Source organism: Sparus aurata, chromosome 4 (genome assembly GCF_900880675.1).
Source record: "Sparus aurata chromosome 4, fSpaAur1.1, whole genome shotgun sequence".
Taxonomy (NCBI): Eukaryota; Metazoa; Chordata; class Actinopteri; order Spariformes; family Sparidae; genus Sparus; species Sparus aurata.
Genome location: NC_044190.1, coordinates 38,196,306 through 38,267,063, shown reverse-complemented (window position 1 = coordinate 38,267,063; position 70,758 = coordinate 38,196,306). Strand labels below are relative to the sequence as shown.

The 70,758-nt window shown below is 43.3% G+C and overlaps 3 protein-coding genes and 1 long non-coding RNA gene across 10 annotated transcripts; 1 reads left to right on the top strand and 3 right to left on the bottom strand.

The window, feature by feature from the left end:
* Positions 1–11,631: 11,631 nt before the first annotated feature.
* On the bottom strand, positions 11,632–48,542 carry LOC115580437 (CD82 antigen-like). Of its 4 annotated transcripts, none has more exons than XM_030414752.1 (9): positions 48,338–48,542; positions 28,135–28,207; positions 25,891–25,963; positions 19,083–19,204; positions 17,937–18,011; positions 14,406–14,504; positions 14,092–14,265; positions 13,930–14,013; positions 11,632–12,844 (listed from the first exon to the last, which is right to left on the bottom strand). In XM_030414752.1, the coding sequence occupies exons 2-9, from the start codon at positions 28,195–28,197 to the stop codon at positions 12,761–12,763; spliced, it is 774 nt and encodes a 257-aa protein (XP_030270612.1). In that variant the 5' UTR covers positions 28,198–28,207; positions 48,338–48,542; the 3' UTR covers positions 11,632–12,760. The 4 variants fall into 4 exon arrangements, with proteins under 4 accessions (XP_030270612.1, XP_030270614.1, XP_030270615.1 ...); XM_030414754.1 differs by lacking the exon at positions 48,338–48,542 and adding an exon at positions 47,859–48,043; XM_030414755.1 differs by lacking the exon at positions 48,338–48,542 and adding an exon at positions 46,392–46,415.
* LOC115580438 (uncharacterized) lies at positions 23,917–24,852 on the top strand. Its single transcript, XR_003983860.1, has 2 exons — positions 23,917–24,189; positions 24,652–24,852. It is a non-coding gene; the product is annotated as an uncharacterized LOC115580438 (long non-coding RNA).
* Positions 48,543–51,462: 2,920 nt separating the features above from the next.
* Positions 51,463–54,331, bottom strand: LOC115579754 (G2/mitotic-specific cyclin-B2-like). 2 transcript variants are annotated; one of them, XM_030413420.1, is made up of 8 exons: positions 54,168–54,331; positions 53,852–53,962; positions 53,264–53,551; positions 53,030–53,188; positions 52,714–52,950; positions 52,361–52,501; positions 52,167–52,277; positions 51,463–52,092 (listed from the first exon to the last, which is right to left on the bottom strand). In XM_030413420.1, the coding sequence occupies exons 1-8, from the start codon at positions 54,192–54,194 to the stop codon at positions 51,985–51,987; spliced, it is 1,182 nt and encodes a 393-aa protein (XP_030269280.1). In that variant the 5' UTR covers positions 54,195–54,331; the 3' UTR covers positions 51,463–51,984. The 2 variants fall into 2 exon arrangements, with proteins under 2 accessions (XP_030269280.1, XP_030269279.1); XM_030413419.1 differs by having other exon boundaries at positions 53,852–53,965; positions 54,168–54,330.
* Positions 54,332–55,908: 1,577 nt separating this feature from the next.
* Positions 55,909–66,290, bottom strand: kmt5b (lysine methyltransferase 5B). Of its 3 annotated transcripts, none has more exons than XM_030414597.1 (10): positions 66,147–66,290; positions 63,612–63,863; positions 63,375–63,522; positions 63,052–63,217; positions 62,853–62,962; positions 62,450–62,616; positions 62,270–62,289; positions 62,026–62,162; positions 61,482–61,681; positions 55,909–61,204 (listed from the first exon to the last, which is right to left on the bottom strand). In XM_030414597.1, exons 2-10 carry the CDS (start codon positions 63,772–63,774, stop codon positions 59,673–59,675), a joined length of 2,643 nt encoding a protein of 880 aa, XP_030270457.1. In that variant the 5' UTR covers positions 63,775–63,863; positions 66,147–66,290; the 3' UTR covers positions 55,909–59,672. The 3 variants fall into 3 exon arrangements, with proteins under 3 accessions (XP_030270457.1, XP_030270454.1, XP_030270456.1); XM_030414594.1 differs by lacking the exon at positions 66,147–66,290 and adding an exon at positions 65,761–66,056; XM_030414596.1 differs by lacking the exon at positions 66,147–66,290 and adding an exon at positions 65,421–65,720.
* Between the last annotated feature and the right edge of the window lie 4,468 nt (positions 66,291–70,758).

Here is a 70,758-nt window from a genome sequence, read left to right as displayed (position 1 = left end):
ACTGGTTCTGATTCTGAATACCAAAGATGTACACTTGGTGTCGGTGACGATGTTCCCGGAAAACAGCACCCAGCAGTGGTCAGTCAGCCAGAGAGAGTAGATGGTCTGTCCTGGTTACTGTTGGTAGAACAAACTAAGAAAAGACCAATAACAGCGGACGATTAAACTTTGAAAAAGAAAGGTGCAAATCACTTTTACATGGTGCTGTTATGGAGGCAAGAACACTGAATTCACATCAATAATTAAACACCAGTAACATAATTAACATTAATACCTTCTACTTTTACTTAAAGACATTTTATGGTATTTAGTAGATGCTTAAAGCGACTTACAGTCATTCATACATTCATACACTGATGGCAGTGGCTGCCATGGGAGGTGCCGACCAGCACATCAGGAGCAGTTTGGGGTTCAGTATCTTGCCCAAGGACACTTCAACATGCAGACCAGGGGAGTTGAACCAGCGACCTTCTGATAACACTGACACTGACTCTACCCCTGAGATACATAAACTTAACTTGTCTGCACTCTGGTGTTTTATACCTTTACTTCAGTAAAACATCTGTGCACTTCTTCCACCACTGAAGAAGATCAAGCAGGACGCGGCTGATTGGTCGACCAGATAAACAAGTTAAGAGCTCCTCCAAATATACACATCAAAACCTGTTTACTGATGTTGAGCTGCTGCACTGTGTGAAAAAAGATTGTTGACTGTTTAGAGACCACAAGTCTGAAGATGAAGAAATTCTTTTTAAACTTCTTAAGTGTCGACAGGTATATGAGAAACACTAAGATGTAAGATAAGATAGAACTTCATTAATCCTGCAGGACATTCTTGCTCCAGAAAATGCTCAAAAATACAGAAACATCAGAATAAAATGAAATAATTTGAATAAAATAAATAATAAATGCTGCTGGAACGTCTGGTATTTTGTTTACTTGCTGCCCAAAGACATCAGTTAAAGTCTGCATAAACAGCATGCCAAGTAGAAACCCGGCCCGTCAGGCCCAAACTGGCGCCGTTCTGCAGGCCTCATCAGAACGTGACGGCTGGTGACTTTGAGTAATTCACAACTTTAACCTGAGCAGATGTCTGATAAACCGTAATAACTGAAAACACTCGTGTGGGTCCGCCAGGCCTTTAAGTGACCTGTGATACATTTATGATGTCAGTCACTCAGTATTTTCACTTTTTTCCCATCATAATCCATAAACCGATCCTGTTCTCCAGCATCACAGTCTAAATATTCAAACCCCAGAGTAACCTCTTCCCTTCTCACCTCCTCATCTCCACTTTGTTCTCCACTCAGATAAATATGCTAATCTGCAGCAGCTACATGTGGGAAGCTCTCGCTCTCACTGTGCAGGAAACAAGTGAAGAATATAAAACGAGGGCAGAGATGAGAAGGACGACGGTGGAGCTTTTGTGTTTCACTGATGCTGGTTCGCTTTAATCCAGTGCTGCAGATGTGGCTGACGGGCCGGTGCAGCCAGGACGCCTCGAGGAAGGTGACCTACTGCTGCCTGAGCCGTAGATTCTCTCATGAAGCAGCTGCACACAGTTTACTGCTATTTTTACACCTTATGAAGCTGTTTAACCCACAACCATCCCATGAGGACATAACAAAACACTGATTCAATAAATGGAATCAACATATAAAATTAGAAATGCACAATGAGGAACCATCGACAAAGTGCAGAGACTGTAGACGACGACACAGCATGAACTGAGTTCAGCCACTCTGATGCTGTAAAGAAAAGTCTGATGTTTTCTTCAGGAGACAATTAGCTTAGCTTAGCATAAAGACTAGAAGCAGGAAGTCACTGCGCTCGAGTGGTCTTTAGAGGTGATGATGGCATGTTTATTTTTATTTTAGCCAGGCTAGCTGTTTCAACCTGCTTCTAGCTTGTATGCTAAGCTAAGCTGCTGCCTCCTGACTCCAGCTCCACACAAACAAAGCTGGGTCTCTCTAATGAAACGTCCATTTTTCTGTCCCTCGCCTTTACAGAAAAATGACACCTGAAAAATACTTCCGACGTAATTGTTTTATCTTGTTTTATAATAAAACAAGCGTCATCACTGTTGTTTTACACTGAAATGAAAAATCACAGTGAACAACAGTGAAGTCCACTGTCTCTTTCTTTCACTTTTATCCTCACATTTCATTTGAAGCTTTCAGTTTTGTTGTCACTGATGTGACTTTATTAGCGGGGAACTTTAAAAACAGACAGATTGATTGACAGCGTGTGGTTTGATGCCCCGTAGCAGCCATTTTGTAAAATACTTTCCTCATGTGTGACACAAGTCTAAAAAAAGATGAAAAGTCATTAAGCTTTTATTAGAGTGTGTTCAGTGAGTTCTGGGATTATGGGCTCTAACGTCTTAAACGTCTTGTAATTCTTCCGTTTAATCATATTTTCCGGTTGTCTTTCCCGACTCGGACTTCACTTTCAAGCAATCTGATCTGCATCCATTGTTTGTATGAGACGCCACACAAATAAAGTTCATTATGGTCATGTATTTCTTTGCTTTGTGCAGAAAACGTAGCTGGATAAACAGGATATCTGTGAACAGAGCACCTCTGTTCCCTCCGCTGACAGAGGAGCACCATCTGGCAGAACATGTCGAGGACGCCGGGGAGCTGCAGTCTGTTCAGCACAATCAGGAACGGCGATGAAGACGAGCGAAACCTCCTCTCACCTCCTTCTCCACGGGTGGTCCGGCTGACATCCACATTGTGAGTTCTGGGCTCGGCTCCTGTCGTCACCCTCGTCTGCGAAGACAGATTAACAGTTTTGTTTTCTGATCTTGGAGAAAAGGGAACATGCAGCGGTTTAGAGGCTGAAGTCTGGGAGGCTGATTGTTAAATAATGCAGCAGAGTTCCCAGTCTCACAGTGGGTGAGCGAGCCGGTCACAGCAGGGGAACCATAACACATCAGTGGGATTTATCTCAGCCGGTAACAATGGTGTTTTCTCCAGGAGCGCAAAGGCTGCAGCGGCTTCTTTACAGAAACTTTACTGAAACACTGATGAGAATCTGTTTCCACTAACAGTCTCAATGATGACGATCGTTTCATGTAAACGCTCGTAAGGAAGCAGTGAAGCTGACGACAGCAGCAGTTTGCTCTGGTGCTTCTTACTTCTCCAGACAGAAGTGTGTGTTTGTTCAGATGGATGCTCATGTTGCTGTGGAAGAGAAGCCGTAGCAACATGGCGTCTTCGTGACAAAACACTGCACCATATTTGCTGCACAGGTATTTCTAACAGGTGATACTTTTAGCTGTAGCTCATCGTTAGCCGTATCTCATCGTTAGCCTCACAGGCAACATGAGCTCAGTGATCATCCGTTTCTTATTGAAACATCATAGTTGTTGTTGGGAAGAAGCTTATTGTGTTTCATTTAATCCATTTATTTATTTCATAAACACAACAATTCAAAATAATCCATCAACATTCACACAACAATCTGTAAACTCAAGAATAAACTCAAAACTAAAAAGAAAAACATTGTTTTATCACTTCTGATTACTTTTAAAAATGTAACTTTTTATTTATTTGAAATACGCTCTTACCCGCAATACCTTCACGACCCACCAGGAGGCCGTGCCGACTGTCACTGCTTCAACTATTGATTATGATAATCAATCATCCATTTCAAGTTACAAATGATGCACCTTTTAGTCAACAAAGAGCATTTATATTTTAAACTAGAGAGCAACCGCAAGCATCCAAAGGTGTGTGTGTTTGAATCCAGGTGAACCTCTGACTGAACTCAGCACTCAGCAGAGACTCTGGTTCTGGTTCTGGTTCTGGTTCTCTGTCTCCTCTCTGTAACGTTACATTCATGAAGTAAAGTAAAATCACTGCTGCAGTCCGGCTGATCAACAGGAGGGAAGAGAAATCACCTTTCTAATCCCAGAAAGTTAAAAAGTGATCTCTTGAGTTCTCCTCCCGTCGGATCAGAACAGAATCTGATGTGACTCCGGGTGTTTATTCCTCCAGAGCTGCTGGTCCCGGTTCTGGATGTTGATAACAAGTCAGTGGCTCGAGTTCACTGCGAGCTGAAGACAAATGTTAGAATAATCAGTGATCATTAAAGCTCAGTTCTTATTGTTTAGTTTAAATTTCAAGGTTGTTTTTAATGTTGAAGTTCTCACGTTTAGTTGTTGACACTCGTTTACAGTCAGTCACCTGCAGATACAGACACAGAAACAGTTCCAGATCTCTGAGGGAGAGAGTGAAGAAGAGAAGCCTCCTGCTGCGTCTCTGTGTGAAGGTCACAGGAACATACGGTAAACACAGAGACACAAACGTGGACAGACCCAGCAGCTGCTTTGTGTAAAGAACAGAAACGTCCGACTGCTCAGATGAGATGAAACATTTCAGCCTTCTCTCAGAAGTCACACATAAAAACACTCTGCATACAGATGACTGTTCTCTCCCTCTGACTTCACCACCAGCTGCCATCCAGCCTGACAGCTTGTCCATCTCACATCACCGATCCGTGGAGCAGCAGTGAAATTGAGATTCTTGCTGTGCGTCGTCCTCCGAAGAAAGACATTCTCAGAGATATACCAGAGGCCCTCCCCGCCCTGCTGGCTGCAGACGAGGAGCGGTGAGTTTGTGGGCCGAGTCGGTGCGTGTTCTGTCGCTGTCCATTACCTCAGCGTGGTCCCCTGTCACATGTGACGGGCGCAGCGATCCCCGCTGCAGGCGCCTGATGTATGAACCCTGACAGGCCTCCGGAGGAGCTGCAGGCACGAAGGACTTCTGGGAAAGAAAAGGTCGCCCACTGGGGCTTCACTCAGGCGGGGGGTAGATTTGCGTCTCTGAGAGCTGCTGTGATTGAAAGAGTGCTGGAAACAGTCGGTGTGATGCTGTGCATACGTGTTGTGATGGCTGCTGAACCGCTGAGTCTTCAATCTTTCTTTAAAACACTCATAAAGAAGATGTTAATGAGAGCGAGAACAAGTCAGGACTTAATTCATCCCACTGCGCTGAATTCTTCGCCACAATCCAACACATCGTCACACCTGAACGAGCGAACACATCGATCGTCTGTGAGTCCCAGAACAACACGACTGCTGCAGAGAACCAGCGCCAGGCGGACCGGATCGTTGCTGTACGCTCACATCTTGGTGAGGTTCAGGAAACCAACGTGGTGAAGCGTTAAAATAACTATTCTACTTACAACACAGAGAAGCTGTCGACCATAAAACCAAAACAATGAGCTAAAAGATGCTAAAAGAAACTCTGTGTAGAGCTTTTCTGCAACTGCCTTCACTGTTAAAATGATAAAAATGCAGCTTTAAGTAATATAACTGTGTTTTATGCATCAATATTCATATATTAAGCTGGTTAAAAGATTAAAAAACAAACCCATAACTCGGATCTTACGTCACTTTGTCAGTCGAGTCTCGATTACGTAACGCGTCATCAACCGTCTGTCTGATGAAAATCATTCACGGCCGTCAGAGTGCGACGCTGCAAGACGCTTGTCTTAAAAAATAAATGAAGTCTCCGTCAGTGGTGATGTGTCACTGCAGGTGACGGGGGAACGAATTCACACACAGGTATATTTAGACAGAGAATTCAACTGTATAGAAATATATTAAACATACTTTGAAATGACGTCAAATTGTTATTCGAGGGACATTTTGTAAAGTTACAGATGTAAGAGAATCTGCTGCTCAGTGAGTGTTAGTAAGTATAATGATAATATTAAGGTTGTAAATAACTGAGTGTGTGTTGGGAAAATACAGGAAGTCAAACCTTCACACTGAGAATGAATCCTCTTGTTGTGATCTGTGATACTGCACGAGGAGGAGGAGGAGGAGGAGGAGGAGGAGGAGAGGAGGAGGAGGAGGAGGAGGAGGAAGGCTCCTGGCTCTCAGCACATGCAGAATAACAAACACTGCCTGCTGCTGGAAACACACCTGGGACCGTCCTGTAGACATTTACAGCTATGTCAACACCTCCAGGTGAGCTCCTCCACGCTACACTGGCGTCCTTTACATGACGGAGACACGAGGAGCGGCGAGCTGAAAGCCCGGCGGACACGAGGAACACGAGGAACATGAAACATGACTCACGCTGCATTTCAAGGACCAGTCAGTGAAAACACACCTACATGCAGCAGCAGGAGGCTCAGAGCTGGATGTGTTTTCACCTTCTTTTTCATATAAACACATCCATTGTTTATGTTTGTTATGACTTGTGAGCGTTTTACTAATTAGCTTGATATTAGAGGAAGAACAAGGTTCAATCAACCGGGCAGGTTCTGAAGTTTTCAAACTACTGATGTGCAAAACTACTCTGATTCCACTTTGATTCACAGAAACTTGCTGTAGTTAAACGATCATAAACATTTTCTTCTTTTCCTGCCTGATAATTCAGAAAAAATGTCATTCATAATACAGCAATTCATCTCCAGTTGGTTCTGAAGGTGTTTAGACTCTGGTGTTGGTGCTGTAAAGGAGAAGAAGATGATTCAAATGTTCTGACTGATGATCTGCAGCTCAGCCTGCAGGACACAACGAGAGCCGTTAACGATTCTGCAAACCACAAACCACAAACCACAGATTCATTATGGCAACAAAACTAATCTAAACCCACAGACAGTTTATAATTATATGGATGCTGTTTTAATGTGTCGTGATTGAGATCCTGACCCACCAAACATCCTGGAAAGTGACGAAGTTACGTTTTTATACTGGAAGCTGTCTGACTCTGTAACTCGCGGGAACAGAGGCTGTTTTCTGGGGGAAAGTTCACTGAAGTCTCGGTCTGGAGGGCTGACGGTCGCAGTGATTTATTTTCAACACAAACAACCGGTAAGTTTTTTGCCGGTGACAGACGCTGTTTTTAGGGCAGAAATGTGATAAAGAGTCGGTAGGACAGACAGGAGGACAGACAGGAGGACAGACAGGACAGGCAGGAGGACAGACAGGAGGACGGACAGGAGGACAGACAGCAGGACAGGCAGGAGGACAGACAGGAGGACGGACAGGAGGACAGACAGCAGGACAGGCAGGAGGACAGACAGGAGGACAGACAGGAGGACAGGCAGGAGGACAGGTAGGAGGACAGACAGGAGGACGGACAGGAGGACAGACAGCAGGACAGGCAGGAGGACAGGTAGGAGGACAGACAGCAGGACAGGCAGGAGGACAGGTAGGAGGACAGACAGGAGGACGGACAGCAGGACAGACAGGAGGACGGACAGGAGGACAGACAGGAGGACAGACAGGAGGACGGACAGGAGGACGGACAGGAGGACGGACAGCAGGACAGGCAGGAGGACGGACAGCAGGACAGACAGGAGGACGGACAGGAGGACAGACAGCAGGACAGACAGGAGGACGGACAGGAGGACAGACAGGAGGACCCCCTCTTACCCCCTCTGAAACTTTCACACAGAGGAGGAGAATTGGTGCAGGATCCCTGCATGCAAACAGCAGTGTGGACGGAGCTAGTTTCTCCCCTCGATATGCTGTGATTCTACCTTCAAGCTCTGTCCATAAGGAACTCTATACTAATACAATGACTGATAATAAAAACATTTTGATGCTTTTCATGCAGACCTGACTGTAAGAAGGCTGGTTTACTTGATACTTGACAGCTATCAGAAGACTTTATTGTTTAACTTGAAGACTTTTTCCTTGAAAAAGATCGTCCACACCAGCGTGGACATACGTGGCCTCTACACAGCTGCAGCAGTGTGACGTTATGAGCACGACATCAGTGTGTTTGTTGTTCTCTGTTTTAATTGGCTGCTCACAAAAGAACCGATAATGTGAATGTTCTGTTATTGAGCCAATGATTTATCCGTCTGATATATATCGTCCTTCCCGACTGTTCATTTTACAAACATTCACAGAAATAAATACTAACTTTGCAGAACGGCCGTTTCTGAATAATGTTTATTGTGACACTGAATTTGAATCTTTCCCCCTGAGATGTCGTGGAGCAGAGGTAGAAAGTTTCAGAAAAGGGAAATATTTGATTTGAGACTGAACCGAACACACGACATGTTCGAGTGAAGACTTTAATCGAAGTGTTTCGGTTTGAAGAAGTTAATGAATGAGAAGCTTCGACAGAGTTTACACACAGACGCTCGTCACTGATGACTTCCTCCTCAACGCCGCTCATTGTGAGGTGAAATCACATCATGCTCAACATGGCTGACGATGATCTCACCGGTCTGGACTGTGTGTGTGTGTGTGTGTGTGTGTGTGTGTGTGTGTGTGTGTGTGTGTGTGTGTGTGTGTGTCCTGCCTGTTTCCTGTCAGCTGTCGTTTCTCACGTCTGTGCTGAAGGACGTCTGATGTGATCGAGTGACATTTCGTCGTTTCCTCAGCAACATGTTTTCACACGTTAGAGGAGAAGAAGAAGGTCACATGATGGAACAAACAGCCAATAATCAATCGATCAGTGAGACACAGCACAGGTAACAACATCAGGAGAGGTCGGGATCACTTACAGGTAACTGTGGGAGAAGAAATCTGACTTTTGATTCATTTGAAATAAACAAACACGACAGTGAAGAAGCAGCAGAGTGTTCAGTTACTGTTATATAAGTCACGAGTCGCAGATTTAAACTCCAGACTGTCGAGACAAATGATAGAACAATGAAATCACAGCTGAGATTCTGGTGGTTCTGTTCACGTGAACTGTTACAAGGTAAAACCACATCAGGGTTACAACAAACAAACAGCTGAGATTAAATACGAATAAAGTCAAACTCCAACAGCAGCCTTCTTCTCTGAGTATTCACTCATTTATTCGTCAAAAAACATCTATATATCAAAGCAAAACGACTTTAAAGTGCAACACAGTGGAACCTAAGATGGCTGCCGACCTCTATTGATTATTGATTGGCAGCTCAGTCGGGCAGATGTGAGCTTCTATGCCGTCCCAGAGCTGACAACAGCCAGTTGCTGTGTCTCAGTTCAGGTCTGCATCCTTCAGAGGAGCATCTGAAGGCCAATTACGTCACAACATCGCGTGAAGTCTGTCCCAGTCTGAAGGCTCCTCCAGATGCTCCTTCTTCTCCCTGTTTTTGGAGGATGCACCGCTACGATCCTTCGTGGCCTCACATCTCCCAGGATTCTTTGCGCGCCCGAAAAAGAAGGAAGAAAGAGAGAAGATGGCGACATCACGTGGCGTAGATCGTCACTTTCGCGGGCCTGGGCGGCAGAAATCATGACGTAAGGGTAAAACATCTGGTGACGCAACCAGGAAATGCTCCAAAGGCTAGACCGTCACATTTAACAAAGACTGACGAGGTTAACAAGGTCTCTCTGCTCCAAGTCTATTTATTTATATTTGTACATAGAAAGATAATGTACAAAGTACATAAATTCAAAAGTATAAATGATCAGGACTAATACAAATATAAACAACAACCCCCACCCCCACCCACTCCAATGGAGCCCCATCCCTGCAACAATATTACTGCACCATTCGACAATCTTGTATTGAGTTGGTATGCAACCACTTGTATTACATGCATCACTTACATATCTATATTTATATAAAAAAAAATGTAAAAAAGAAGGGGAAAAAAAAGTATGGAAGAGGATTAGGGCCACATGTGAATTTTTTTTTTAGTTCTGACTTTAAAGTCAGAATTCTGACTTTTTTCTCAGAATTCTGAGATTAAAGTCAGAATTCTGAGAAAAAAGTCAGAATTCTGAGATTAAAGACAGAATTCTGATTTTTTTCTCAGAATTCTGAGATTAAAGTCAGAATTCTGAGAAAAAAGTCAGATTTCTGACTTTAATCTCAGAATTCTGAGAACTAAAAAAAAGCTCACATGTGGCCCTAATCCTCTTCCTTAAAAAAGTAACACAATTAGAATAATAAGAAAAATAATAGTTAATTAAAACAAAACAGCATGATAAACAAGTAAATAAATCAATCAATAAATAAATCAACAAGTGATTGAGAGTGGTCCTTATGGGTTTCAAATTATACATAATACATTATCAATCATACAGAACACCAAAATTAGTGACATCTTATTTCTCTATATAACTTAAAGACGGTCTCCATGTAGCATGACATTTTTGAATACATCCTCTTGTAGAGTAACGAATCTTCTCTGGTACCAAATGGTGTAGAAGGTCATTAATCCACATCTTAAAGGTAGGGGGAAGTTTCTCCTTCCACTTAAAAAGCATTAATCGCCTAGCTATAAGAGATGTTGCTGTGCCTGGCGGTTAAGGTGTTAACAAGGTCTCTCTGAAGGACTCGCCTTCAAAGACCACAAAGACCGAGTCCTTCAGAGGATGCAGACCCTGAACTGAGACACAGCAGCTGACTCTCTCTTCTTCCTCTGGATGATTGACGGATCATGTAGCTAATAAGAATCAATTGATATATAATTAAAATGGGCCTGAACATAGAACTTATTGAAGATGATCCACTTTGTTTTTAGTTATTTCATGTGTAAATAAGGAAATAAAAAGTATATTGAGTCTTTTCTCCTGTTCTTCACAAGACTGAGCTCTTAACATTCTTAAGATTTCCTCAGAAAAACATGTTCAGTGTTTATTTTCACTGATATGTTTTATCAAATTGTAACTTGGACCCTGTAGTCAGACTGTATGATGTGTGTTTCCAGCCAACAGAGGCAGTTACAGCTCATCTGTGGCTCATTTAAATAAATAAATAACTGTGTTCAAACTCCTACAGATTAATAACAGAAGCACTTTCAGAGCTTTTGGCTGTTTGGGATCGAAATTCAGTGAATAACCTTTAAAAAAAAAAGCCAAAAACCACCAAGTCTGGACTCCAGACAGAGTTCAGTTCGGGCAGAACTGGAAACTTTTACACTTTGAGGATAATTAAACATGAACTTTCAGGAACGGTACCAACGTGTTGATCCCTCGACCGGATGAGTGGAGCTGATCAACCATCATCTATCAATAAATCATTGATTATCAGGATTCTTCTGGTTTTCTGTCTCATCCCAGTTTTAATATTTGTATTTTTCACTTTCAGCCTGTGAAGAACTGGAGCACGATCAGAAGGTTATATGATGTTTTTTGTCCTGACACCTTTAATTCATTTGATCAATTATATAAATCTGTGATTCCTAATTCAGGAGTCGGATCAGAGATTTATTTATTTATTTTATACCTCAACATGAATTTTACAACGACTGAGAAGAAACAATCTGAGACGGAGACGTCGTTCTTCTACAGATTATAGATCGTCTGTGAGGAGAGAAACAAAATGTAATAAAAACAGTTTTTACAAAAAAAGTCATTTTAAAACTAATCTTTTAAATTCACATTGAGATGTTTAAAGTCTTGTTTCTAACAGAAGCTCTTCGTCCATTTTGGCTCTTTTCTCTCCGTCTGCTGCTGATTCTGTGCAGTGACACCGACCTCTAGTGGTCCGGACCGGACCTGCAGGAGGGAGCAGCTCGGTACTGATGGTCCAAACATTCATGTGCATGTTTAATCAAAGACAAAGAAGCTCATGTTGAGTTCTGTTTGCTAACTGTTCCGGAGCCATTGATCATTTCACAGGATCTCTATCAGTTTGATATTGATCGCTGCAGCTTCAAGACGTTTGGGCCAACAAACAAACAAACAGACAAACAAACAAACAAACAAAGTGTTCTGTAATCAGTTTATTGGCAAAATGAAATATAATGAATGTTGTGAGTACACACTTTCTAATCCAGCTAGCTACCAGAAGTCTGTCTAGTTATAAACAAACGCACCGTTTGTCGTCTTAGAAACAATTAAAGGTTAGCGGCTCGTGTTTCATACAGACTGTACACAGAAGGAAACACAAGGTGGATTTGTACATTATAAAAACAACAACAACATCGTGGCCGAAAGTTCAAATCGTACCTAAATGAATTTCAAATTTCCACAATTGATCTCCCTGAAAATATTGATTCTGCTCCGAAATAAATCTGATCTGTGGTTTTAATTTAAAGTTCCTGTATTTCAAAAGTGGTTAAAGAAACTTTTCACTCGTTGTTTTAGCTCAAAGTGAGCAAAATATCAAATTAAAACACTTTGTGCTTGTCGTCACAGACAATTGTAAACTGGGAGCGATACTTTTACTTTAGTACCTCATTATTTCTATTATTACCAGAACAAAAAATCCCGACAATTAAAAAGAAACAAAACAAAGAAAAAGGTTTAAAAAAGACCAGCTGCTGAAGTAAAACACTGGCAGTATTTGTTTTGGATTCAAATTCACACAAATAATGACTTAAAATTATATACAAAGTACTAAAAACATCTCACAACAACTCAAAACGCTGGTGTATAAAAATTAAAAAAAGAGCCACACACGGCGGGTTTCCAGTTTCCAGTCGTCCAAATCTCCCCGACGTCCGCCAGCTTCCGTCTTTACACACAACAAACATGATTTCTCTTCAGATTTTTTAGGGAAAATAAAACTATGAAGCGATAATTTACAGAGAAACCGGCGACACAGTAATCTTTGTACCTCGAATATCTTTTCTCTTTTCTCTCCTCATCCATCGTTCCTAGAAAACATTTCAGCGTCGCTCTCTGGATGCAAAACGTCTCTAAAGTGCTCCAAAGAAAACTGGACGATTAAAATAAAAACTTAAAAAAGAAGAAGAAGAAGAAGAAGAAGAAGAAGAAGAGGAGGAATCTAATAAAATATAAAAGAAAACACACATTATTTTACATTTGGACAAAATGTTTCACCGAACACCGGGTGGAATAAAAACAATGCTGGACCGTTTCCTCTCGGTCGCCTCAGTACTTGGCACTCGGCACTTTGGTGTAATCCTCCGTGTGAATGTTCCTGCACATGCAGATGGACAGAATCATCCCGAGCAGCTGAAACCAAACACACAACATTAAAAACTTTAAACATTAAACACATTTTCATTGTTTTCTATCTTCTCTGCAGTCTGAAATGTGCCACGTCACTGATGGAGCATTTAATTATGACTTTTTTAAACTAAATTTTAATTCAAATGACAAGTGAAAGTACAATTTTTCTTAAAACGTTAATATTTTAATTCCCTTTTCTGTCTTTAAAGCTGCTACATGAACTTTTCTGTTGATTCTGGCGCCTCCTGTGGACAGAAGTGGTACGACCTCCACCGCCTGCTGTCGTAAAGATCTGGTGACTACGTTTAATATTTTATAAGTAACTACATTTAGATTATTGTTATGATTTCATCCTATCAGAGCACATCACGCACGGCAGACGCAGCGAGACGAGACAAAGACGTAAAAGCCGTAAGAAGGCGTAAACAGACAGAGAGGGAGACTGGAATGTGGAGAAAAGGCGTGTTAGTGTCTCGTATCTGCAGAGAGATTCTGATTTTCTCTCTTTGTTGCTGCTCGGGACGCTTTACCAACCCAACATGTGTCTATTTGACGTCCTGGGAATGAGACTCAACAATCAACTGTCTTTGTGGTGCGTTCAGGAACAGCTGGGACAAATCCTACTGATTCTACCTTTAACTTTAATAGTCTTCGAATTCTATTAATATGACGTGAGCTTCAGTTAGCTTTGAGCACAAATGTCCTTCAGAGGGAGACTTTTTACTCTGATACTCTGAGTACATGTCAGAGCCTGTAATCTATTACTTTACTGGAGTAAACAAGCTGAATCAGTACTTCTACTTTCACCAGAGTCTGTTTTTATACGAGTATCTGAACTTCTACTGCAGGAGACAACATGAGGACTTTTGTCACATTGGAGAGAAAATAAATCATTTATCATTTTTCCTGGGGCCCCTGAAGACCCCTCAAGGACCTCTGGGGGTCCCGGGGCCCCACATTGAGAACCCCTGCTCCTTGTTTTGTGAGTCAGTCCTGAGGTTGTTCTGCTTCTAACACATAAAGTTGGAGTTTGATTCTTTCTCAGATGGTTTCTGTTGGGTTTGTTGGTTCTGAGTGATGCGGTGTACCTCGATCAGAGCGACTCCCAGGCAGATACCGAGGACGACCCCGATGTTGGTGAGCAGCCAGCTCTCCACGCTGGCAGCGCATCCCTGCAGACAAACACAGAGTGAGTCCGGATCACAGAGACGGGACAGAACACAGGCGACAGGACAGAAAACTCTGCTCACCACGTCGTAGACGGGCCAGTCGGGGGTCTGAGCCTCACAGAAGCCGCTGTCGGAGAAGTTTCCGGTGGCCAGCGAGATGTTCTGGCAGGAGCAGGGGAACAGCAGCTGGGAGCTGTTCACGATCACCATGTTGCCGCTCCAGTCCATACGACCGGTCCAGCCGCAGCACTCCATCTACAGAACCAGAACAAACACGCTTCATCAGCAAACTCCACCATCCTGCAGCTCCACCAGGAGCAGAGCGAGGCGCGTCTTCATATCTGCTGCAGTTCAACCAGCATGAATCTGACCTCAGATCAGAGCGTCCTACTCACATTCCTCTGGATGAAGTCCCAGGCCTGCTCCGTGGTCGAGTTGCTGCCGGGATAGTTGTCCAGAACTTTATTGACGATCTTCGACATCTCCTCGTTCAACTGAAACCAAACAGATGAAATACAAGTTCACATGTTTGTGTAAGTTGTTTCAACTTGAGCTAAAAAAATGCATTTCTTATTTGTTACATTTTTTTTATTTTCTTGTTTGATGATTAAATGAAACCGAAGCAACGAACAGAATCGAGACCGTCTGGAAGAAAAACAACTGGACCGCTTCGGTTCTGAGCGGTTAGCATTAGCACAGTTAGCTCGCTGTCAGATCAGATAAGTCTCTTCAGATTGAGGCAGTTTGATTCTGATTGTTAGTGGAATATTTGGGTCAAACAAAATAAATTAGCCGTTTCTTTAGTTTTTTTTGATGAGACTTCGATGTGAGGAACGATTATTATCTCGGCATGAAGATCAGAAGCAGTGAGCCGGTTTCTAAAAAGTCAAACTGCTCCTTTAAGTCGGTCACACTGAGGGATCTGCTGGATATTCACCAACACTAATGTTTTTTATCAGCGCCGTGTTTCGCTGTATTTCTGAATAACTCTGTTTCATGACTCCGGCATGTCTGCTGGCAGGAGTCACACATTCCTGCAGGGAAGACTTTTGGCAGCCGGATCTGTAAAATCTGCATTTGTAGGAAAACCACAATGTTGTGAATAAAAAAGCACCTGAACGGGTCGAACGGATCCAGACGCAGGAAATCACTGTCACTAAATCTTCTCTGAGAGCCTCGAACCTGCAGACTGAGACTCTCAAGGCCTCGGCAGGAAAACAGACGCTGTGTGAGCGCTTCAGTCTGACAGGTCCAATAAACAGATCCGACAGAACCGAACTCTGATTTTTTTTATTCTGCTCAGATGATTTAAAGGACGTCTGGATCAGTGAGGACGCCTCAGAACCAAGTCTGACACTTTCTCTGCTTTACTGTAGGGAGGAAGCTGCATGACATCTGATAAACTGCCTCCAGTGATGTCACTCAGTTTGCATTATGGGTAATGTAGTTCAGCGGGTTCACCCAAAAAAATTCAAAAACAGTTATTATTCACACTGCAGCAGCGTTGACAGAGAGGAGAAGTTAAACGTACCGGAGGAAATTATTGTATTTTGGGGGAAAATGATCATTTGCGAGTCAGAACCAGAACAAAGAGGAAGAAATGAAAAACTGCTGCATCAAAACAAACTACAAGCTTCATCTTCAAGTCGCTTCAGTCTGAGATCAGATTCTGTGATTCTGAGATTCTGATCGTGTCAGGAAGTAAATCAAAACGAGACAGCGTGGGCTAAAACCAACCGCTAACGTTAGCATCACAAAATGGTCAAATTATTGTAATATTGGCCTTTTAATTGTCCTCCGTACAGATAAATACAATAAATACTGAACATCTGGCAAATCTGCAAGTCTGGACGATCTTACGCCTTTAAGCTCAGCGGCTCCAGTGAAGATTTCATCTTTGGAAAGTGTTTAAATAACGTTTTAAATAAGTTTGTGATCTCGTCATCACACCTGACCAGGTGTTAGGAGCCATTTCAATTGATTCTGGTTGTTTCTCTGTTTAAAATCAAGTCTCCAGCTGCTTTAGTTGTTCAGCAGAACACTGCGACTCTGTTTAACTGTGAAGCTCCACAAATGTTTTTGTGTTTTTGGGCTGAAATGTTCCTTAAATGTGTAAAATTGGCGGAGTTGCCCTTTAAAGACGACAACACAGAGAGTAACGTAGGATTGAAGGTAGAAATTAGAGAGTGGATTCATCAAATAAATCTGAATCTGTTAAAGTTGAGTTAATGACTTTAACGTCTGCTGCTGCGTTTGTTTACACTGTCAGACATTTTACTGGTCAATAAGCTCGGAGCCGGAGAAGCTTTGAGGAACAAGAAGAGAGCCGTGAACGCATCACGGCTGTAATTAGAAACTGCATGTTGACATGAACGTTCTCTCTGAGCTGGAGACTGTAATTACTGCTCCTCACGTGACGTAAACACACAGCAACATCTCAGAACACGTGTTTTAAATCAGAGTTAATTACGGCAACGCTGGTTTAAACACGCAGCCGTCTGTATTTACCCCGAACAGAGAACACAAACTCCTCCGAGTGTTTGAATAGTTCCACTGGTGACGAGGAGAATCAACTCGTTTACAGCTCCTCGTTTCATCAGTTTTGAGCTCAGTGTTTGACGTCTCAGATTTGATCGGATCGTCGCGTTGCTGCTCTGTGATCAGATGAAGCAGCTCGTAACAAACAAACACAAACTTCTTTCATTAAAATCCTGATGACGTGACACTCGTCAGGGTCAGAACTTCCACTGCAGTGATTGTGCAGCTGAAGATAAACGCAAAAAACTACAAACAAACTGATAATCCGTCCTTGAATGTAACTTCCTACATAAAATATTTCTTCATTTTCAAATATTTCTGGTTATATCAATGTAGAAGATGTGCCGTTCATCCACATGTGACGCTCAGAGAAGCTGATGAATGAAGCCGACTGATGGAAAAAAAGCTGCATCAGAGGTTTTTAAAGTAATCTCTGCAGACTGTAACTGATTACTGTAAAAGTTTGACTCTGAAACTGATTTCTGAGGTTCAGAAAGCAGCAAACTGAGTTGAAGTTTGACAAAAGGTTGAAAAAGAAGCCGATTAAAGTCTTTTTTCACTTTGGGTTTTCTAGTAATCGTCTGTGATCTGAATCTGAAATGTCTAGTAAAACATTTCCATCGACTTTAATCTTCATATTTCAGTAAAACACTCAGTTGTGATCATATTAGTCCCTCTGAGAATCAGCATGTCGGTGATTCTGTGTTTCTTTATTTAAACTGTTTCTGCCGTCAGACGACTGAACAAGGACGAAATCTGAAATAATACGTTTAACAGAATATGTTTTGAGAATGTTTGGAGCAAACAAAGTGTTTCATATACACGAATAAAACATAGTTAGAGGTTAGTTAGATAACGGGACGCGGGTGGATCAGAGTCAAACATGAAAATATTAAAATAGAGCCACGGCGTCTTTATGTTGATCTAAATGAGCTGCAGTGTTTGTAACATGTTGGTTATGATGTCACACGGAGCCTCGACGTCATATCCAGGAGATGATGTCGGTAAAAACTTCAGGTGATGCTTCAGCCTCTCTGCTGCTCTTCCTGTCAGTGAAACGTCTCAGGTGAGGCAGCAGAGGGCGCCGCCGTGCCGCCAGCTCCAGTCTGCTGCTGTCACATCACCATGTGTCGCCTCCTCACACAGACTCGTCCTCTCGGTCGATGGCGTTCACGTCGGACAGAATCAGCTGCATGTTTGTCATGCTCCGGCAGCAGCACGTTCTGCTGCTCGTGATGCGTGTTGTGACACATCGAGGGCGTCAACGTGAAGCATCAAGTGCATTACAAACAGGTGTGAACCAAACCTCCACATTCCTTCTGTCAGAATCACCCGGCATCGTCTACTGATGCGGGGCGAGAGGCTGGAGAGGAAGTGACATCACTCACCACAGACTTCTGGAAGTAGATGAGGGCGCCGGCTGCGATCTGAGCGATGAGGATGAGCAGGAGGCAGGTGAAGTACTGAGGAAGACAGGACAGATGTTAGACCTGAAACATCTGCAGGGGGATTACAACAACAACGTGTGTGTGTGTGTGTGTGTGTGTGTGTGTGTGTGTGTGTGGCACAGCTGGATCACACCTGGACTGTGACGACAGCTGATGTCAGAGCAGGAAATTAAGAATCAGACGGCTGATATTTTATAATAAACACTGAACGTATCACCTTCAACACACACACACACACACACACACACACACTCACTACAGCACCACATGTGGATTCATCCGCCGCTGAAAATAGTCCCAACAACCGCACTACTTCCTCCTTTTGCTTTGATAGAAACTACAGTGAGCAGCTGTTTTTAGGAGATTATATATTTGTCAAGTTTTAAAAGGTTTCTATCGTCAGTGAGCTCCGAGCCGTGAGCGACAGGACGAGTTTTGTCATTGTGGCTTTTGAAACACACACAAAAATAATTTTTTTCTGCAAAGATTAGATAAAAAACAAGGTAGGAATGAAAGTTACGAGTGGACGTGATGAAGCCTGCACACAGAAAACGACGCCGTCACAGAAAAAACTTGTTAAATTGTGATTTTAAATGTTGATTTGTAGATGAAACTCTGTGATTACAACATCAACGTGTCACGAAACACAAACTTGTGTTTTTATCCAAATCATTTTGATAATTTGCACATTTCCAGGCTGAACGAGAGACGATGCTAATCAACGTGAAGCTAACGTCGTCATTACAGCACATTTCTTTTGTCTTTCATATAAAAAAGGTTTTAAATAATGAACTATATAAACTAAGTACTGCAAACAAAACAAAGCTTCAGTTTTATATATTTATGTAAAATAAAACATAGTACAAAACAAATTCGAAGCTTCAGTCTCTGTTAGCGTCCTCGAGGCTCAGCGGGTTAGCATCGTATATTCTTTGTGATATTTCGTGCAGTCGTTCTTACAGGATTCATAAACAAACATCATGTTGTTGGAGGCAGATTCATCCTCAAAGATAAACTGTTATATCTCCACAGTAAACCCTCGACGTCTAAATGTTCTGCGTCATGTTCGTACGGAGCGACACTCACCAGGCCGAGCAGACAGCGGATCTCATAAATGGCGCCCAGGCAGCCGATGAAGCCCATGAGCATGGAGAACGCTCCGACTCCGATCAGGATGTAGCAGGCGATCTTTACAGCGGTGGAGTTATCTGACGGAGGAGAGGACGGATGTTTGAGACACATTCACACACCAGGTTCCTCTTAAAACAGACACATGTTTAGATTTTTATTGAAAGCAACTTAAACTTCACACAACAACTCAAATCCCGGGCTGGGATCCGTGGAACTCTCTCCTCATCGATGGATGTGACTCATAAAAACCTGAGAGTCGGTTCTTCAGTTCCCCACAATCAGTGAGAGACTGAACAAGCAGCAGGCTGGAAGAAAACACGTCAGCATGTCGACGTCTGCCAGCTCAGCGTTTAAAGACCTCCTGGCCTCGAGGAATCATGGGATACTCCTGCGGGGGATCAGAGGAGGAGCAGCTCGAGAGAAAACCACGACGAAGACGAACGAGGAGAGTTTATGATGGAAAATCTGGCTGCAGAAGGAAGGAGGTGAAACCAGAGGAGTCCAGAGGAGACCAGTGGAGTCCAGAGGAGTCCAGAGGAGTCCAGAGGTGACCAGAGGTGATCAGAGGTGACCAGAGGAGACCAGAGGAGTCCAGAGGTGACCAGAGGTGATCAGAGGAGTCCAGAGGTGACCAGAGGTGATCAGAGGTGATCAGAGGTGACCAGAGGAGTCCAGAGGAGTCCAGAGGTGATCAGAGGTGACCAGAGGAGTCCAGAGGAGTCCAGAGGTGATCAGAGGTGACCAGAGGAGTCCAGAGGAGACCACAGGAGTCCAGAGGAGTCCAGAGGAGACCAGAGGAGACCAGAGGAGTCCAGAGGTGACCAGAGGAGTCCAGAGGAGTCCAGAGGAGTCCAGAGGAGACCAGAGGAGTCCAGAGGTGACCAGAGGAGTCCAGAGGAGACCAGAGGAGACCAGAGGAGTCCAGAGGAGTCCAGAGGAGTCCAGAGGTGATCAGAGGTGACCAGAGGAGACCAGAGGAGACCAGAGGAGACCAGAGGAGTCCAGAGGAGTCCAGAGGAGTCCAGAGGTGACCAGAGGTGATCAGAGGTGACCAGAGGAGACCAGAGGAGTCCAGAGGTGACCAGAGGTGATCAGAGGAGTCCAGAGGTGACCAGAGGTGATCAGAGGTGATCAGAGGTGACCAGAGGTGACCAGAGGTGACCAGAGGAGTCCAGAGGAGTCCAGAGGTGATCAGAGGTGACCAGAGGAGTCCAGAGGAGACCACAGGAGTCCAGAGGAGTCCAGAGGAGACCAGAGGAGACCAGAGGAGTCCAGAGGAGTCCAGAGGAGTCCAGAGGAGTCCAGAGGAGACCAGAGGAGTCCAGAGGTGACCAGAGGAGTCCAGAGGAGACCAGAGGAGACCAGAGGAGTCCAGAGGAGTCCAGAGGAGTCCAGAGGTGATCAGAGGTGACCAGAGGAGACCAGAGGAGACCAGAGGAGTCCAGAGGAGTCCAGAGGGGACCAGAGGAGACCGGAGGAGTCCAGAGGAGTCCAGAGGAGACCAGAGGAGACCAGAGGAGTCCAGAGGAGACCAGAGGAGACCAGAGGAGTCCAGAGGAGTCCAGAGGAGTCCAGAGGTGACCAGAGGAGACCAGAGGAGTCCAGAAGAGACCAGAGGAGTCCAGAGGAGTCCAGAGGAGTCCAGAGGAGACCAGAGGTGACCAGAGGAGACCAGAGGAGTCCTCAGGAGACCAGAGGAGACCACAGGAGACCAGAGGAGTCCAGAGGTGACCAGAGGAGACCAGAGGAGTCCAGAAGAGACCAGAGGAGTCCAGAGGAGTCCAGAGGAGTCCAGAGGAGACCAGAGGAGTCCAGAGGAGACCAGAGGAGACCAGAGGAGTCCAGAGGGGACCAGAGGAGACCAGAGGAGTCCAGAGGAGACCAGAGGAAACCAGAGGAAACCAGAGGAGTCCAGAGGAGTCCAGATGAGACCAGAGGAGTCCAGAGGAGTCCAGAGGAGTCCAGATGAGACCAGAGGAGTCCAGAGGAGACCACAGGAGACCAGAGGAGACCAGAGGAGTCCAGAGGAGTCCAGATGAGACCAGAGGAGTCCAGAGGAGACCAGAGGAGACCAGAGGTGACCAGAGGAGTCCAGATGAGACCAGAGGAGTCCAGAGGAGTCCAGAGGAGTCCAGATGAGACCAGAGGAGTCCAGAGGAGTCCAGAGGAGTCCAGATGAGACCAGAGGAGACCAGAGGAGTCCAGAGGAGTCCAGAGGAGTCCAGATGAGACCAGAGGAGTCCAGAGGAGACCAGAGGAGACCAGAGGTGACCAGAGGAGACCAGAGGTGACCAGAGGAGTCCAGAGGAGTCCAGAGGAGTCCAGATGAGACCAGAGGAGTCCAGATGAGACCAGAGGAGACCAGAGGAAACCAGAGGAAACCAGAGGAGTCCAGAGGAGACCAGAGGAGTCCAGAGGAGTCCAGAGGAGTCCAGAGGAGACCAGAGGAAACCAGAGGGGACCAGAGGAGTCCAGAGGAGTCCAGAGGGGACCAGAGGAGACCAGAGGAAACCAGAGGAAACCAGAGGAGTCCAGAGGAGTCCAGATGAGACCAGAGGAGTCCAGAGGAGTCCAGAGGAGTCCAGATGAGACCAGAGGAGTCCAGATGAGTCCAGAGGAGACCAGAGGAAACCAGAGGAAACCAGAGGAGTCCAGAGGAGACCAGAGGAGTCCAGAGGAGTCCAGAGGAGTCCAGATGAGACCAGAGGAGTCCAGAGGAGACCAGAGGTGACCAGAGGAGACCAGAGGAGACCAGAGGAGTCCAGAGGAGTCCAGATGAGACCAGAGGAGGCCAGAGGAGTCCAGAGGAGACCAGAGGAGTCCAGAGGAGACCAGAGGAGTCCAGAGGAAACCAGAAGAGACCAGAGGAGTCCAGAGGAGACCAGAGGAGACCAGAGGAAACCAGAGGAGTCCAGAGGAGACCAGAGGAGACCAGAGGAGTCCAGAGGAGTCCAGAGGAGACCAGAGGAGTCCAGAGGAGACCAGAGGAGTCCAGAGGAGTCCAGAGGAGTCCAGAGGTGACCAGAGGAGACCAGAGGAGTCCAGAGGAGACCAGAGGAGACCAGAGGAGTCCAGAGGAGACCAGAGGAGTCCAGAGGAGTCCAGAGGAGACCAGAGGAGACCAGAGGTGACCAGAGGAGTCCAGAGGAGACCAGAGGAGACCAGAGGAGTCCAGAGGAGACCTCAGGTGACCAGAGGAGTCCAGAGGAGACCAGAGGAGTCCAGAGGTGACCAGAGGAGTCCAGAGGAGACCTCAGGTGACCAGAGGTGACCAGAGGAGACCAGAGGAGTCCAGAGGAGACCTCAGGTGACCAGAGGAGTCAAGAGAAGACCAGAGGAGTCCAGAGGAGTCCAGAGGAGTCCTCAGGAGATCAGAGGAGTCCAGAGGAGTCCAGAGGAGACCAGAGGAGTCCAGAGGAGACCTCAGGTGACCAGAGGAGTCCAGAGGAGACCAGAGGAGTCCTCAGGAGACCAGAGGAGTCCAGAGGAGTCCAGAGGAGACCAGAGGAGTCCAGAGGAGACCTCAGGTGACCAGAGGAGTCCAGAGGAGACCAGAGGAGTCCAGAGGAGACCTCAGGTGACCAGAGGAGTCAAGAGAAGACCAGAGGAGTCCTCAGGAGATCAGAGGAGTCCAGAGGAGTCCAGAGGAGACCAGAGGAGTCCAGAGGAGACCTCAGGTGACCAGAGGAGTCCAGAGGAGACCAGAGGAGTCCTCAGGAGACCAGAGGAGTCCAGAGGAGTCCAGAGGAGACCAGAGGAGTCCAGAGGAGACCTCAGGTGACCAGAGGAGTCCAGAGGAGACCAGAGGTGACCAGAGGAGTCCAGAGGAGACCTCAGGTGACCAGAGGAGTCAAGAGAAGACCAGAGGAGTCCTCAGGAGATCAGAGGAGTCCAGAGGAGTCCAGAGGAGTCCAGAGGAGACCAGTGGAGTCCAGAGGAGTCCAGAGGAGACCTCAGGTGACCAGAGGAGTCCAGAGGAGACCAGAGGAGTCCAGAGGAGACCTCAGGTGACCAGAGGAGTCAAGAGAAGACCAGAGGAGTCCTCAGGAGTCCAGAGGAGACCAGAGGAGTCCGGGTGACCGGTGCAGATTAAAGTTGATATACTGATCAGATCTGTCCTGCCAGTTGGACCGACCTGCATCCCTCAGCTGCAGCTATTGGTGCGGTTTAGACGCAATGACGGCGAGAAGCAACAGCTAGCTTGTAAACGATGGCGGCCTACCGAGAGGTTAGCGTGGATGATGTCATAGCAGAAGTTTTATCAGAACTGGGCCATTTCTTCATTTACAGAAGAGCAAAGAACGACACTGAAGACTTTTCCTGATCGAAAAGACGTTTGATATTATAACACAGCTGTTGATCTGATTGGTTGAAGTTAGCCTGAGGACGGTTACAGACGGATGGCTCGTCCAATCAGCTTCCAAGTATTATTTGGAGTACGTGCCTGACCTTTTCCAAACAGTTTCTGGCGGCTCCTTTGATGTCAGGTTAGTCTCCAACTTCTAGTACCAACGGACGAGCAAATGAAACTCACCGTTACCTCGAGTGAACGTGTGGATTTCTCTGGTTTAAACATTGTGTGAGATAATTAATCTAGTTGTAATTTAGAGAAGAAACTCAAACTCTAAACTATTAATGAGGTAATAAAACAAACTCAGAAATGTTTATTTTATCCTTCAGTGAATAAAACCAGCTGTTCTCAGAGGAAAATAAGGACCCGGAACACTGTCTGAAGACAGAAAGGTGGCAGGGTCCGCCACGTGTAAACAAAGCGTCCTTTAAGGTCAGTTTGTTTAGTTTGCACCTTTAATATTTGTGCGATTTGTGTTTTTTCCGTCGGAGCAGAAATGAGGTCTGGTTGTGATTCAGCTGCGCCGTCGTCGTTCAGTCCGGTTACAGCAGCACCAGAACCACTGATCAGCCTGTGAGCCCACAAACGGGTCCGCGGACACAAAGATGAACTGTTGAGTTAACCCTGCTGCCGTCCTATGACCGAATCCTCGACCCCCAAGAAACCCTCGAACCGCGGCCCGTCCTCCCTCCTCCCGCCTCGGACAGACCGGTGATGTAGTGCGAGTGTGTGTCGTGATGAGTGTGTGTAGTGATGAGTGTGTGTAGTGATGAGTGTGTGTCGTGATGAGTGTGTGTGTGTGTGTGTAGTGATGAGTAAGGCGGTGAGCGCACTGGGCTGATGTGATGCATGCTGATGCTGGACGGAGCAGAAAGAGCCCAGTGTCTGAGGGGAGGACACCTGCAGAGAGGCTGCGGTCCACGGACAAACGTCCTCAGTCACACACACACACACACACACACACACACACACGCACACACACACACACACACACACACACACACACACACACACACACACACACAGTCTCTCTATCACACTAGCTCAATGTCCGTCTCTATATCTCTGCATCAACACGTCTTCAGTCGTCTCTTTCTGTCTCGCTCACACTGCTCGTCTCTTTCTTCTTCTTCTCCTCTCAGCTCATAAACTCTTTCTGTTTCTATTTTACAGAGATGAAGACTGATTTCAGTGATCAGGCACAGATCTGGAGTCAGTTCATGGTACGTCTAACCAGAGACGTGGACTGGAGTCAACGTTTTGATGACAGAAAATAAAAATGACTGGAGACTCAACTGACTGCTGAGCAACAGCACACGCAGAAGATGTCAATTAACGCCATGACGATTTTAAATAAACGTCTTTATAACTCAATTTTCTTGACGCCCGTATTTTCACTCCTGAGGCTCGACTTTACCAGGAGAGCCGTTTATCAGATTTATCAAATATCATATTTTGTTCATCCAACGTTCATCTTGTAGGATTTTGTTCCCGGGTCCCTCCTGAACCGACCGTTTAATATTCAGAAGCAAATCTCACTTCACTTTCGGTTTAACTTTAAATAAACAGCTGGTTCTTCTGGATCTGCTGGACAGATGTTTGGCAAAATGATTAAAAAGTCAGTGATGACGTCTCTCTGCTTCTGAAGTTTATCTGTACTTTATCTTATTCTCACAAACAAACAAACAAGCAAATTAAATCTCTGCTGTTCCCAAAGCGCCTGTTTCTTCTTCTTCTTCTTCTTCTTCTTCTTCCTCCGTCTGTCTTCACTCACACACACACTCACTTAAAGAGACACACACACATATTTACAGCCTGCAGCCAGAACTTGGCCTGTTTTCTGCCTGTTAATAACGCCTCCATGTGTATCGGCCTACATGCTCTCTACAAGTGGATTAGTGTAAAAGGTCCACTGGAAAAAAACAAAAAACATTTTTGCTGTTTGTTTTGTTTGTGCTTTTAGTGTTTTCGACGCACTGAAACCAGCCAGAGAGCTGCTGGAACAGTTTAATCCCTCGTAACTCGACAATAAACGGACACAGAAACATGACTTCACCTACAAATATTAGCTAATTTTAAAGAAATACACTGAAAATGACTGAAAACTAGTGAAATGATCCATCACGCAACAAGAAAACCTGGAATAAGTTATCTGTGAAGTGTTTAGAGGTTTGAAATAAAGTGGAAACGGCTCAGCGAAAAGGGAATTACAGCAAATTATTGTAAATTACATTTCTATTTTTAACACAATCCGTAACCAAACATCTAAAAACAAGAGCAGGAAACAAACAAACTGACCAGGATGTGAAACCACACAAATAACTAACTAGTTAATGAAGTCATGAGATTTCCCAGAGAATCCAAGAAGAATTCAACAATAAAGATCCGATTATTAAACTCGGAGAAACTTACTGAGGACCACGATGAAGCTCTGATTGTCCAGCAGGAGCCAAAGTCCAAAACCCATGATGACGGCGCCGCACAGCTGGAGGACACACACACACACACACACACACACACACACACAGGTCAGATATATAAACACTCCAGACATGTAAACTTGGTTTCATGCTGATTAAAGTCGTGTTTCTTTTAATCTCGTCACACTTGAACACAGAATCCTGAGGAGCCACCAGATCAAAGCTGTTGACGATGCGTTCGAGGTCTGCAGGTCTTCATCGGAAAATCTCAACGTGCCTGTTTTTATTTTCCTGTTTTCTTCCCTGCAGAATTTAAAACGGATCTGCCGACCGAAATACGTCCGCATCCTGTTGAGTCGGCCTGTTTTTGTTGTGTAACGGCTCCATAAATTGGCGATTCCAAATCACGGCCTCGTAATAAAAAAAGCCTCCAGCTGGTTTCAACGTTTGCAAAACTTTATATGAAGCTAACAGAAAATCAAGTGGGACTCAAACTAAACTCCTGAGAGCTGAACACACGTTATAATCAGAACTTCGCCTTCTAATCAGCAGCACGGAAACAAACTGAGGCTCAAAAACAAGTAAAAGCTTCTTACAGATGTTTTAAGGATAAACGTTTAAAGAGTTTTCTCTTACGACTTACGCATCAGTGACGACGATGTAACGCTTCAGATAAAAAAAAGTGGGAATGTGGTGAAAAGGCGATTTAAATAAACCCGTGCAGACCCACAAAGTTGGTGGAAAGTAATATTAATGACTTCCTCTTTGTGTTCTACTATAAGTGGAGGTTGACGTCGCTCTGAAGCTCTTAACCTCAGATCAGATTTAATTTCCTCCGACGAGGCGGTGAGAGGAAACGAGACAGCGAGCTTCGCCGTGGTAACAACGACACAAGCACTTCATTCAGGTTCTCTGAGTTTTAATTACAGCTCAGGATGACGAGTCGACTCGAGTCACAACAACAACACGTCCGTCTGACGAGACTCAAACAGAGAATAACTATCAAAACACAAACGATCGATCTGTTTTTAATCCATCGAATCACCTGATGGATTAAAGTTTTTATTATTAGCAGATTATTCTAGGATTTATTTAATTTGAATTTGCTTTATTACAAATGTTAGTGTGATTCTACATTTGCTCAGTTACCTAAAAACTAGAATGTGTGAAGATGACGTGACATTGAAAACAGATCTTTAATTCCTTAAAGGGACAGTTCACCCAGAAATTAACGATCAGTCATCTTCTCCTCCCTCCAGGCTGATGGAAAGTCTTTCTGGAGCTTCACAGTAAAACAGCGTTCTCCTGCACAACTGAAGGAGCTGAGGACTTGTTTTAAATCAGTTTAGATCTCTTACAGAGTGTGGGAGTGCCCTTACATGGTGTGGGAGTGTCTTTACCAAGTATGGGAATGTCCTTTCAGAGTGTGGGAGTGTGCTTATATCACGTGGGAGTGTCCTTATAGGGTGTGGGAGTGTCCTTACAGGGTGTAGGGGTGTCTTTACCAAGTATGGGAATGTCCTTTGATCGTACGGGAGTGTCCTAACAGAATGTGGGAGTGTCCTTACATGGTGTGGGGGTGTCCTTGTATTGTGTGGGAGTGTCCTTAGAGGGTGTGGGGGTGTCTTTACTGAGTATGGGAATGTCCTTTGATCGTACGGGAGTGTCCTAACAGAGTGTGGGAGTGTCCTTACACAGTGTGGGAGTGTTCGTACGGACTGTGGGAGTGTCCTAACATAGTGTGGGAGTGTCCTTACCAAGTATGGGAATATCCTTACAGAGTGTGGGAGTGTCCTTACACATTGTGGGAGTGTTCGTACGGACTGTGGGAGTGTCCTAACATAGTGTGGGAGTGTCCTTACCAAGTATGGGAATATCCTTACAGAGTGTGGGAGTGTCCTTGTATGATATGGGAGTGTCCTTACAGAGTTGTTAAGGACATGTGGAGAAAATCATGAATGGAGATGATGATGAATATCCTTACGTGAATATTATTTACGATTCTTTATTTAAAATTATTTGATTATTTGATCTCTGTGATGTTATAAAAATGTTTACTTAAAATATAGGACAATAAAGTGATTTCAGTCTGTTTTTGTTAAATTTAATTAATTATTTTTTTTTTGTGTTGATTATATCGTGAATCGTGAATGTTTGGTAGATAATGACTGAATGTTCATTTTTGTGTGCGCTGCTCCTTTAAAGGCTCGTTGTTCAGCGGAGGAGAAATACTCACAAAGAAGATGAGGTTGAAGAGGAACAGGAAGTACTTGGTCGCTGTCAGGCAGCCTTTCCCCATGGTTCTGGTTCTGTAGACACAAGAACATAAGCAGGTGAGGTTATTGTTCTGTGTGACAGCGGACATGAGGCTGTTCCCAGATCTGCCTGATGTGAACAAGTGATGACAGATGCCACAGACCAGCAGACCTCCGTGGCTTATCTGGCCCGGCTGATCGTGATCCGGACTGGGGGGGGCTCAAATCCTGCAGGATTACACCCTGAAAACCAGCACGGCTACAATCACAAACTCAATCTGTGAGCGCAGGAGGACGAGGAGCGGCTCTCTCACGCTGTCAGTCTGTCAGATACAGATCAATACGTGTCTATAGGGAATCAATACTCCTGTAGCAACACGTGTGTGGGACTCATGATGACGCAGATGAAGCTTTGTGTTGTGACGACACTAGTTTGTATTTTAAGGATTAATTCGACATCTGTTCAAAGATTTGTTTTGTTTTTGTAAATCTGCAGATTTTTAAGCTGCATTTTTAAGACGGGGGGATGTAATCGAGTACATTTACTCAAGTACTGGACTTCTGGGGTACTTTACACTTTTTCTCTTCTACATTTCAGAAGGAAATGTTGTGATTCTTTCTCAACTGTGTTCAGCTGACAGCTGAAGTCAGGATCGATCTATTGAGGAAGATCATCGATCGCTCGTCAAGCAGAAACAGCTTCGTGTCGATATTCAGAAGGAAATTGTAAATCACATCGTCAATATTTGACATCTGGAGACTCAGCAATCTTTCTCTCCAATCGTTTCCCTTCATTTAAATGATTAATCTATAAAAATGGGGAAATTGCTCATCACAATCTCCCAGAAGGTCTTCAAATTGCTTTTTTCCTCCAGCCAACAGTCCAAAAATCCAAACACTCGTAATTAACAGTCAGAAATCTGAAGAAAATCCTCACGTTTAAGAAGCTGGAGCCAGAAAATGTCTGAAACAATTAATCAATTGACAAAATATAATAATTATAACTATAATTTGTTATAGCTGAAGCTTCCCAACTTCCCCACTTTGCATTCTTCATACTTTTTTTTTTTTTTTTTTTTCCACATTTCTTTATTCAATTTTTTGCAGACATTACAGAGAAGTACAACAGTATCGCATTATGTCCGAGTGTCCGCCTTAGAATAACAGAAAACCCCAACATGAATCCCACTATCCCTCCCGACAACCCATATCAGATATAGTCACAATAAACAACAAAATTGTTACATAATGACATCTAGCAACATAATGAATACTTAAAGTAGTACAAAAATAAATTAAAATAAAATACATAAGTAAATAAATAATAATAAATAAAGGGGGGGGGGGCTCCTCTCTCTCTCTCTCTCTCCTCAGCTTTTAAGAAGCATTCTCTGCATCATCAGGAGTAACAGTAACGCTGTTACTAATATAAGCAATCAGTGGGTCCCAGGTCTTATGGAATGCTGTCAAAGATCCCTTCTGTGAGAACCTTAACTTCTCCAACTGCAAACACTGTAAAATTTCACGTATCCAGCTGTTGTGAGTCGGGGGAGAGACATGCTTCCATTTGAGGAGAATGGTTCGCCTGGCAAGCAGGGTAGTAAAGGCCATGACGCGCTGTGTGGTATTGGGGAAATTTTTAGTCGGAGGGAGGCCAAAAAGAGCAGTCAGGGGGTTTGGTTCTAAACTTATGTTGAGAGCCTGTTTGAGGGTTTGGAATATATCGGACCAAAAGTCGGTCAGCCCTGGGCATGTCCAGAACATGTGTGCATGATCAGCTGGGGACTGTTTACAATGGTTACAAGCATCACTGTGACTGGAATATATCTTTGCCAATTTAGCATTAGTGAAATGGGCCCTATGAAGCACCTTCCACTGCAGTAGACCGTGCCTGGCACATATAGACGAAGAATGGATCAGCTTCAAAATGTCCTTCCACTGGACCACAGTAATGTCTACCCCCAAATCTTTTTCCCATGCATTTTTAGGTGATGCTGTGGGGGCTGGACTTAAAAGTGCAATCTTATTGTGGATAACTGATATCAGTCGTTTTTGTTGCAAGTTGAGAGACAGGAACTGGTCGATCTCAGCTTCAGGGGGGCGGTTTGGAAAATGTGGGAACTGCTTTTGGATAAAGTGTCTCATTTGAAGGTACCGAAAAAAGTGGCTATTAGGGAAGCTGTATTTCTCTGATAGAGCTGCAAAAGACATGAAAACACCTTCATCATATAGGTCATTAAGAGTTCTGAGGCCCTTATTTGACCACATGCAAAAAGTAGGATCAGAGCAGGAGGGGAGAAATGCATAATTCTTCGAAACTGGAGCAAGAACCGAAGCCCTATGTAAGCCATGCTGCTTCCTGAACTGGGTCCAGATTTTAATTGTATTGGTTACAACTGGATTAGTTGAGACCTTATGGGCACTTATGGGGAGCTGTGAGCAAATCATAGAGTGCAAAGAACAGGAAGAAGATGATATCTCAGTGTGAGCCCAAGGTGGGCAGGCGTCTACACTTTTATCATGAAGCCAGTATAGAAGTTTATTAATGTTACAGGCCCAAAAGTAATGGCGAAAATTTGGCAGTGCCAGTCCCCCTTCAGACTTAGAAAGTTGAAGAATATGTTTTTTAATACGGGCTGGTTTATTATGCCAAATGAAAGCATTAAATTGTTGGTCGAGATTAGCAAAAAATGATTTATTGAGACAAATTGGGATGTGTTGAAAAAGATACAGAAATTTCGGAAGAATAACCATCTTGATGAGATTAACTCGGCCTGCAAGGGACAGAGGAAGGGCAGCCCATCTGGACAAGTCTGACTTGCATTTGTCTAATAACGGTTGGAAGTTCTTAAGATAAAGTTCCCTGAAGGAGCTGGTAATAAACACCCCCAGATACCTGAATCCCTCTTCAGCTATTTTGAAAGGAAATATGGATTGTGGAAGTGATCTCGCCAAATTGTTAACAAAAAATAGCTCGCTTTTCTGAATGTTCAATTTATACCCTGATAGGCGTCCAAACTGATCCAGAATTGACAGAACTGAGGTGAGGGAGGATGTGGGGTTTGAAATAAATAAGAGAAGGTCATCAGCATATAAGGAGAGTTTGTGGACTTGGCCGAAACGAGTGATGCCCTCAAACTCATCCTGGTTCCTAAGCCAGATAGCTAGTGGCTCAATGGCTATATTGAACAACAAGGGTGAGAGCGGACAGCCCTGCCGGGTCCCACGTTTAAGAGGGAAGTACGCTGAATGGACACCGTTAGTATTAACAGAGGCAGATGGGGTAGCATATAAAAGTTTAACCCAAGAGATGAAGTTAGAATCAAAGCCAAATTTCTCTAAAACAGAAAATAAAAAGCCCCACTCGACCCGATCGAAGGCTTTCTCTGCATCAAGCGCCACTACGACTTCAGGAGTGTTGGGTGCGGGTGAGGATAAGATATTCAGCAGCCTTCTGGTGTTGAAGAATGAATGTCTCCCTAATGTGAATCCTGTCTGGTCCAATGAAATTATCGATGACATCACATTTTGAAGGCGGAGGGCGAGAACCTTAGCCAAAATTTTACAATCTACATTTAAAAGAGAGACTGGTCTATAGTTACCACAGGAGGTAGGATCCCTGTCTTTCTTCAGAAGCAGTGAAATAGACGCCTCATACAAGGTCGCTGGCAGTCTGCCTTCAGTAAAGGAATCATTGAACATTCTCACAAGGATGGGGACTAATAGCATCGAGTATGCCTTAAAGAACTCGACTGTGAAACCATCGGGACCCGGAGATTTCCTGTTTTGCATAGAATTGATTGCTTTATGCACCTCTAATGAAGAGATGGGTCTACCCAGTTCTCTGGCAATATTTACGTCAATTTGAGGAAATGTTAACCGGTCTAAAGGGTTTGGGGTCGTTTCAGTAATTGGGGTGCATTCAGAAGTATACAGAGTGGAATAGAAATCAGAAAAAGACTTATTGATAACTACTGGATCAGAAGTGTGGCTACCGTCAGGTAGCTTAATTTGATAAATCAATCTAGAAGCGCTAACTGCGCGGGCCTGCTGTGCCAAAAGTCTCCCTGCCTTATCACCCTGCTCAAAAAAGTTTTGTTTCGATTGTCGCAGCTGTCTCTCCACTACTCGTGTCATTAACTGATCATGCTCCGAATGTAATAGTAGACGTTTCTTATAGAGGATAGGGGATGGAGAGGTGGAGTAAGTTTCATCGAGTTTCAGAAGTTCATCTGCAATTTCCACTAGTCTAGCCCGTTCAGCCCTTCTCATTTGGGAAATATAAGAGATCACGTGTCCCCGAGTAGTGGCTTTAAGTGCTTCCCACAAAATGCTACTGCTGACATCAGGGGTGTCGTTAAAATCTATGTAGAAACGAATTTGAGCCGCAACAAAATCTTTAAAGTTATTATCAGACAGCAAGTACGAGCTGAACCTCCATAGTGCACGTGGAATTGTATCTTGTGGCAGACTAATGTCAACTGTAGTAGGAGCATGGTCAGAAATGGCTATTGGGTGATATTCACACGCATTCACACAGTCTAAGAGATTATTATCAAGTAAAAAGAAATCAATTCGGGAGAATGTGTGGTGTGCATGGGAAAAAAAAGAGAAAGCTCTACCACAGGGGTTTTTAAACCTCCAGGGATCTGAGATGCCCAGCTGTGATGTGTATGTTTTGATTACGCTCGCTGATTTGTGTAGTGTGATTTGTGTAGGGGAAGATCTGTCGAGAGTCACATCCTGCACCAGATTGAAATCCCCACCTATGATGATGTGGTGACTGTCAGCGTTTGGGATTTTAGCAAAGAGCCTCGTAAAAAACTGGTCATCGTCCCAGGTGGGTGCGTAAACTGAAACTAAGACCACTGGTACATTCTGAAGCGTGCCCGAAACTATGACAAAGCGACCATCAGTATCTAAAATGACATTTATTGGATTAAACAGGACCCTTTTATGAATAATGATGGCTGCTCCTCTAACTCTATCTGTAAATTTTGAATGGAATAAATGGCCCATCCACGCCCTCTTAATTCGTGGGGTGTCAGATGTTCTGAGATGCGTTTCTTGCAGAAACATCACATCCCCTTTAAGATACTGTAACTGTGTCAAGACTTTGCCAGTTTTAATCATGTTATTCATGCCCTTAGTATTCCAGGAAATTAGACGCACTCCACTACCTGTCTTCACAGCATTAGCCATCTATAGGAACAAGAACTACCGATTAGATTGACTTTGTATGGCCCCATGTATTCTGAACTTTGATAAAGGGAACGAGAGAGAGCGAGGGAGAAAAAAGAAAAAAAAAAGAGAATGACAATAATAAAAATAAAGAATAACAAAGGGAAAGAGAAACAAAAACAATATTCGTGACCACTCTGAGGGTTACACCCAAGACAAGAAACATCATCTGAGCTCTCCAGCTCATAGCTAACAGCTAAACTAAACTTCCGGGGTCCCTTCCCTTACCTAACAATAATTGACCCCTAAGTCACAGAAAAAAAACTTACGTAAACATAACATCAGGAACTGTGTTCCAGACCCGGCGGGCGAATAATTTACATAAAGACAGAACAAAAAAGGTGAACAGAGGTAAATCGGTGACTGCCTATGGCTGTGTAAGATGTCACAGATCAGCAGAACATTCTGCATGTACAACAATAACGTCCGTTATGAGGTAGAAGTAGTTAAACGATGTAAACCCATATGAAGAAAGTAACAATGAAAGTGTTTATGGGCCAATACAGACCACCAAGACAGCTTAGAGTATGCAGGTCTTAAACGGACCCAGCCGTCAGACCTCCTCCGTGCGGATGGATGTTATGAAGCCTTTAGCCTCGGAGACCGAAGAAAGTCTCTTCCTACCTCCATCTTTCACCACAATGAAAAGCCTGGCAGGGAATAACAGTGCAGGTTTGAAGCCCAGGTTGTAAAGCTCCGACATCACCTCTCGGTATTTCTGGCGTTGTTCTACCACCTCCGGGGCGTAGTCCTCGTAGATGGATACGGGGGAGCCTCGGTAATGTAGCTTGCCCCTCCTGGCTCGGGCCTCCCGTATGATCCTCTCCTTCACCTGGTACCTGTGCAACCTGATAATGACGGGCCGTGCTCTCTGCCCCTGCTTCGGTTTCTCGGATAGCGTACGATGAGCTCTGTCACATTCTGGCGGTGATTCCAGGAAGCCTTCGCCAAAAACTTCCATGAGCAGCTCTGCGAAGAAGGTTGTGGGCTTCGGCCCCTCCACTGACTCAGGTATGCCGACCACTCTGATATTGTTTCGCCGACTCCGGGACTCCAGGTCGCTAACTTTAGCTAGCAGCTTATCGTTGCTCTTCATTAGCGTAGCACAGGATGACTCCAATGTTAGCAGACGTTCGTCTTGTAAGTTAGCATTTGCCTCGAGCGAGCTTATTTTCTGAGCGTGGTCTGACACCATGGTGTGAACGTGGTCCAACTTGGTTTCGAGTGTTGAAATGGAAGTTTTAAAGTCAGCGGAGAGGGCTTGGCGGTGTTCCTCCAGGAGGTTAGCAATGGCCGCCATGCTAAACTCGTCGCCGGCCTCGTGAGAGGGACTGCCTTTAGCACCCTGGTCTTTCACCGTCTGTCTGGTTGCATATGTCGACATATTTCAGTGGTGTGTCAGTCAGAAGAGACTAAATCACTCGACTGATGCCGCTTTGTTGTGACTTTCGGGGTCTTATTGTGTGAAATTGTCAATGGTTGCGGGAGCGAGACTCGAAGCGTGCCTACTCCATCTCGACCAAACCGGAAGTCTGTAGTCGGGCTTTGATCATTCTTCATACTTTGATTAATAATCCGAGCCGAAGTTTTCAAATCCAAACACATTAAAACTCATCCGACTCGATTCCACCAGCAGCTGAATGTCAACGACCTTCCTCCGTCTGCGGTGGCTCATATTTACAGAAATGCACTCTGACATGAACGCAGCATCTCTTCACCTCCCTGCAGGCATCCCTCCTCCTCCCTCCTCCCTCCTCCTCACCCCTCCTCACCCATTCGTACAGTAATGGCCTCTTACTGTCCAATAAATCTATGGAAAACTGGGTGAAATATGGAGGCCTGGCTCGATGTTTCCTGCTGGCAGTGAGGCCCGTAGCGTGAGCACAGGGCCCGTGTACCGACCCACATTCCCATCACTGTAACTGGGTTACTGTTACAGCGCCGCCTGTGCCAGTTTAGAGGGGTGAGGGGGGGGAGGGCACCTGCAGGGATGACAGAGGGAGGAGAATATGTAATGGGAAAGATATTCTGGCAAACGGTCGCAGCGAAGCCAGATGGAAGATATTACAGAGTCCAAACAGAGCGAGTTGAAACGTTAACAGACCAGCAGAGACTGAAACCTCAAATTACCCCGAACGTCTCAGGCCTGTTCTTAAAACGCAAACTATGAGAAGATTACCGGGTGAAGATTTCACTGAAGAAAGAACAATAAAATGGAGGATGCCAACGTAGCATAAGCTAATTGTCACCGTCCAGTTTTATTCAGCCTCTTCTCTTGGAGCATAAACGGCTGCAAGATATTCACTTTTGTGACGGGAGTACAAATATGTATCTGTATGAACTGTCAGTGCTAAGCTAACAGGTTGCTAACTGTCAGCTAGCATGCTTTGTTTTCCCTCTTTGGTATCTTTTCACTTACAAAATGGTGAAGACTACAGCGGAGAACAAAATGCAGGAAAAGGAAGAAACAGCAGCACCAGTGTTAGCCTGGCTGGCTATTGTGTTAGCAGCTAGCTCGTTTGTGATGGTTATTCACCAGTAAACATTCACAACAACAACAACAACAACAACTTCTAGAACAAATTATTTTCCAAAGACTAATTTCACTGTCACTCGTTCTGCTGCAGCGTACAAATCCATCAAATTTATTGGTGAAAATCTTTTCAGATCTAAGCTAACAAGTTTCTGAGCAAGCTAACAGAGGTATTCAGGGCGATGCTAACTTCCTGTTGCATCGCTACACCTCCTTGTTGTGTAAGCTGCTAGCTTGACCTGTCTAGTTTTCACCAATTAGCCCTGCAGGCATTCACAACAACACAGAGACTGATGGTGCTGAATATTTTCCACTGATTGATTGTCACTGTCATGTTTTTGTTTTGTAACCACGCACAAATGTGTCTTCTGAACGCTCGTTGGCAACTGAAGCTAATAAGCTGCTAGCTTAGTCAAAGAGCAACAACAACAGCTCAGTAACTGACAGAGAGAAAACATAAAGTGTTCAGGGAAATTGTGATTAAATAGTGTTAGCATGTTCTTGGCCGTCAGTCGTGTGGCTCAGAGGTATAAGAGATCCTGTCATGATTCACACAGGAGGCTACTTTCTACTCCTCATTGTTGGTTTTGGTCTAAATAAAATGGATAAAATGCAGAATATTAGCAGACTGATCCTTTAAATGACGTCACGGTGCCTTCACTGCGACCTAAAACATTCTAAACATGACAAACGTTCATGAAACCTCCTTCTGGTCGGACAAAAGTCTCCCGAGACAAAAGCTCTGCATGTTCAGCAGCCGCAGCACAAAGTGGCTCCGTGGCAACTTCTAAATTTAACAGGCGTCTGCTTCGGCTTCCTGCACGATGTTTTCATTTACTCGTCATCCTGAAGCTTTTTCTAAATGTCTTTAAGATACAAAACACAGAGAGGAGTCTATTTACAGCTGCCGTTCTTCTCTCTGAAGTCCGCCTGTGCAAAAATGTGCAACAAGTCAAAAACTAGAATAGAACCGTGACCCTGACGACCCGCAGAGAGTCTGCAGCTCGTTACGACGACAGCGAGTGAGTCGAGAACCGGACGATGTGTTTGAATGATTTTTTTATTGCAGGTCGAACGTGTGGCGTCAGACGTTTTGACCCAGTTCACACAGACTGTAAACTGGGTCCAGTCCGACCCGCCTCGCCGGTCACAGAGAACGGAAGACCCAGTTAAAAAAAAGACAAAACACAGAGCTCGCTATTGACACACACACACACACAAACACACACACACACGAGCCGCTGAGCTCGTCTCTGCTGAGGCTGCAGAAAACACTCAGCGTCTCCTTCAACACGAGTCCTGCCGAGGTCAAAGGTCAAACACTCCTTCAGATCCAATCAGATCGGACGGAGACTCATGAAGAACAGAGTGAAGAGTAAGTGTGTGTTCTGCTGATCTCAGCCTGATTAAACCCCGACAGATGGAGGACGACGTCGGCAACAAAGAGACGAACATGTCAGAAATGTTTTGGACGTTCTGACGACATATTCAGTGCCGTCGACCAATAGGAGCAGAGCGTGGTGTCAGCTGTGCCAATCGTAGTTTTCTCTGCTGAACATTTGTATGTTTATAATTCAACACACGATATTAAATTGAGGGCGTCAGAGAGCCCGACTGTAAAAGACTCTGACTGAAAGTAGAAAACATAAATCAGGTAAAAAACATCAGATATTTAGTTCAGCTGATAAAGACAAAATAAAGTGTTTGTGTTGGTTTTTGGATCGTTACTGTAACTGAAGAGCTGCAGGATCATTAACGTCCAGAACCAGAGAAAACACGACCCGGGTTTTTTCAAGAAGGGCCAAGAAAGCCACCGTGGATTATAATCAGAGGGTCATGAATCACATCTGGAGGACAGAAGTGTCGCACTAATTATACAGATGTGTGACTTAATTACCACTTACATGACAAGCAGGAGGAAGTTTGTGTGTCAGTCCAACTCGCAGCTTTTTATACAATCGACTGTAAAACACAAAACAGAGTTCAACAATCTGAGTTACTCAGCGAATGTTCAGATTTAGAGATTCATGTGGATTTATGACGAAACAGCTGATGAGTCGTAACGATCTTTATCTTGGAGCCTGACTGATGTTCTGTTATTGTCGTCTTTATCATCTGATATTAATAAATCTTGGTTTTAAAGAACACAGGGTGTAAAATGAGGCCTGAGGAGATATAATATATTTGATTATTACACTTTTAATCTGTAAAATCTTCAGCCTCCGTTAAAAATCATACAAGTTACACAAGTCTCAACATGAACGAATACAAACTGGTTTATTGATGGTTTTAGTCAGATTGCTGTGGAGGAATATCTAATCACCACAGCAGACAAACTCCGATATTAAACACAGATAATCGTCGAGTGGTTTTGTTTTAAACTGTTTGGATGAGATTCAACCTGACGAGCTGCAGCAGCGGAGACGAACCTCCAGATCACATCGCTGCCGTTTCATTTCTTTGGTTTCGTTCTGAGTTGTAACGAACAAAACAAACTCCTCCTGCTCGCCTGGTTGTTCCAGGCACAACAACAACACACAGCTCTCTGCTGCTGATCCACAAACGAGCCTCGCTGAGGAAACTGAAGATCGGAGCAGGTGGTTCTGAACAGAACCCAGTCGAGGGTTTTATCGGTGTTCTGACTCTTCAAGCTGCTGTCACGTATTTAAAGCTACAAATGCATCAGAATCCAACACATTCAACAACCAACTGAACACCCCTCGTCTCACCCTTCGCTCATAGCACCTCCATGAAAAGCATTTACTCCCCAAGACAAATCGCTCTCCAGTCTGACCCAGCTGTGCTGTGATTGGCTGGTACCTGCGGCCTGGACGCGTCCTCGAGTGGACGTCAGGTGAAACCTTACGAGGAGCGACAAGTCAGTTTAAGAAGGAGTTCAGGTCGAAAAAGCAAAGGAGGCCGTCGTTAGAGAAGCTGCGAGATCGAAACCGAAGTTAGAAAAGTGACAAAACTGTTTTTAAGTCAAATCACGATCTGTTCCCGAACAGAACCGAGTCGTTCTGGATCATGAACCTGAAGGAAGAGTGAACTGAAACTGAAAATAAGAAGGACTTTTGCTCACATGTGTCCGTCTCTTGTTTCTTTGTATCTGGCGTGATGTTCTGGTTCTGGTTTCAGGGTCTTTTCTCTCGTCTCTGTCGGGACTTGTTCTGATGTTTGTTTGTTTGTTTTGAGCCGGTTTCTGTTTCACACGCACTCGACGGAGAATGCAGTCGAGCCGGTTCTGCTGTCCGATGTGATGACGCGCGTCTGACACATCCGACAGATAACGGCGTCCTCGAGGTCGCCGGCGCTCCGACTGTTTGTCTTTGAGTCGGCACAGCTGCAGATTTCAGTCGACAGGCGGCTGCTGTTCGTTCCTCCGCACAGTGAAAATAATCCACCACAGTAAACATGAAGCAACTTTCTGTTTCATCTGTTCTGAGCCGCTTTGTGTCGCACAGATAAAATCCCTCCACAGCTCTCGTCTCTGTTCACAGCTCGCTGATGAGCCGCAGCAGAAGCTAACGACGGGTTTAATCAGATGATAAAAGAAATGAGCATGAAGTCGAAGCCGACATCTTTAAAATTACTTGTTTTATTCTGAAAAAACCCAGAAACTGTTCTGTTTAGTTTCATCAAAGAAAACTGGCAAATATTCACAGTTGAAAAAGATTCCAGCAGTAAATATTCTGCAGTTTTGCTCTCAGTCGTCTGCTGACTTCGTCCACGTTAATCATTAGCGTCGTGTGTTACGAGGAAACGTTCGTTATAAAAGTGCTGAAGCTCCTTTAATCAGCTCAGCAGAGCAGAAACGTGAGCGGTCAGTCGTCATTTTAACATTTTAACAGTGAATCTCTGCAGAAGTTTGTCAAACGTCACCAGACTCCATTTAAAAAACGTCTAAAACAGTCGGTGAGTTGTTGAGTTCAAGGAAACTTGATAAACTTTGCGACTGTCCAAGACAAATTCTTAACTATTATTCCCCTCATGTAAATTTATTAGACACAAAGTAATTTCTTTTTTAAAATAAATATATATAACATTGTGTCCCAGCGACTGTGACTGGTTTAATTAAATGTCTTGTAAACAGACGGAGCTCGATGCTGCACTCTAAAAAACAATCATCTTTTATCCTTTCATCACTTTTTAATTCATATGTTGTCGTGTTGTTAAATGTGTCGTAACAACAACAAATGTGTGGACGCCGTTTTTCATTCCTTGAAGTCTTGAAAGTCGAAGAAAACGACTCGGAAACATCGACTCTGTCTTGCGATGGACGGCGACATGAGAGCAGAAGTGAGACACTGATACTGAAGAGATCACTTCATTGATTACTCAGTCGAGAATGAAAAAAAAGGCGACTGTTTTTAGATCATCTTCATCATTTAGTTGTTTTTCAAGCACAAAATACCAAATGTGCCATTTAAGCTTCTTACGTCTGAGGATTTACTGCCGCTCTTTCTTTCTAAATCGTCTGTGAGCTTCTCATCGTCACTTTGTGTTCCGGGGAATCAATTAATCAAGATAATAATTATCAGATTAACAGATGAATGGAGATTAAAATAACGATTAGCTGCTGAACTTCTGCATCTCGTTGTTTTTGTACTTTAACTTTTGTTCGTTGACAGTTTGGACGTCGTGATGTCATCAGTCTGCTGCTCGTCACTTCTGACTCTCTGCAGCTGTGTGTGTGTGTGTGTGTGTGTGTGTGTGTGTGTGTGTGTGTGTGTGTGTGTGTGTGTGTGTGCGTGAGTGAGTGAGTGTGTGTGTGTGTGTGTGTGTCTTACACTCTTTGACTCATGCAGAAATGTGCAGGAGGAGCCACGACAACAACATCAACAACAACAATGACAACAATCGTCTCTTTTGTCTCGCTCGTCCTCGACGCCGCCGCCGTCTTCATGAGCGGCTCTCGATCTATTTACAGCCTCAAAATTCAAATCTCATGTTGGAGCAGCAGAACAAACAGAGGATTCATCTGATGCTCGTGTTTATCTGCTAAAACTTAATATTAGCTTAGCTTAGCATACAGACAGGAAGCAAAGGGAGAAACAGCTACAGCAGCTTTACTTCTGGACTTTGGACTGAGTACCCGTGAAGCTCGGTGACGACGGCCTGCTGTGGTTTAACGAGGAGTTTATAATTTCACAACATCGCGCTGCCGAGCGACCAGCCGTCTCCACTGGAGCAGCAGAAACCAGATCCCTCACTGGCTTCCCACCAGTTAAAGCAACCGACCGTGTAGCTGCAACACTAAACTACTGTAACCTTCAACAGCCGGAAAAGAGGATTTGGCTCCAAGTAAAAAGATTTTTCCGGCAGACAAAAAGTTTCAGACGGCAGAAAACTGTCAGAGTGTTGATAGTCGAAGTCCAACAAACATAAAAGTTCTGCTACACGTGTGAAAGAAGTAGCATGAAGCTGCATGTAATCTGATAAACTGCCTCCAGTGATGTCACTATGAGGATAAGATGCATTGTGGGTAATGTAGGCAGCAGGTTATGAAAAGAAGTCCACCAGTCTAGCTTTGCTCTCCTGTAACACTGTTGGACAGTTTAAAAACAAACCAGAGATTTCATCGTTTTTATTCCACACGTCCTGCTTCCTTTTCCAAACTGGGGGCCTACATTACCCACAATGCAACTTCACCACAGAGTGACATCACTGGAGGGATACCGTCAGATCAAAGGCAGCTTCCTCTGGATGTCCGGAGGAACGAATCAGGGTCAGATCACCTGTAATCCATCCACCTGACAGCTGTGTCCTGGGCTCGTCACAATAAAAGCCCACTCTAAAATGTGTAGTTTTATTTTGAAAAGAATGTATGTATCGGCACAGAAAAAGAAATCTTAAATATTTTACTTCAACTCTCGATTACAGCTGATGATCAAATAACCTGCAGATCTTTGTGATTTATACGCGCACACACACACACACACACACACACACACACACACACACACACACACACACACACACACACACACACACACACACACACACACCTGAAACAACCCCCCCTCAGGGTCCAATTCAACAATGAAGCTTTCAGACACGATTTTCTTTCCAGTAACAAAAGTGGAAACTCGACACACCAGCGCTCACCCTCCTGCTTCAGGTTTGAGAGACGCCCTCTTCTCTTGTTGATCAGAGACACCCGACACACCTTTCTGTCTTTCACCTGCGTGTGAGACAATACGAAGCCGGTCTGAACTTCAACACCAGCTCCACACCTCGTCCGGAGAAACCCGAGCAGACGGAAACAAAACGTGTGGATACAGAAATACTACGGACGTGGCAGCGGTCCAATAAACAAAACAGATAACAACAAATGATCCTTTTATCTACCAGCTGATCTCTTGTTGGGTAAACATCAGAAAATACCGGATGATCAATTTTTCAGTTTTTCTCCTAACAAACCAAAAACAGAGAAGTTATCCACTCAAACAGCAAATCCTCACATGTGAAAGCTGCAACCAGGGAAATAATCACACTGAGAACAGAAATCGATCATCAAAACAGCTGCTGATCAATATTCTGTTGATCAGATTAAACATGTAAATATCAGATAATCATAAACTGTAGATATCACCAACAGCCACCAGACCAACTTAGCTCGAGTGATTCTGCCGGACAACAATAATAATTTTGTATAATTTTTCTCAAAAACTGAATGCACAATTTGCCAATTTCTACATAATGTTGCTTTAAATCATCTCAGATTCATCTTGTGACCCTTTGGAGGGAATAAACCATCTAATCATGTCATATATAATGATAAAAAACACTCACAGGGACGATTTAGTTTTATATTTTGTATTTTCACACTGTTGTGTTGACCTTCATTTCACTGACGTTAATTTGAACCTTTAGAAACTCACAGAATAAATCTTTACACTTGAAGCAGCTGAACATAAATGAAGTTTTAAAGTGGCTCCTGATCTGCAGCTTCCTGGTTGCGGTGTGTCGGTGACGGAGGAGGAGGAGGAGGGCGGCTGCTCTTCACCCAGACAAAGAGAGCTTCTGCCCGGGCTCGTCAGTCAGCCAGCGAACCCCGCCCACCATAATTAATTCAACGTCTGACCGCTCGGTGGCAAAAAAACCAGTTCGGGGGCCTCGCAGACGACTCGAGGCCCGCTGAAAGGAGCAAGCTGTGCCGGTTACCATGACGACGCTGCAGGGAAGGAGGAGGGGGTTGTGGGAAAAATGGAGTCGTACTCGTACTCACTCCCACAACGTGAAGCATGTAAACAAGAAGAGACAAACAACCCGACAGCTCTCCTGTTTCCTGCTGCACTCAAACTCACCACAGCCAACACCAACACACTGGATCAATAACCAGAAACTGTGTTCTATTCTGATTCCTAATCAATCAATCAATCATTTTAGATACAATCTCAGAAAATAGGAAAAAAAACAACTACAGTGTTGGATGCAAACAAGTACAAGTACACATTTAAGGTACTTTTACTTTTATATTTCCATCTGAAGCTGCTTTTACTTTTGATTCCGCGACATTAAAAATCCTCCTTGTTGTTCGCGAGCAGCTCAAACTTCATTCTAACCGATAATTACCTGCAGGGCAATTCCACCAAACCAGGTGAGCAGGTTACAGCCTCAGTGTGAGTCTGCAGGTAACTTCAGGCCACATTCAGCTCAACCTGTGTTCTAAATGTAACTGAGTACATTTACTCAAATACTGTATTCAAGTACAAATACAAAGCAAGTGTTTTTACATTTTAAGCAACTTTACACGACTTCACTCCATCTCAGAACAAATACTTAACGTTTTACTCCACTACATCATCTGACAGCGTAAGTTACTAGTTACTACTCAGATCACAATTCTTTATCTGTCCAGTTAAAACCACGATTCTGCAAATATGTTGAAATTCTGGCGCTGAACTCACTGCAGGCTGTGAAGGTTTTATAATACTGTTTGGAAGATTTTGATTATTTCAAGGTTTGTTGAATATCTGAATTGCTGTTTTCAATTTGTGTGCAGAGACGCTGAAGGAGGGAGAAGAGCTGTGAGCAGGTTTTAATTCAGTGAGGAGAAAATACAAGTTTAAAGGGATATTCCGGTGTAAGTTTAATCCTTGTTCTAACACACCGTTAAACTGTGTTAGACTCCCTCTCGATAGATCAAGTTAGCAGACCGCTAATTTACGGAGTTTTATCAACCTCAGAAACGACCGCACGACAACAATACACTGCAGTAAATGGATCCAAATATAAACCGCCACCAAAAAGCCACAAATAATGCTCAGAACAGCACCAAACTTCAGCAACAGTACAAATAGGGTCTCAGCACATAGTCCGGGGCATCTAACCTCCGCTAGCTTAGCTGGATTTCTATTGTGAAGCTAAAAACAGAGTTCAACTCTCCTCCATCAGCTTCCGGGTCGGGGAAGTCCCGACGCGACGATTACCGAGTGCGGTTAGAAATGCTCAATTCCGTTCTTTTCCCTGTCCGCTCTCGATAATAACTGTTATAAACTGGCAGGTAAGACACATATGAACTTTGATTGCTTTTCCATGGAGTCATAATCATACATTTTCATACATGAGCCGCGGAACTCTACTGCACTCGGTAATCGACTCGTCGGGACTTCCCGTCAACAGGAAGCTGCTGCAGAAGAGTGGTAAATTTAGTCAGCTTTTCAGTAGAAATCCAGCTAAGCTAGCGGAGGTTAGATGCCCCGGACTATGTGCTGAGACCCTATTTGTACTGTTGCTGAAGTTTGGTGCTGTTCTGAGCATTATTTGTGGCTTTTTGGTGGCGGTTTATATTTGGATCCATTTACTGCAGTGTATTGTTGTCGTGCGGTCGTTTCTGAGGTTGATAAAACTCCGTAAATTAGCGGTCTGCTAACTTGATCTCTCGAGAGGGAGTCTAACACAGTTTCACGGTGTGTTAGACCACGGATTAAACTTACACCGGAATATCCCTTTAACTCGTATGAACATTTATAAAAGGGGATAAAGTCTGGAGCTAAACTTCATTTCACAGACATAAACAGAACATGCACATTAATGCAGCAACGTTGATCCACAACATCAGAAACATTTTACTGGGTATTTTTCATGCATGCAAAGTACAGTTTGCTGCAGGACTTTAGTATCTGAAGTATCTGAAGACTTCAGGTTCGTCTCGTGTTAAAAGATCTCAGCCTGAGTCAAACTGGCACGCAGCTCCTAAAAAAAAAGTGACTTCTGAGTGAAAAACTTCTGGTTTCTTGTCCAAACTTTAACTGCTAACAGCTGCTAACTCCAGCACAACATCGTCCCTTCGACAAGACACACTCCTCGGTCTGTTCCCGGTGTATGGAAAGGTAATTAAGGTCACGCTGGAGACGAGGGGAAGCTTCGACCTGCAGCTGAACTGATTTACAGCCTTTACATGTTGAGGAGAGAAAAAAGCTCTGAGGGGGGACGGGAGGAGGGAGAGCTGAAATATCGACTGAGCCGTGATGCCACCATGCTCGACGCTGACCCACATTCCCATCTGCAACACAGACCGGCCGGTTCTCGTAAACACAGAACGGTCTGCTTGTAAAAGAGGTTCAGTCGATCGCAGCGCAGAAGAAGAGTGGTGCGAGTTTGATTGAGGCCTCGAGGCTGAAGCGATCAGTCGATTTACGCGTGTCACCGACGACATGATTGATTAAAAGTGTTAAAATTAAACTTAACAGCTCCAGTTTCTCTAACATGACAATTTACTGCTTTTAAAATCATCATTAACTGAATGTTTTGTTGGTCAAACAAGAAGAAACATTAGTGAGTTGGACTAGAGCTCTATGATTTATGGAAAGATTAACAAAAGTGCATTATCCAACACGCATTTTTTATTTCTAACAATGTCAAAATGTGACAAACATGATTACAGTGACGCCGACAGACAGATGTTGTTCTCCAGATGTAAGAAAACATGATTGTTTGACACGACGCCAACAAAAGTCACATCGTCGGGACTTTAAACACCAAAACTGTGATGCAAAAATAATCATTTCTACTCAACGTGACGTCTGTCAGAATAATCACAACATGATTATTTTATCGAATCGTGAAGTCGCGGCGATATATTTTATTTCCTGCCTTATGAATAAAATTCTCAGCCTTTTTTGACGGCTTTCTCGTTAAAGTGAAACTCTCGCTAAAATGCAACCTCAGGTCTTTTTGTTAATGTACCCGAGTCATATAAAAGCATAATTATGATGAAAAAGGCACTTTTAAGATTTACCATATATTCGTTTTTGTGTCAAACTCATTTTCAATGGGAGTGCTACGAGCACTTTTACGATAGCATCAAAATCTCTATTTTTAAAACAGTAAGAAGTCTCGACACAACATGAAACTTTGCTGGTAGTATCACCAGGGTCTCTACACATGAACACGAGCATTGAGAACATTGTTTGTGTACACAGAGTTTACTAAAAAGAAGCTTTTTGAACAACTCACGTTAGCAGTAGCTTGTTCCGCTCGCCGCCGTCCTGCCAGTGGAGAAGTGTCGATCTCAGAATGTGACGTAACCTGGAGGACAGTTAAGGTGGAACGCTCCTAAAGCTTAGTTCCATATAAATGCAGGATAATTTGTTGTTTTGTCGTTAGTGAAAAACAATATTGACCTTGAAGTTGAAAAGGAGCCTCAGATAAGAAACAATACTAAAACCAAAAGCCGGAAAAGTCACGTGAGATCTGGCGTGGATAGTTGTTGCTGGAAGACAGTAGTTCCACCTTAACTGTCCTCCAGGTTACGTCACATTCTGAGATCGACACTTCTCCACTGGCAGGACGGCGGCGAGCGGAACAAGCTACTGCTAACGTGAGTTGTTCAAAAACCTTCTTTTTAGTAAACTCTGTGTACACAAACAATGTTCTCAATGCTCGTGTTCATGTGTAGAGACCCTGGTGATACTACCAGCAAAGTTTCATGTTGTGTCGAGACTTCTTACTGTTTTAAAAATAGAGATTTTGATGCTATCGTAAAAGTTTCTCTTCTGAGTGCTAATCGTCTCGTAACCACCAGCTGATTGGTTACGAGACGATTAGCAATGAATAATCTGAATCTGCAAAATAACCAAAGGTTATCAAGTGTCTACACATGTAGCTCCGATGATCAGATATCAGTCTCCTTGATTGATAATAATCAGCATCAGCTCAGATAAAAACAAATCGATTGATCCCTGATGAATGTGACTGTCAGCTGACGAGTTATCTGATGTTAACTGGGAAAGTTTCAGACTTTCCTCGTCTCTTATCTCTTATCTACTTTTACTTTCTCTATCTGTGTTTTATTTTCGTCCTCCGGCTGCCACAACAGCCGATCCCCTCCTCTGACGATCAATCAAGTCTCAGGCGTTAAGATGATTAACGATCAATCGACTGGTCGTTCACACAAATCATCTGTCGCTGCTTCACTTCATCGCCCGAAACAGGCTGAAAGTTCTGCAGTCGTCTCTGATTTCTGGGCACGAGTTCTTCTTCTCTTCATCTGATTGTTTCAATATGTTCTGGTGGACTCGCTCTTTAACTGGATCCAGTGTTGGACCCTGGAGGCGGACTCAGATCCAGTTTAGAGAGTCTGAGGACGATCTGAATCAGAACCACGTTAACACACACACACACACACGTTTCTGTGCCCTCGTCTTTCGCCTTTTCTCTGGAGAACGTGATTATTCTTTGTCTTCTTTGAGACTCTAAAGTCAGAATAAAAGAAGATTATGACAAGTGGTTGAACTGGTTCTGAGCTGGTTCTGAGCTGGTTCTGAGCTGGTTCTGAACCAGGTGGCACATGCAGACAGTGAGTAGACGTGCAGAGTTGGACGCTGCAGGTTTAAACGCTGCTGTTTTACATTCTTTAACAAATAAAACTTAAATTTACAGTTTCTTTAAAGCTTCCCGGACGTAAAAAGTGATCAAACTTACTGTAACTGTTGGATTTCACCACAATCAGCCCAAATATATCAGAGTTCTGTCAACAGCTCTGAGAACGTGTCAGAACAAAGTCCAGCTGACCAGCTTCAGTTTCTCTTTTCACCAGACTACATTCAGAAAACTGCTGTTTTTAGCCTCGGCTGAACTCTGCTGGTTTGTCTTCGTCCTTTAAATAAACTCTGACTTGTTCACACGCTCGGTGTCTCCGGAGCCTCCGACAGATGAAACGTCACTGATCATCTGAGAGATCGATCAGATTCAGATCCTTCATGTTGAACCCGCGGGCTGACAGAGAGGCTTCAGCCGCCACATCATCACTGAAGGAAACTCAACAAACTGCCTCAAACTGCAGATCGATCGATGGATCGAGACACCGGCTGGTGATCGATCTGAACCTGATCACCCGAGCAGCCGCGCGCGCCTCGTGCTCACACAACCTGAACATGAAGTCTCAGACCCGCAACACTTACCTGTTGTCGCGCCGAGCTGCGGAGAGAAGCGGAGTGTGCGGGTCCTGTGTGCGGTGCCGTGCGGGGCTGTGCGGGGCTGCGTGCAGTCCTGTGTGCGGGTCTGTGTGCGGTGATCGGGCTCCTGGTCGGACTGACTGACCTCCTGCTCGTAACAAAGCCTGAGACTGGATCTGAGCTGCAGGACTCCTCTGGTCCCCCCCGTGTGGCAGAGAGCGGGACTAACGCGTCCACCGGCCTCCTTTAACCCCTAAATCCCCGCACAGCCCGCAACCACAGCGGATTAACACAGGCGGCCCTGCACGCACGGAATGTAACTAAGTACATTTACTCAACTACTGCGCTTTTCTTCTTCTGCTCCCTCTGACAGCTTCAGAAAAATTTAGATTAAATCAAAACATGTAAAGAGTTTATAGATGATGATGTTCAGTGTCAAGACAAAACTCATGAAAGTAACGAAATCTGCTGAAATGTAACTAAGTAACACAAATACCTGAGTAGAAACATCTGATATGAGATGTACACAAGTATCAGAAAGTAATCTGAGTGAAAGTAAATTATACAGATAGTTACACGTGAACATGTAACATCAGGGAACCTTCAGGGAACATTCAGGGAACATTCAGGGAACATTCAGGGATCGTTCCCTGAAGGTTCCCTGAAGGTTTTTGGTAACATTTAAAGTGCTGAGTGGAACATTCTTTAAATTGTTTTATTTTTGCATTCATTTTTAACATAATCCTTTAGGGAACTTTCTTTGAGTTTTATTTTTGTGTAACCCTCAGAGAATCTGTAGTGAACAATCCCTGAAGATTCTCTAAAGGTTGTAAATAAAACTCCCAGTGAACCTCTAAAGTATCAAAAGTAATCTATGAGTCAAAGTAAATTATACAGACAGTTACACGCTAACATGTAACGCCAGGTTTCCTGAGTGTTTCTGTTAGTCTTTAAAGTACTACAAGGGACATTCTTTAAAGTTTTTTTTATTTATTTATTTATTTATTTATTTCTAATAAAATCATTTAGGGAACTCTCTCTGAATTGTATATTTGTGTTCAGGGAACGTTCCCTAAAGGCTCTTTCAAGGTTGTAAATAAAACTCCCAGTAAACCTCTAAAGTATCATTAATAACCTACGAGTCAAAGTAAATGATACAGATAGTTACACACAAACATGTAACATCAAGGAACGTTCAGGGAACATTCTTGGTGACCTTAAAAGGTTGTTCGAGGGACATTCTTTAAAGTTGTTTTTTTTAAAGAAAACCTTTAGGGAACTTTCTTTGAAGGTCATTTTGTGTAATTTTAGATAATCTGTAGGGAACTTTTTCTAAAGGTTCCCTGAAGGTACTTTTCATGTGAAACGTTTACAGAACTAAACCTGAGGGTTGTCTGAAGTTTATTATTGATGAGAAACATGTAGAGATACTGTAGGAAATGTTCTCTGAACCTTCTCCAGGGTAAATCTTTGAAACCTTCAGGGAACCATCAGGATGTATAATCTCTGTTTCAATCGATTATCAGATCTGATATTCAGATAACTTAACAAAATCAGTGGTTGTAAGTTTTTTAACCAATCGCTGATAAATACAATTGATTTTGAATTGTTTTACTTTGACTCTGATGCAGCAAATTAACATGATCAATTAATCGTAGCAGAGTAAAAAGTATTTGCCTCTCAGCTGAAGAAGAGTAAAAGTATAAAGTTGCATGGAATAGAAATACTCGAGCACATTTACCTCATATTCTCAGATCAGGAGAAATACAGGAGAACTCTGACCCGGGAGGAAACCCCGGGTCAGAACCTCAGAGACTGCAGAACCTCAGTGACACCGAGGGGCTGATGGATGATTTAGAAAGAAAAGGGAGGCAGAGACACAAACGCACACCGGTCTCCATCAGTGGAGCTGAGGTCCAGTATCGACACTTCAGCATGCAGACCAGGGGAACTGAACCAGCAACCTTCCAATAACCAGACGCTGGCTCTGCTCCTGAGCCACAGCAGGAACACACTCAGCAGGAATATAAGAGGCATAATCTTCTTCATCAGCCGTGTAAACAACTTAGTTAATATTGTGAGCATGTTAACTAGACGACGAGGCGAAACATCAACCAGCTGCCGTCTGACAACACATACAGACGGACCTGCTGGTGATTGTGTTGCATGAAGGAACTCAAACTAATGTTGTTCTACAGCCCCACTGCTGTAAAAATGATTTATACATGAACCTTTCAGTTTAACAGCTCTGGAATCAGCTGATAACAAAGTTTCCAACGACTCAAAGAGACAGAAGAAGATGAGGTCAGTGTTCTGGTTCTGCCTGTGAACAAGGTTTTCAGATAACAGTGGAGGAGGAGGAGGGTGGTGCTGGTGAAGTCAGGGTCGGTCTGAACAGTACAATGCTCCTCCACACACTCCAGCACATACAGTCAGCTCGGCGTGCGAGGGAACGTGAGGCGGTAATAAAAGGCGTCATTCTCCGGCCTCGGCTGTGGTTGGACGTACAGACGCAGCTGACTGTGTGATTGTGCTGTGAACAAAGAGACGGACTGAAGTCAACACGTTCTCACTGGATCTCTGGACTCCACATGGTTTTATAACAGCTGAGTGACGCTCAGGATTAATGACACTGTGCGAGCTGCTGAGCTCTGACTCACAACCAGGATTTCTTCTCTCACTGGAGTTACGTCGCGGTCCAGTGGCCTCATTTCTGTTTCTATAAACCCACAAAGACTCACGTCAGATGTTCAGGGTCAGAAGTGCTCGTGTTCTTTATTTAACACCACTGACAAGTAGTTTTCCTGGTCTTAGAGTTTCCCTACACTCAACGTTAACGCTTCTGCTCCAGTTGAAGTGAAAGATTTGAGACCCTGCACACAAAAGGATTATTTATCTCAGAGCTGCAAAGTGATTTTGTTGTTCTGCACATGACATCTGTGATCCTCCATCTTTGAGGAACTTGAATCAAGTGTCTAATGACAGGATGTCGTCCACAGGCAGTGTGATTGTGGCAGGATAAATAAAATTGTCTTTGCAAAGACAAAGATGCTGATTAATCACTGATGATTGCGGTTCATTTTGTTTGGCTTCAGAAGTCAAAGCTCCAAAAAACACAAAAGCCGAGACAGTTTGTAAATTAAAGCCAACAATTTAATCTGTACAAAAGATTTTCAGACTGACAGCCGTGAAATGTGACAACCTGCATGATGATGAACGGAAACATGATGGGAGACAATTTACTGAACATTAAGGCACTTAATTTGAACATTGAGGTATTAAAACACATTTGCAGTCAGTTTAAAGCTCCACAGGTGATTTACTAACCAAGTCAACCAGAAACCACATTTAAATAAAGTGTTTGCTCCCAAAAGAAAAAGAAAAGTTTAGTGGTCAAGTTATAAAATCCTCCAACAGGACCGACGACGGGTTTAAAACCAGAACGATTCAGCCACAGTTCAGTCGACTGCAGGAAAAATCTGTACCAAGAAGAAATCTGATTAACTGATTTCTGAACAAACTACAAAGCTTTTATCAAAAATTAAAACATTTTATTAAAAACTAGAGTTCCTCCACAGGTCACGATCAACAACAATCTAAAATAATGTGCAAGAGAGAAAAGTCTTTCCATAAAACCTAAAAAAACAAACTCCTCAGGAGTTGAGCAGAGCGGCCGCCATGTTCCTGACGATGGACGACTTCAGCTGAGGGATGAGGCTGATCTTCATCAGCTTGCTGCTCGAGTATTTGTTCTTCACAGCCTGCAGAGGAACAGAGTTTTATTTGGGCTCAACTCAAAAAAGGAACAAAACATTGTATTTGTTGATCGGCTCACCTGGAACTTTGTCTTCCCCTCGTTCACCGTCACAATGTTTTTGGCGATGTGCTGCATGATGGGCTTCAGATGGGCCTCGTCGTAGGTCGAGTAGTGCTGCTGTGTGGCAGACTGAGACGAGATGAACCGGTTAGAAACTAACTGGAGACAAAAATACAGCCATGAAACCAGACGCTTGAAGTCCAGCAACTCACCCACGGCAGCCCTTCGAGCAGCAGCTGGGAGAGACACAGGGCGGCAGCAGCGACCTCAGACGGCCGATAGTGAACCATGTTGTAGTCGATGAGGGTCAACTCCATCAGATACTTGGCCAGAGTGTGTCTCTCTACATCAGACTGAGACAGAAACGGAGAACGATTAACTCACTTTACAAATCTCTTGTAAAACGGCATGCAAACTTGCATATCAAAAATAAAAGCATGCATCTCTCTGAAGTATTTAAGTAGCAAGTGCTGCATGGAGAAACACGACAAGCCAACATGTTCACAGCTGATGAACAGATACTGAAGCGCTTCCATCCGCACTCTGAAGTTAAGCCAAAACTCACACTGGCCACTTTGGAAGCTCGTCTGAGGAAGTGTAGAGGAAGAGGGCGTCCGAGCTCAAACTTGAGGGTCTTCAGAACCACCTGCTCCATCTCCAGAATCTGAGCCTTTGTAAAGGCGTTGTCAGTGATGTAGGCGAAGTCTCCGACCTCTGGAGCGTACATCTCCTCGTATTTACAGGCCACCAGCATGGCGGTCACACCGACGAGCTGCAGCTTCCTGCGAGAGACCGGCTGGACCTGCAGCACAGAGGGAAAGTTTTCACACAGCTCACAAAACCCAGAGACAGAAAAATTAAACTACCGAGACCGTTCTCACCTGGAGGAATCGATCCAGGACTGCAACTGTGAGGTACAGAGTCTCCTGCAGCAGCTGGAACCTGGAGTGAACCTGGACCAGCCAGTCGATCAGAAGCGCTCGCATGCGTTCAGTGATCTCATAACCCTGCATGTAGTTGGCTCGTACAGCCTGCTGCTCCTGTGGAGGCAGACAGCCATGAGAACAAAGTACAACACCGAGCAGAGAGTCTGAACGACGGAGGGGATGAACTACCTCCAGCACGTGGAGATATTTATAGATATCTTTGACGTATTGTGAGCAGAGCTGCGGCTGGTCTGCGTCCTGCTCGTCCACGTCCTGCACGGTGAGCAGCGCCTCAGAGAAAGCCTGGCACAGCGCCTCCTCCTCCTTCATGGACACGTCGGCCGACTCCTCTGAGACTGAGGGGAGAGGGTCTGCAGGAGCTGGGACCTGGACTACTGGATGCAGCACCTGGACCGAGATGGGTCTAGTGTTCTGGGCACAAGATGGTTTGGATGATGCTTTGGCTCGTCCCGGCCTCTGAGGAAACACGGCAGGAATGAACATTTGAGTTCACCGTCACTACAAGGTCAGACGCATGTTAACAGTCCAACATTACACATGTAAACTGCACAGACAGTGAAAACATGAGCATTAATGTGCCTCTACAGTCTCCACTCTTCTGGAGAAAACAAGTATTTATCTTTATGCAGAAATGGTGTCCACATACTTTGGGCCACACATTCCTGCATGTGTCCAGAGTGAGTTGTGTAACTGTGACTCGCAGCACTGAGAACAGGTGAAACCTGACAGCAGCTGTCCTGTTGCTCCTCAGCTCACCTTCGTGTTGACTGCTGCTGCAGTGTAGTTGGTGATCTCTCCCAGAGCAGCTCTCCTCGGACCTGCTGCGGTGGTTTTAACCATCTTCACCGGGTTCTCTGCGGCTGGAAGCTGCTAAAAGACAACGACACGAAACTTTAAACCCTCAGAGAAGCTTGAGAAATGTTATCTGGTGTGAAGAGTCGTTATAAAAACCACAGGCGAACAAAACGCCGAGCGAGAAGCAGGCGGTGATGTTAGCTAACGATGCTAGCTGGTTAAGCTAACTTTAGCAGGCAGCCAACGCAGTGGCCGTGAAATAATTCAGTTTACTCACCACACCGAGAACTTCCACAGACGACATGTTGAACTTCGACAGCAACGAGTCCAAACTGTGACTCAAAGAAACGACGCGGAGATTTATTCAGCGAGCAGCTCAGTTTAGACCAGATCCGTGAGCAGCGACGAGTCAGTGCAGGTAAACAACACGGAGACCTGCAGCTTTCAAATAGCGCTCCGTCAAATCTGATTGGCTGCAGCGCCTCAGGGACGCTCCTGATTGGCTGACAACCAAATGAGGTCGAGGTCAAAGGTGACGGTCAGACATATTTAAATTTGGAAAATAATATTTTTAATATATTATTATTTATTACTGTGGGGATATACAAAAAATAATAATTAACTTTAAAATATATTTTCTAAAAAAACAATAATAATAAAAATATGATTTAATTATTATTATTATTGTAAAAATTAGTTTTATTGGGTAAATAAATACCCTTTCACATATATATCTACATAATTATATATTTATCATTTTGTACTTTAAATAAATCTGTATGTCAAAGTGTGTGTAGCATTAATCAACTGCAACTTAGATTTTGTTGTGCAACTAATGACAAATAAATTAAACTGATGGCTTAATTAAAAAGTGATGTCTTCACCACCACACTTTAAATAAACTTCTCTATCTTTCAAACAAACACACTTTAATTATTACTTCTCAGTGTGTATGTGAGTGTTTCTCTGATGAACATGTTTAAAATAAAAAAATTGCAGCTCTGATTTCAGCCGCTAACTCATCTCAGCTAGTCAGCCTGCAGATATATTTTTATTAAGATTTAAATCCACATCAGGGATCAATACTCTTGCAGCTGAGTGCCACTGACAGTACTAAAGTATTGTTAATGGGATAATCACACTGTTTTGGTCTTTGGATGTGATCAGTGCCGTCACACCGTCAGGTTTTCACGATAACAATATAATCACAATATTTATAAAGCTAGCAATCAAATGCATCTGTAACTTTGTTTACTGTATCTTTTCTCTCTTTTTTTGGCAAATAAGTTAAACTCAACATGACAGCAGGGAGGTGACGAGTCACAGTCATGTTGGAGATCTTTCATCCTGTTTGTGTCACATATATTAAAAATAAAGAGGTTTAAATGAAACATTACAAATCTGATGGCAGCGCCAAAACACACATTTGTATTCAGGAGCCAAGTTGGTTTCCTTCTGCTGCGAGCTGCCTCTGCAACCATCGATACATTTACAAAAAGGAATATTAGAAAAATAAAAAACTGACAGTAGCCTGTTTGAACTTTAAGCATTGTGAATGTTCAGGGTCCTCAGAACACAGCTGACCACGTGGTGCCCGATTCTTTTGCTTTCTCATAAATATCTGACGACGTTGACAGAAACTTGAGACACAATTTGACGAAGAGAGGTTTGAGGAGGTTTTACATTCTACTTTTTCATCTGGAATATGTTCTACATACTGTTATGATTTGCTTCTAACAGTTTTTATCACAATAATGTTAATTCCTTGTTTGGGAAAACTGATGACTGATTTTCTGGGTACTGATCTGTCATATCTTACAATCTGTGCAAAGGAACCTCAGATGATCTTCCCTGATTATCATAAATAAGAAAATGTTAATCATTGTCACTGCAATTAGGACTTATTTAAGCAGGACAAGAGTAGAATTTAGCTAAACTACCAAACTAACCGAACATTTTCAGACTGCGATGACGAAAACAAACTTCATCCAGCCGACTTGGAAACAGGCTCAGGAAACAAGAGTCACAAAGAAACTTTATATAGTTTTCAAGTATTCAAAACTGTTAAATAAGTACAAGATGTGTTCACATGATTTACATATTGGACAATATACACACTGCCCATTTTTAATTCTCTTTACATGTTTCCCACTACCCACGCAACACGCTAAAATGTCCGCAAACTATTCACATTTGTTTTGCTTTTTTTTTTTTTCTTTTACTTTTTGAATCAATTGGAAATCTTGACAGCTGTCTATTGGACAAAGACCACACAGACGGTACACCTGGAACAGTTTACAGTGTAGGATGGAGACGTCCGACGAGGGGGAAGGACAGACTGAGCCAGGTTCAGAACGGCGATTAGCTGCTGGTGATATGAACAGTACATATTAACACAGGAAAAGTGGGTTAACATTCAGTCTCAGTTGATCCCTTGATCTGTGGGGACAGTTCACTTACTTCCACAAAACATAGATAAAATAATATACAGAAGGACTGACGCTGTGTTGAAGTGTTTCCATTAAAACAGGGGAAGCAGATGGCTTAGCATTTTCACTCTTCGTCGATTAGTCGTGTAACAAATTTGGTCTAAATGTGTCACAAAGCTCTTCGTTAAGGCACCTAATGCTGTTGGATAGACGGTGTGCGTTTCTTACAAACTAAACAAACTGAATGGAAATGAGCTCCTGTGAAGAGAATCAAACTTAAATAACAAAACAACTTAAAAAGCTACAAACACGACTGATAAGAAGTGACGTACTGACAGAAAATGTGTTTATCTTTTACAGAATTTGGGCCTGTTACTGTTAATGCTTCCACCATCTACCAATAAAGAGCTACACAGGACAGAAAATCAAAACAGATGGTAAGGAAATAAAAGTAGCACCATAGAGAAAGAAAACACGACACTAAGCTAGTAAGAAAACAGTTCAGACGTTGTGATCTTCCTTCCCAAACTCTAGTGTCGACGGACAATTGTGAACTTGATTCAAAAAAATCAGATTAGATAAATAAAAGTGAGACTGGACTCGAGAGAGAATAAACATAATTCAGTGGAGGAACTTTAGCCAGTCTTTCTGTACATTACTTTAAGAATTACAGATTTAAGAAGCACGTAGGTCGCCTCTGTGAATGGATTTGGTTTTGATTTACCTTCTCAGTTGTTTTAATAAAAAGGTGTTGAACGACCACGAGTGCCATGTTTTCATCATACAGCAGCTCCGACGACAAAGACAAACACTGGTCCATTTATATTCTGACATTTCTGAAGCGATTATAAAACTCATGTGCTTTTATTTCTTAGAACTCTGCAGCTAAATTAAATTATTTACAACGCTCTGAATGAACTGCAACGAGCCGATTTGATTTTTTCTTCTGTCGTGTGAGTGAGTTTTGTGTCGGTGCTGAGAAACACGCCGACTTGATTTTGGTGCACGTTAAACCCATAATATACATAAAACTGTAAATTCTGCTTCAACAACTCTTTTAATGACGCTCAGGGGTAAAAACGTAACACCACAGATTTGTTTAAAGGTTTCACTTTGTGTGATTGAACTCTACAGAGAGACAAGATTAACTTACATAGTAAAGAAATGGGTGTCACGACCTGCCACGACATTTTATTTGTTATACCATCATTAATGTGATGAATGTTTAAGCAGACTATAAGTAATGTGCTTGGTGCTGTGATAACATGCAGGAGCAGAGCTACTCATAGATTTCGTTAAGGGCTCCATCTCCTCCATCACAGACAGAAGCGACTGTTTATTTTTTAAAGTAAATGTCCTCAAAACAACTGGAAAACTCTCTGGGCTTCGGGTGTGCTGACCATCTTGTTTAAAGATGGAGAGATACTATTTTTTACGTTGCTTTCCTTTTTATTTTGCAGGTTAACCATTTGAAGTTAGTGTTAGAACGTTCTGCTGCTAATGGGGTTAGCATCTTTAGTAGCATGCTGCAGCAACGAACCATTTTCCCCCGATGTCATGCTCGGGTTTGTAAAGTTGTGTTTGGATTGAGGGGCAAATTAGCTGCTGATGTTAGCTGTGGCTTAGCATGTGGAAATATAACCTGATTTACCTCAAGATTTTCACTATTGATTGTCTCTTCAGTCACTGATCAATCAGGAAGTGGTGAAGCGAAAACAATTTGGACAACGGACGGTGAAATTTGGAGGGACAGTGGCCATATTTCAACGTTGACATATTTAAAACCTGTTAGCTTCAGTAAGACAACAGCTAATGTTAGCATTTAACCACTTCATAGCTAACGTTAGCATCTAACCACTTCATAGCTAACGTTACTGTTCAAAAGGCGTGAATTGATTCTAAAATGTCAACGCACACTTTGGGCACGTTTCTTCAAGCTTGGATGTTAAACACGCTTGGATGTGATCAATCAACAGTGTTAGCTAGGAGGTGGTTGAATGCTAACGTTAGCAAACGGGTTACCAAATCTGCTGCTTTCACCTGAACTATGATCTGATATCCTTCAAGATTTTAACCACCCATTGTCTCTCCAGATTCTGATCAATCAAGGTGAAAGCTGGAACACAACAGCGTGACATCAGAGTTTCCCGCCCTGAGTGTGTGATGACGGAGGAAAATGGGCGTGAATGGTCGTCGTGTGAACGTTCAGACTAAACTGAAGCCGAATAACTAACCAAAGTAACAGGTTAGATCTGGAAAACGCTTCGTTCTGCTCCAGGATTCTGGTCTATAAGTCTCTTTGGTTGCCAAATGTAAATATACGTCACGACACACTGATTATTGTTCTAACATAAACAAGTGCTGTTGAGATCCTGGATCACCTGCGTCCCTTTGTTTGCTCGTCTGCAGGACTACACAAAAACTACAGAACAGATTTTATGAGATTTTGCTGTTTTTTTTTACATTTTCATTAATTTCTCAGTGATCTTAATGGGGGAAAAAAAGGCGTATTTGCGTGTCTGGTTTCTATGTGCGAGTACAAAAGGGAGCAGCTGAGGTTTGGTGGATGTGTGAACTAGACTGAGAGCCGTTCTGTAATATCATATTTACAGTAACATAAAAATAATAAATAAAAGAATAAAAATGTGATATAAATTTTAGGTGACATGAAAATTCAAGTGTTTCTTCGTCGCTGGACCTGCTGGGATGATGAGAACATGGCACCCGAATCCAAACGAACCGACTGACTGATCTTATAATGCCTCTGGACCAACCGCACCACGCTGAACGCTCAGCACGGTGCGCCACACAAAAATTACTATGAGACAAAAATCAAAAGTTCCATAAAAAACCTGCCTATGAGACAGAGGGGATAGTCACCATACTGTACACTTTCTACAATATCCATGTCCATTATGAATATAACAAGTGCATTCACTTAAAGGAAGAGTTGAACTTAAAACAAATTCTCGTTTTTCACTTTTTGATTCGGCCAAATTATTCAGAAACAATAACAGGACAAAGCTGGCAAATGTCTGCAGTTTACAATTCGCATAGATTGCAGATAAAATGCCAGAGAAGTGGAGCGGGTGAGTAAACTTACACTTAATTAATGTAATTTGTATTTGTAACAACTCAAATTACACTCGAGACGAGAATGATGATCACAACTTAAGTGAATAACAGAGATTTGTTTTAGGTCAACAGCACCTTCGAGTAACGTTCATTCAGATTCTTAATTTCAGCAATTTTTTTTGTTTTTAAATTACTGTACTTCTTTTACATCAACACAACAGTTGATTAGCGAGTCATCGTTATTTACAAGGGAAGGTGGGAGTGATGAGCTCCGCAGCTTATGCATTGAGCCTCAGGGACTGATCCTCTCTCCTCCTGGAGGAGATATCGATGTCTATCGAGTCTTTACCCACAATGAGTCGGAGGCGCTTTGCTGGAGGAAGTGGAATGAAATCGTCTTCGAACTCATTGTCGAAGTAGTCATCGTCATCATCATCGTCATCGTCATCATCATCATCCTCCTCCTCTTCCTCCTCCTCCTCCTCCCCTTCCTCTTCATCGTCCTCTTCCGATGAAGGTTCTGCCAGGACCTTTTGGGTCCGATGTCCACCATTTCTGGCCTCCAGACTCTGACCCATGTCCCCATTATAGGACATCTGGTCAGACTTCGTCTGCGTGATTCTGCGAGCATCGTCCTCTCTCTTCAGCTGGATCTTCAGCTTGGTGGAGTTGCTGTGGACCACAGGAGCAAAGCCGTTATTCAGTTTGGCGATGTATGAGCTGCCTTTGTCCTTGTCGTGGTCCTTGCTGAACTTGATGCTGATTTTGCTGGAAGAGGCCGAGTTGACCGTCGAGGCAGAGAGGTTGGAGGAGCCAATCGGATCGTTGGCGTCATTGGTCTTGCTACTGCTGCTGTCCCTCCGCCGGCGGAGTGTCAGTTTGGGGATGCCCGTGTTGTTCTCCAGAATCAGCTGAGCATCGTATCGGGTGATCCGACGCTTCTTCTTCCCCTTTTCCTGTGACCTGCAGCTACTCTTACCTTTGTCCCTGCGGAGGGATTTGCTGCCATTGGCCACCCCGTTGTAGTCCCTGTGTCGGTCGGCAAAGCTCAGCAGCACATTACCACAGTCTGAGAAGTTAGCGGCGTGGCCAGCGGCCACCGGCATGTATGGCTCACCATATGAGTCCTCACATTTAATCGTCCGCTCGGTCCTGAGCCGTGTCAGCCGTTTCCGCCTGGTGCATGAGCCTCTTCTGGAATAGCCAGCGTCTATAGCCGGCTGCTCCAGTCCGACTCCGTGGCGGAGGTACTCCTCCATGTCAGCTGGCTCTGTTTTAATGACCACTCCACCAGGGACTGGGCTCAAGCCGTCCATCGCGCTGGGCTCCAGCTTAACGCCAGCTGCCGTCTCCTGGGCTTTTACAAGGGTCCTTGTGGACCTGCGAGTTCTGTAAGTCGAACACTGGCTGCCATCACTGCCTTGCACATGCGGTAGATTGCCATTTTCCTTGGCAGCGTGACGAGTGAGGCAGCCCCGCTGGCCTAATGTCTGCTGCACCAGCTCCTGTCCATCCTTCTCCTTCTTGACGGTGACACTTTTACACAGCGACACCTTCGAGTCCCTGAGACCCAGCTGGCAAGTCTCTCCTTTGGCCAACGCCTTGGGCTCTGCACCCCTCCTGCGACTCCGCAACTGGACTTTACTTAGTGAAGGCTTGGATTGGGATTTTAGTCTCTTTGGTACCCTGTTATTGTTTACACGACCTTGTTTTGCACATGAGGTAGTAAGGGCTCGTGACAAAGTCTGTCTGGATTGAGTCCTGTTTTTATACTTCAGGCCAGATGACGACGATGTTCTTTTTCTGGCAGCTGGTTGGAAAAGAGAAAATGTTGCACAGTAAATATTTATAACACAGAACATCTGTACACATGTTGGATGGGCGATACATCACTCTGAAGTATGAAATCTAGATACTTCCTGCTATATTGCATTTAAAGCAATACACTTACAATACTACCTTCACCAACCTGCACCGACACATGGGGTTTATTTTATTCCACAATTTTGGGGGTTTTGGATCCGAGCCCTGAAAGTAACTATGGCAACAGCATGACGAGACGGATTAAAATGTTTGGGGACTCTTACATTGATGTGTTTTTGGCATTTCCTGAGAGTCTACGTCGGTGTGGGAGCCAACAGAGTGACTGTCTGAGCTCCGGTTTCCTTCCCCCATCTTCTTCAGCCTGTTGAGACGTTTGTCCGTCTCCCGCAACCCGTACTTGCTGTTGATCACCGGAACTTCAACTGGCAGTCCAGCTTTGGATTTGAAAGCACCAGTGCCACGTCTGCACAACAGCAAAACACAGTTGTGAAGAAGTGAAGTGAGGAAACATCTCTTTATTAAGCTCATATCTTTATGTATCAACTTGAACAGCTTTTCTGAACCTTTTGATCGAACTCTTTATTTCTGACTATTTATTTGATGGCACTTAACTCAATAATAAGTCACAGTGAACATTTAACGTCTTTAAGACATTCTGTATTCATCTACTACATCTAGTATAATATATTAAACATGCAGTGTCTCTAAATACTCACAAAAGAGACAACCGGACACGAAAAAGTAACTTGTAAACAACTTTAAGGGGTTTACTTGACAGTAAAGTCTTTATTGATTATTAACACCTACCGTTCACACGTATAGCATTCACAATATTCATTGTTTTCCCCAAAAAATCCGTCTCCATAGTAACAAGAAATTTCTTCTCCGGGTTCGATGTCCCTCAGAACCTTCACACAGGCCGTGTCCCGCCCTGTCGACACAAACTGAACAGAACAGAACAGAACAATCAAAACGTGTTTCTTTAATGAGCTTCCACACAGAACAACAACTGATCCAATGATTTCTTTAGAGACCTTTTTAAAGACTCTACCTTGCAGTTTGGCCGACAGTCTGAAAAAAACACAAGCGACAAAAGAAAGAATAAAGTTCTCATCCCTTTAAAGCATAAAAGACATTTTTCACATGGAAACACTTTGTCAGATTCAGGCACCTCATTATGTGTTTGCAGTAATATTGACAACCGATCACCGGAGACTTTTAGGACTAATACCGTGATTGATGAACGCAGCTGGACCCAGCCACAGCTGCGCACAGTTCTTGCGGGTTGAATACATGACACTGAAGTCGTTCTCTCCGTGTCGGAGCAGCATGTTCTCCTCGCTCTCTGAGAGCTCAGCTATGCATCCAACCAGGTACTCGATCTTGTCATTTCTTTTCCTGTAACACAATAAATGGTTGAAAGGTCTATTACAGACAGAAAACCATCAGCTGTGTTACTTTTTGTCAAAGTAGTCGAACAGCAGCCAAGTATCCTGAACAGACAATGACAGTATGTGAGTTAATCAAGATAAACTCAGAACTGTTTAGTGTTTTAGTGGGTGAGGGCTGCTGAAAATCATGTGTTCTGGTGCTGCAGGTACAGTCAGAACCAACAGATGGTCTTCTGTCCTCACCATTCCTTTGTTGCCACGATTTTAGCCCCATTTTGCTCCGATGAGTAGCGATTACAAGGGAGAATTTCAAACCCGCTGTCTGTGGCAAACATCCGCAGATACACAAACACCTGCGCAGAAACAGAAAGTCAGTCATCAGATTATTGTTCAACTGTGATGCTGGAAGACAAACAGAGTAGATCTTAAATAACGTCCTCACATGCTGCTTGAAAAGCTTTTCTTGAGCTTTTGTCTTGTGTAGAAAAAGATTTCTGGCCCAGTCTCCAGACGTCAACGCTCTGAAAGCTTTCTCCAAGTTGTCGTGTTTCTTGAAGCGCTCAATAAGCTCTTTCAACTCCTCTTGTCTTCCCTTAATTGGTCGAAATCTGCAGAAAACAATTAATGGAACAAAAAAAAAAAAAAAAGCATAAATCAACAACATACAACACAATCTGAAAAGATGCATCCATGCAAGAAAAAAATGCTTTTAAATGACTGTGAAGGCTTCTGGATTATCAGTTCCACTGTGACAGATCTGCTGACCTGGTGTTCATCTTGTGTGTTTGAAAGCCCAGGTATGGATCCAGGATGAGGCTCGTGGTCAGATCATCATTCTCACACAACTCCTTAGCAGTCATTCCTGAGGAGGGCACATAGCGCCTCTCTGCCTCTAGATTGGCTGCATTAAACCCTGTAAACACCAAAGACAGACTGATGTTAGTGTGTGTGACTGACGAAGAGTGCGTACATATGACGGTAACATATATACATCGAACTCACTGCGGCTACATCTTCGGTTTCTGTTTTTGTTGTGGCGCAGGGACGCTCTCTGTGAATGCTGAGAGCGGGTCTGGCTCTGGCTCACAGGCTGTTCGCTGGTCAACTTGTTTCCGTGTCGTCTGCCATTTAATACCATGTTCTTGGATTCGCCCAGCCACTTCATGCCCACAAGCCCCCTGGTCCAGTTGCATTTAGTCTCCGAGATGAACAAACACTCTTGAGTGGGGAAGACTGGGGTCTAGAGTTTGAAACCTGAGAGATGAGACGAATAAACAAACATTACTTGATGTGTAGCCAAGAAATGTAATGAGTTTACACAGACTGAAGGGAATAAAAAAACTAAATGGGATGTAAATGTGCAAGTGGATGTGATGGTAGCTCACAGACGGCCAAGAATAACAAGCCAACAAGATTTATTCTGTGTGTATCAGAGGACAAGAAACAAAACTTCTCTCGATTAATTAGGAATCCTGGGTACAATCAGGTCAGGGATTCACAATGCAAATTTGTCTCTGACCACTATGTTGGACTGGCATAACAACTTTTGGATGCAGATCATTCAACTCTGCCAAATAACTTGGACAAGCCTCTGAGGATGCAGCAATCAGAATAAATCAGCCAGGAAATATTCCACGACCATTAAAAAAATCCTCCTGGGAGCTGCAGAAGTGCTAAATGTGAGCAGCATCACAGAGTCATGGCTGGGGTTGTTTACACTACCATAGATTTAAGATGCACAGAAGAAGAAGAAGAAGAAGTGCTGAGGAAACTTTAAATGATCCAACAGCGCCGCTCAGTGGTAACCCCGAATAATGCATTGGCTTAAAGTCAAGTGCAACAGAAACGTCTCTGGTGCTTTCACTCATTAATGTAAAGTGTTGCTTTGTTAATGTATGAATCTTTTAATCACGTCACATCACGCTCATGTTTAATATTGCAGAAACACATCATACAATATTTACACTTCTCTAATTAGTGATGTAAGTTTCCGAAGCAAAGGCGTCGCTAAGAGCATCATCTCATTTGAAATCGATGCATAAAAAAAAAAAAGCTTCGCAGTTTAGCTCACAAACTACAGTTAGCTTCCATCAAGCACAACACGCCGCAAGGATCAGGAAAGACTGTGGAAACCCGGAAGGCCACACCGACAGCTGAGGCCGAGATTGTATCGGGAGTTATCAATATAGCATGCATTGTTTGCTAACTGTCGTCTCTCCACCCATACACGTCGTTAGCATGGAGCTAACCACCAACGGCGACGGCAGGGAGATGTTCGGCCGGGTCGTTAGCATGCAGCAAACACCGGCAATTTACAACAAGCAGCCTCGAAACATTAACAGTTAACCCACAATTCAACACAAATACCGGAACAGAATAAGGATGGTGACATTTAACTCTTAACGACAGTATTACACCGAAACACTCATCTCAAGCGGCTCCCAAGTGTTTCATTATGTATGCAAGCAGCTCACATTCAACACATAAAACAGCCTTACGGTCACCATTTCTTACAACTGCCACAAACCTTGATGAATAAAGACACATTAGCGTCTTCTTAGTTTGTCTGAGCTAGCAGCTGATGCCAGCTAGCATCAAACTTAACTTCAGTGGGCTGCTAAGTTAGCTTCGCCCACCGTCAGCTAGCACAATAAACAGAACACAAGAGTCGATATAAACACAACGCCGCCACCTTCTTTCACATCAATCATATAAAGTTGACTTATACGTGCATCAAATATTCGTTCACAGTGGTCGATAGTTAGCAACACAATGCCTCAGTAAGAAGCTAGCTAACGTTATGCTACCTACCTGCAAACCACTGGACCACAGCAGCTAACGCTGGCTAACATACACTGCGTTAGCTTGGGTTGTTTGATGTGGAAGCCATTAGCTAGCTTTACAGGGTAAATCTAAGATTAGTAAACGAATTAGAAGTTAGTTCGCTTGTAGATATCGTTGCCGTTGTAGATACAATCCACGGTGGCCATCACAACAAGCGAACAGCCCGTGTCCCGGTGCAGGCAGTGTTATTTATCATGATAGCTAGCAGTTAAATAGCAGTAACGTTAAGCTGAAAGCATTTTCACGCGTTGGTAGCGTTAAATGTCCTGAGTCGACAACACAGACAGAACAAACACACAATACTCACAAGGTGATTCTGTCAAACAGTCACGGAATAAAACACCCACTGCTCCAAACTAATCCAAATTTGGCACGACACCCTAAACGAAAATATCACAGGAAACACATTTTTTTTTAGAAATTAACATTAAAATTCAAGATGGCGGCCTCGCACAGGAGAGAGGGAGAGGCGCAGCACCGCCATCCAAGAGAAAGTAGACCCAGTAAATACGCAGCCGTTGGCGTCCGTTAGGACCGAAACGAGCCGCGGGACTCGAGCAGAAGGAGTGAAGTTCTGAAGTGGACGTCGTGCTCGACTTTTCGTGGCTGTTTTGTAAAGATGTCGAGAATCGTTATCTCAGTTCGGGCTCGTAATTGTCGGATGTACACAAAAGTAGTGCTGCATAAACAAACCTCTTTACGCTTCCTACAGAATCCAGCGGTAGTGGGCCGACAGACAACAGCGAGGTTCTGCCTGCCCGGTCCATACAGAACCCCACTGGAGCGGCAGAACTTAGAACCACAGCAGAACGGAACCCTTCCGGACGTATTGTCTTTAATGCGCTGTAACTTTAATGTCCCTCCTTTTTATTCAGCACTTGTTATTGTGGCCTGTTTATTCGAACCCTCTGTTGTTCTCCACAGAACCAGAACATATTAGCCGTTAGCTGCTAATTGTTCCCAATCAATGTTTTGTTCTTTCTATTAATTTAATAATTAATATTTTTTTAAGGAGCATTATGTTGTTTTGGGAAAGAAGAGAAAGATCTTAATTTATTTTTTATTCAAAATGTATTAAAGAAACTTAAAAACAACTCTTTGTTTTGATGACTGAATAAACAAACTGAACAACACAGTCACATACAAATATTTACTCAAGTTGGACTTTAAGGTACTTAAGTTACTTGTCATATTAAATGCTGCATCAGAGACAAAAGTAAAACATTTTTGAATTCAGTATTTTTATCGAAAATCAGATTCAATCAAACAAATAAAAACATTGAGTCTGATGATCAGAGAAATGATCAATATCAGATCAGTGATTGGCTCATATCAACAGTGTATAACTATACTTATAATTCAGGCAACTTTATTTGTAATTTTTTAAATATAATTACATTTAATATCAGATACTTTAAGTCTTTTTTTTAAATCTTGCAGCTCTGTTTTTAAAGGTGCTATATAAATAAAGTTTACATTATTATTGTTATTATTATAACAAACTAAATAAACAAACTCTTTGTGTTCATGACTGAATAAACAAAATAAATCAAACTGATCTTAAAGAAAAACACCATTTATACTTTGTTTACATGTGGCGGACCCTGCCACCTCTCCAGCAACAAACAGAGTTCTGTTACCTGATTTTCCTCAAAGAACAGTTTGTTTATTTAGTTATAGACGGATACATATTTATCAGTTTGTATTATTACCTCATTGATATTGTAAATATAAAATTTCTCTAAAAAGTCTCAGTGCACCTTTAATAAAAACAATTCTTAAGCTTTGTCCAGTTTTAGTTGATGACCGTCACTGATCGTTAATTAAAACTGAGGCATTAATGCTGGTAGAATTTGTAACATGTGGTTTGTAGTGACACATTTTACAGACTCGTTATCCTGTAATTAAGATTAAAGTAAAATAATAATTTTTACAATGTAGTTGCATTTCATTCCAACACTTTGCTTTAAGTCTACTTTGGTTTGCCGAGCTGAAACATTAAGATAACTTCTTCCACTGCGACCTGTCGACCTTTATTTATTTATTTATTTATTTATTAATTATTTATTTATTATTTATTCTGTCTCTTGTGTTTCATTTTCTCTACCTTCTCGTTACGTTGAACTCCGTTTCATTCTGTGGTTGAGATGTTTTGATGGAGGCCTGCAATCATTTTGAAAGACCTTTGAAATATATCTTAACCTTCAAATTACATTAAAGTCTCCATAATGTATTTTTTACGAGTGCAGGCAGACACTGCATCACGCAGAATAAGTCTGGTTGGGTTCACCTAAAGAGCACCACTGATGTGCCCTTCAGCAACACAACACAATTTATCAATTTGACCTGAGATTGATCTCGTCTTCGCCCTCCGTCACCCACGACTGAATGCAAACGCCGGTCTCATTCTGTTTCTGCTGTTTCCATCGTGGCATAAATCTCCTCTGACGCCCATCAGCCACCTGCTGCTCAGACATTTATACACAGTTCAATTCTGAAACCAGCTCTGAGTGGGTTTGAGCTGAAGTGAGACTGATTTCATAAACAAAACTACTTTTAAATATCTGATATTGTCCATTAAAGTGAAATGACGGATCTGCTGGAGGAGCAGCAGCTGAAATAATCAGGTTATGCAGAGAAAGAGGAAGAAAAGAAAAGAAAGGAGGAGTGACGGAGGAGAAAACAAACACAGCAACAAGTTATAAAGTAAAATTTACAATAAAGTTAAACAAATGCTTTTACAACACTGAATCAGATCCAAACTTAGAGCTGGTTTAAATGTTTACATTTTTTAATAAAAAACGTACAAGTTGTTTCCCTTGTAATTAAATTAAATATATAAATATATACGTGCAGAACATTAAGACTTTATTCTGAATGATGATAATTATACCAAAACACATAGTTTGTGTGTAATTCTTCTCTTTGTTACAAGGTGTCTGAACATGTCACATTCCCTCTGATTTATTTCAAACATAAATTTGTTTCCAGCCTTCACAGTGTTTATATTTTATTTTATTCAACACTCACATTTGTGTTTTATTCAGTCATCTTTCAGCCTACGTGAGTATTCTTACTCTTAATACTTTATTACACTATTCTAATAATAATTCTGTACTGCGGATGGGACAGTAAAATATTTTATTACAGATGGCAATAAAAAAAAAACTCACAATAAGTTGATCATTTTCTTTAAATGAGTTATAAAAGCTCTTTACGTCTGGTCCTTTGTGGGTTTCCTGTTTTAGCTGAAGGTTCGAATTTCACGCTGAATCTCCACAGAAACAAGTTAAATCAGATGTGTGTGAATACGACAGTCTAATGAATAAAACTAATAAACAACAACATTTATTGATCCTTTATATGTGCAGGCAGACCTCATGATTTATGTTTGTCCTCTCTGTTATACAATTAAATATTTGTGTCCTAACAAAATGTAAACATAAAGTGATTCTAGTCTGTTTCAGTGTCATTTTAAAGTTTCAAAGTTTCACATCTCGGCCTATTCTTTACTTCTACCTACAAAATGATTTTGAACACAAGACTTTTAATTATTATTGAGTCATTTTACTTTCAGGCCTCTTCTTCCCTCAATGAAATATCTGAGTTCATCCTCCACACTGAGGATCTGAATCTATACATCAGTTTGGAGGCTGTTTGTTGTTTTTGCATGATAACACTTGTTGAACCAGACAGTTCAGACATGTTCACTCACACTCACACGTCATGGAAGGCTTCATACCTCAGATTAAACTCAGTCACGGCCGACAGTCTGACACGTTCAACATCTGTCCTTGGCTTTCTGATGAAAGGACGATATCTTTCCTGACTTCCCTCCAGACGGCTTTTATCTTTGTGTTTTTCTGCGTTCGGCCTCGCAGCCGTGCAAATATTCACTGTTACTCTGGAGTAAACACACATTCAATAAAAGGATTCAGGATGATCCCACAGAGAAATACCTGACTCTTTTTATCTTTAATATTTCAGCTCGTTGTTCTGCTTCAGTCTCAGCAGCAGCAGCAGCAGCAGCAGATGTTTTCAGGTGAAGTGTAACTCCATCTGTCTGAGTGTAATACTGCATATATGACAGAAACAGTAGCTGCATGTAATCTGATAAACTGCCTCAAGTGATGTCACTCAGTGGCTGTTGCATTATGGGTAATGTAGCCTCCAGGTTTTGAAAGCAGCCCATTGAACTCCTGTAACACTGTTGGTGTTGTAAGTTTCTCCTCAACAACTCACTAAATTGAGCCATTTTTTAAGGGAGTCTGGTGAAGAAAACACTCGTATTGTTACTGTTTAGTGTCTTTGTAAAATGTGACATGTGTATATCAGTAAAATGTTTCTTCTTTCATAAATGGAGTGTAAATGGTGAAATCAGTGTAAACAGTGTGTTCAAACAGCTGATCAATGTTGGCAGGGAAGACTTTAGCACTTTAGACACAGAAGCAGACAGGCTGGTACAGACATGCTGCCACAAACTGACACTTTTTACAAGGAGACAAACAACTTCAGCTAAAAGATTTAATGCTGAATTTACAACAAGGACACAATGAGTTAGAATTTGTTGTGCCAAAGTGTCGCAAAGTTTGTTAAGTTTCTCCTCATGAAACAACTCTTAAAATCAGCTGATTCGATAAGAGAGTCTGGTCATGTTGTGGTTACTAGTTCAGTGTTCGGGCTGGTACAAACTGACACTTTTTACAAGGAGACAAACAACTTCAGCTTCTGATTTAATGCTGAATTTACAATCAGGCTTTCATTTTTTAGAATTTGTTGCGGCAAAGTGTCGCAAAGTTTAAGTTTCTCCTCATGAAACAACTCTTAAAATCAGCTGATTTGTTAAGGGGGTCTGGTGATGTTGTGGTTACTAGTTCAATGTTCGGGCTGGTACAAACTGACACTTTTTACAAGAAGACAAATAACTTCAGGTTTTCATTTAATGCTGAATTTACAAGAAGGCTCCCAGTTTTTAGAGTTTGTTGCGGAAAAATGTCGCAAAGTTTGTTAAGTTTCTCCTCATGAAACTACTCTTAAAATCAGGTGATTTTTCAAGGGAGTCTGGTGATGTTGTGGTTACTGGTTCAGTGGTTGGATCAGTTGAAACAGACGGTGTGTTCACAGACATCTGCTGCAAACATTGACAGTTTAAGAGACCAAACATGTCATTCACATTACAGTGAGTGAATCACACAGTGTGTAATCTGTTGTTGTGTCTTCTTCTTCTACTTGTTTCACAGACGACGTCGGTTGTGTCAGCAGTCCTTCGCTGTGGCCCCGGACACATGTGGGTTAGGGTTAGTGT

Coding starts and splice junctions, on each gene's coding strand:
- LOC115580437 (XM_030414752.1), bottom strand. CDS start 28,197: ATGGGGAAAGGCTGCCTGACAGCGACCAAGTACTTCCTGTTCCTCTTC. Junction 14,266..14,405: donor GGGACTTCATCCAGAGGAAT/GTGAGTAGGACG, acceptor CTGGTTCTGTAG/ATGGAGTGCTGCGGCTGGAC. Junction 12,845..13,929: donor TGGGAGTCGCTCTGATCGAG/GTACACCGCATC, acceptor GTTTGGTTTCAG/CTGCTCGGGATGATTCTGTC.
- kmt5b (XM_030414597.1), bottom strand. CDS start 63,774: ATGAAGTGGCTGGGCGAATCCAAGAACATGGTATTAAATGGCAGACGA. Junction 63,523..63,611: donor AAACCGAAGATGTAGCCGCA/GTGAGTTCGATG, acceptor TGGTGTTTACAG/GGTTTAATGCAGCCAATCTA. Junction 62,963..63,051: donor AAAAGCTTTTCAAGCAGCAT/GTGAGGACGTTA, acceptor GTTTCTGCGCAG/GTGTTTGTGTATCTGCGGAT.
- LOC115579754 (XM_030413419.1), bottom strand. CDS start 54,194: ATGTCGTCTGTGGAAGTTCTCGGTGTG. Junction 53,552..53,851: donor CAGCAGCAGTCAACACGAAG/GTGAGCTGAGGA, acceptor GTGTTTCCTCAG/AGGCCGGGACGAGCCAAAGC. Junction 52,951..53,029: donor TCCTGGATCGATTCCTCCAG/GTGAGAACGGTC, acceptor TCTGTGCTGCAG/GTCCAGCCGGTCTCTCGCAG.